The 62311-nt window shown below is 36.8% G+C and overlaps 4 protein-coding genes across 9 annotated transcripts; 2 read left to right on the top strand and 2 right to left on the bottom strand.

The window, feature by feature from the left end:
• Nucleotides 1-5373: 5373 nt before the first annotated feature.
• Nucleotides 5374-12769, bottom strand: JMJD6 (jumonji domain containing 6, arginine demethylase and lysine hydroxylase). 3 transcript variants are annotated; one of them, XM_044676637.1, is made up of 8 exons: nucleotides 12556-12625; nucleotides 12050-12266; nucleotides 11173-11561; nucleotides 9265-9551; nucleotides 8066-8201; nucleotides 7535-7615; nucleotides 6604-6742; nucleotides 5374-5796 (listed from the first exon to the last, which is right to left on the bottom strand). In XM_044676637.1, exons 2-8 carry the CDS (start codon nucleotides 12176-12178, stop codon nucleotides 5665-5667), a joined length of 1293 nt encoding a protein of 430 aa, XP_044532572.1. In that variant the 5' UTR covers nucleotides 12179-12266; nucleotides 12556-12625; the 3' UTR covers nucleotides 5374-5664. The 3 variants fall into 3 exon arrangements, with proteins under 3 accessions (XP_044532572.1, XP_044532573.1, XP_044532574.1); XM_044676638.1 differs by lacking the exon at nucleotides 7535-7615 and having other exon boundaries at nucleotides 12556-12769; XM_044676639.1 differs by lacking the exon at nucleotides 5374-5796 and having other exon boundaries at nucleotides 6657-6742; nucleotides 7535-7620.
• A 150-nt stretch (nucleotides 12770-12919) lies between these two features.
• Nucleotides 12920-16713, top strand: METTL23 (methyltransferase like 23). The gene is made up of 5 exons (XM_044676640.1): nucleotides 12920-13056; nucleotides 14645-14749; nucleotides 15512-15749; nucleotides 15900-15984; nucleotides 16249-16713. Exons 1-5 carry the CDS (start codon nucleotides 12937-12939, stop codon nucleotides 16412-16414), a joined length of 714 nt encoding a protein of 237 aa, XP_044532575.1. The 5' UTR covers nucleotides 12920-12936; the 3' UTR covers nucleotides 16415-16713.
• Nucleotides 16714-17189: 476 nt separating this feature from the next.
• Nucleotides 17190-20567, bottom strand: SRSF2 (serine and arginine rich splicing factor 2). Of its 3 annotated transcripts, XR_006506154.1 has the most exons (4): nucleotides 19897-20215; nucleotides 19057-19367; nucleotides 17960-18055; nucleotides 17190-17449 (listed from the first exon to the last, which is right to left on the bottom strand). XR_006506154.1 is itself a non-coding variant. In XM_044676642.1 (3 exons), exons 1-2 carry the CDS (start codon nucleotides 20256-20258, stop codon nucleotides 19064-19066), a joined length of 630 nt encoding a protein of 209 aa, XP_044532577.1. In that variant the 5' UTR covers nucleotides 20259-20567; the 3' UTR covers nucleotides 17730-18055; nucleotides 19057-19063. The 3 variants fall into 3 exon arrangements, 2 of the variants coding, with proteins under 2 accessions (XP_044532577.1, XP_044532576.1); XM_044676642.1 differs by lacking the exon at nucleotides 17190-17449 and having other exon boundaries at nucleotides 17730-18055; nucleotides 19933-20567; XM_044676641.1 differs by lacking the exon at nucleotides 17190-17449 and having other exon boundaries at nucleotides 17730-18055; nucleotides 19897-20565.
• Nucleotides 20568-21250: 683 nt separating this feature from the next.
• On the top strand, nucleotides 21251-55720 carry MFSD11 (major facilitator superfamily domain containing 11). Of its 2 annotated transcripts, XM_044673468.1 has the most exons (13): nucleotides 21251-21542; nucleotides 22069-22124; nucleotides 27178-27285; nucleotides 28200-28279; nucleotides 28395-28491; nucleotides 30267-30325; nucleotides 30872-31016; nucleotides 32591-32631; nucleotides 35248-35313; nucleotides 36239-36364; nucleotides 52666-52840; nucleotides 54397-54532; nucleotides 55146-55720. In XM_044673468.1, the coding sequence occupies exons 1-13, from the start codon at nucleotides 21447-21449 to the stop codon at nucleotides 55308-55310; spliced, it is 1350 nt and encodes a 449-aa protein (XP_044529403.1). In that variant the 5' UTR covers nucleotides 21251-21446; the 3' UTR covers nucleotides 55311-55720. The 2 variants fall into 2 exon arrangements, with proteins under 2 accessions (XP_044529403.1, XP_044529404.1); XM_044673469.1 differs by lacking the exons at nucleotides 28395-28491; nucleotides 30267-30325.
• The last annotated feature ends 6591 nt before the right edge of the window (nucleotides 55721-62311 follow it).

The raw sequence follows: 62311 nt of genomic DNA, 5'->3' as shown, positions 1-62311 counted from the left end.
CTGGAAGGAAGATTATCTTGGAGAAAATCCAGTCCAAACCCCCTTATTTTACAAACTAAACATGTCCAAGAAGGTTGATTTTTGTTCCTAGAGAGAAGGAAGAACCCGAAGTCTGGAAAATCCCAAGTTCAAATTCTTCCAGACACTAATTGTGTGATCCTGAACAAGTCACTTAAACCTCCCTGTGCCTTAAGTTTCCTCATCTATAAAATGAGAATAGCACCTACGCTGCAAATCTTAACTTAAAAAGCAATTATTAATTGTCCAAGTCACAAAGATAGATTAGAAGGGAATTGAACCTCCAACTACAGTGGGTATTTTTTCTACTGTACCATGCTGAAATTTATTTATTCTAAGTATTTTTTACTAAGACAGATGCTAGCCAAAGCTCAATAAAAACAAAGAATAAAAAACTAGTCAAGAAAGATAAAATCAGAGTTTCTAAACAATCAAGGAATGACATTCATTCCAAAACAAAATTATCATTGCAATATCCCCAGAAATATTGACAAAGCAGTTCTTACACTATATAGGATTACAGTGTCAGTGTGAATAACTATCATTTCTTGATTTTGGTTGCACTAATAGTAAATTATTGGGTTGTGTTTCACCAGGTTCTCATGCTGAAGACCCAGTTGTTTTTTTTTTAATTTGGCCCTACTTCTCCACATTTTTGTAGTTAACATTGATCATTTTATCCCTTTCATCCTTTTCATAATTCCTGAGTGGGGAAGTAAAATAGAAGGCATTTCTTCTTCAATGGCCTTTAAGGTGAAATGGACTCATCTTGGGTCTTGCACGAAGGAAAATAATTTAATCCTTTACATCTACCAGCTTTTGTGAATACTTTCCCCTGAATTAGACTTTTGTAATATGTCATGATGAAAGCAAATTCATTCTGAGTAGAAAAAAATAAGATTTCCTCTTTTTACATAAAATTCAACCTTATACTGTCTGGCAATTTAAGAGTTAAGGTTAAACTGGACAAGGACACAAGATTTCGGAATGTGGTAGTGATGGGAATATAAAGTAGAAATTCAGTTATAAAGCATATGATCAATGTAGCGAAAGATTCTTGAGAACCCAAACCAAGTAAATTGACATTCAAAACAGTTTTCTTCCCTTGGCCCAGTTCTATTTGGATTTGAGGAGATGAGCACTTCCTCTTATTGGGAGATAATATATAATACTTTAGGGACAAGAGTATTAGGTTATAGGTTATCCTAATCCAAAACTGAATTCTTAGGTTTATGTCCTGTGGTGTAAAGTACTGAGTGTGATGCAAGACTTCAGGCTTCAATTTTATATTTGGAGGGTAAGTAAATAACAATTGCATTGTACAAACTTAAATGATTAATGAAGGTTAGTAAAGGGGAAAAAAACCAAACTCCAAATGAATATTTTATTTAAAATAAGGAACAAATTTAACCCAGGTAAGATATTTCTGATTGATGTGAGATGTGGACAATTATATTTCTTTCCTCTTTAGTTTCTAGTCACTGTGAAGAAATGGAGACAAAGATCTGAGGGTTGTGGCAGGGGCAGGTGGGTAGTAAAAAGAAGTTTCTTCTGTTAGATGAACTTTGGCAATGGCATTAGGAAACGTTGTCTCAGGACTGTACCCACTAAAAAGCACAAAGGACTTAGGGCATTCACTGCTGCTTGCTGCTGACAGTGGTAACTGCCATGGAATGAGAAACCAATTTCTTGCAGTGTTACTTTCAGTACAATTAATTCATACTAATGGTGATGTTAGACAAAGTTGAAGAAATTGTTGCTATTTTCAGTACTGTTTATGAGCTTAGATTATAGGCAATGCTTTTACCTTAGCTTTAACCTGGCTAAAATGGAAATGTTTTACATGACTTCACATGTACAATCAATGTCAAACTGCTTGTTCTCAAGAAGAGAGGTATAGGAAGGAATTTGGAACTCAAAATTTTTAAAAAGATTATTAAATTTTTAAAAGTATAATTAGTAAATATTTAATGAAATAAATAAGAAGAAAAAAATCAGGCCTTGCCTTTCAAAAGCAAAAAAAACCAAAAAAACTTTTAGCTTTACAAAATGTCCTAAACAATCACAGGGTTTTTAAAGCTTTTCATGGCAAGTATTATTTTTTGCCTAATCCTCAGCTGAAATGCTTGTCGAATAACATTCTGTTTTCACTATCCAATTTATAAGTTCAATCCCATCATAGCATTTTTTTCAATTAAAAAAATCTTATCTTCAGGAAGTTCAACTTTATTTTTCTTAGATTGAATTTGCACATTATCTCTTTGTGACATATGGTGTTCCAGATACTAGCTTCTACATTTTTGCTACTACTATACTACCCTAACTTAAAATATCTTTGGGTGTGGACTAAAATCTGAATACCTCCTTGTTTACAGCTGATCTACATTTAGGGCAAGATAAATATAAAATCCTCTTATTACTTGATTGACACATAAGCCAAGTGTTGGGCTGAAGATGAAATAGGTTGCAACCTCTTGCCAAAGGGTCGAGACTTAAAATGAATACTGAGACATTCATCTTTATTTTTAGACATGACCAATGTAGGTATTTGTTTTGTTGGATTGAGTATTTATGAGGATTTTATTTGAGGGTTTTATTTTTCTGTTTTTTTTTTTAATTGTTCAATAGCGAGAGGAGAAAGTGATGATAAAAATACAAATATTTTAAAAACCCAGTAACTTTGCCTAGACCGTCTAAACTCAAAACAAGAAGGAATCTTGGTGTCTTTGTCCTGCTCTTTAACTGCCTAGAAATTTACTGCAGCGTCCTACTCAGTTCTGTCCTTCCTACTAGGATTTTCCCTTCCCTTTTTACCCCCTCAACGCACTTACAAAGAATGTGTTCCATTTCCTCAGGTTCCCTGGTCTGTTTCCAAAGATAACAGCTAAGTGGCCTATACTAATGGTGTATTGGGGAAAAAAATACAATGGGAAAAATTTCAAGTTCTAAAACAAACTTATAGGGAAAGATTACCTCTGATGGTGTCAATGTATTTTATTTACTGATAGTATTTATTTTTAATGAATGTAAATGTGGACTTTGTTAGGGAATTAAGAAAGAGATATTTAAAAAGGCAAGTACAATTACTAGAAATGTGGAAACAAGGTATTGTTTATAGTATTTAAGAACATTATTAGATATGAAGTACAAAGTCAGTTTAAATGCCTAATGACTTACTTCATTCACACACATTCACAATTAAAAGTTGTCCACTCATCCCTTGGTATTGCGGTATATTCCATGTAATTAGAAGAGGCTGCAGTAGCATACCATGGCTTGCAGCTCAGGTATCATGCAGCTTATAGGGTGATATATCCATTCCCTCATTTCCCAACATGAAACAGTATCCACTGGAATCCACCCCTGCTCCAGCAACTGTTTAGCAAACAGCACTTTATAACAGAAGAACCAAGATGCACTGGAAGAGATGATCTAACTTCAGAATAAAACTAGTGGTCCAATAATAAAATTAATTAAGAGAGCTACAATTTAATATCTTACAGTAAAAGTCTTGAATTTATTAGACAAATACCAACTTTTTGAGGGATACTCCTAATTCCCAAACGCTGAGAAACATTTGAATTGTTTAAAACTTACAGAAAGTATGTTTCATGAAACCAGATAATGCTAACACATATATAGAAAAACTCCAATGACATTGGAAACATTGTGAACAAATAGTATTTCAAAATGAAAATTCTAACATTAAAATGAAAAGTGGCTATTTTTACTGTCCTGTGTTCTTCTCCCTTCCTCATCTTACACTGCTGAACAGACTACACACCAGGAATGGGTAAAGACAAGTAGATGAATCAGAAGAAAGAACAATGGTTAGTCCCAAAGTAATCTGTTGGTGCTACAACTGTATGAAAATGGATTCCAAAAAACTTGAAGCATCAAGTGGAAAAAAATAATCAGAATGTAGCCCACACACCTATTGATTTTTTGGTCGAAGGAATAAGGTGTTGTTAAAGATGTAACAAAATTTTGTTGGCTTGGCCCCATCTGCAATTCAGTGAATTAGAAAAAACTCCATATTGAAAAGAAATTTTCATGTCAATAATTTCCCTCAATAATCATAAAGTCAACTCAACTGAAAAATTAATACCTCTAGTTAACTTTTTGATAGTTGAGAAATTTCCTTAATGTTAGTTGACTAAATGTAAAACTATCTTTAAACAAATCATTTTTATCTTCCTTAAGTAATGGAAAGTATTGAACCTTCTTACCCAACACCATATTTGCCTTCAGAACTCATAAAGCTCTTAGGTCTTCTCACCCTTTAAGCAGTATTTGATGGAAGACAGAATCTTGGACCAGAAATGAGCTGTCCAGATTCAAAGAAGATTAAGGAGTAGGTAGAAGCAGAGGAGGTGAAAACCGGATTGGGTGGCTACTAACACTGCAGCCACCTCTAGAGGAGTTTCATTACTGCTCAGGGTTGAGCACAGTCTCCAAAAGTTTCCCTAATCCTGCCAAGGAAAGTACAACTGCCTAAATCTGTATGTTGACCACACAAGTTTGTGAAAAGCTAAAGGAAATGACTAATTACAGAACATTAGATGACCCAAACCATAGGGTACTTAAATGAAAGCCAAGATTTCTCATCTAAGACTGGTAGAGATGGGAGTAACTAACATATTACAAACCAATAAATATAATAAAGTGCTCAGTAATTAATTATAACTCCAGCACAGCTCAAAACATAACAGAAACGAAGCAAGATTACATCTTATTTCACTAACCATGCTCCTAATTTTTAAAAGGCCAACTTCCTTATGGAATTCCAGTCTCACAAATGGAAAGTTAAATAAAAATGTGGCCTCTAGTTTTTATAATTTAGGGGGAAATTAAAAAAACAAAATGGCACAGATCTCACTGGCAAAAAGCATTTCAGTGATAAAAGCTATAGACACTTAAAAATTAACGTGATTCCCAACCCCTCCAAAACTCCTAAGAATTACTTTTGACATGGACATATTTTGAGTTGCACAAGAGGAAAAGGACTTTAGTTTTTCCATGATGTACAAAAAGAGAAAGAGTCATTCTTTTATTCTGAATTGTGACCTTACATAATGAAAGGTCTGAGGACTTTGAACTGCTTCTTTTCTCATGTGAAGCAGTTAATATTGCTGCTGGCAGACAAAGCTGAAGGAAGGGTGAGGTAGGGAAGGAGGAGGGAAAGTCAAGACAACAGTAAAGTAGCCAAAATAAGAAGTCTCCACTTCCCATAAGCAAAAAAGACCTGTGATTTCCATCAGGGGAGGAAACAAATCCCAAATCAACATTCCCCCAGTACCATGATAAACGGGCACCAGGGGAAGGTTCTGATAAACTAAAGGCAAGAAACATTGAAAGTTATAAAATGAATTCCATTTTATTAAATAATGCAAATATTTTTCTTGGCACCATTTAGACAGCGGTTCTTAGCTTCTTTTGTAGAACAAACCATGTTAATTTGAATTGGTGGAGGAGAAGGCCATTTAAATCAACTGACAAGCAAACTGATTCACATTTGAGGGCAGTCCTCATTGTCTGGCTTTCCTTGTCCCTCACCTCATCTGCAGGATCCAATGGGACTCCCTACCCTCACCCTGTCAGCTCAGTGTGAGCATGTCCTTTAAAATCAACAGCAATACCACTTGGTCACCTGGAGGAGCTGCGCTCTTTGCTCACACAGTCATCCTGAGAGGTGGTGTCACCATTGCCCATCATATTGCAGGTCCTCCTCTTTTTCCTCCGGTGCACTGTCCCATCAGCTTCAGAACCAGATTCACACTTGAATATAAGGTGAAAAAAACAAATTCAATACAGTACACATTTGATCTTTTCACTACAATACTCTGTCCTTAGGAGACCACACAAAGAATCTAATAACTAGAGTCATTTTGGAGCTATTCTTTAACAAAACTTTTTAGATGTTTCTGTTTTCCAGAAGGCTTGCCATTATCCTCCATCTAAATTTTCCTTTATTGCATGTGAACAAGTATATTTCAGTATTTTAAAAGAGCTGCCATTTTAGCATACTCCCTCTACTGATGAATATTGTATGTAACTTGTTATATACATTAGTAGACTATTGCTTCCTGAATTGCCATGTAATAAGAGTAGGTTCAAACTCGCATCATGATAAGATTAAGTAAGATCTGATCTGATAACATCTACATAACCAATTACAATGGGGAACCTCCCCATAATTTTAGTTCCATAACAAGGGATACAAAAATAAAATAGATTATAACATGCAATCCAGGTTTTTAGTTTATCTTAAAGAGAAAAAGAAATGAAATGTTAGTCAGTGATACAAAGTGGCAAAAATCCTTTAAAAAACACAAGTCCCTGGTCTTTTAGATTATTAGTCATATAAAGTGAGACATTTTCTCTATCCTCTTAAGGATGGCTTTCCATTCCAGAAATCTACCAGAATGGACAATGGTTTCTGAAAGAATCAGCAAAGGTCTAATTCTATAAACTTCCCCAAAATATCCTGGGCTAAGAGGAGAGAGATGCCCTACTGACCAAAGCTCATGCTAATAAGATAACTCAAGGTAACATGAGGTAGATTTCCTGCTCAGCTTTACCTACCTCAGAATCAGAGTCAGATGAGCTAGAGCTGGAAGAGCTGGAGGAGTCACTAGAACTGTCAGAGGCAATACCAGTAGATTCTTGGAGATCAACGGAGTCAGCAAGTACTGCCAGCTCAGGGTGTTCTTGCTTCAAAATCCTAAAAGATGAAAGATCACGTTTGTGCGGCTTTACCAAAGAGCAATGACGACAAACAAGGATGTAGGGTTAGAGTTGAGACTTAGACGCCTTGAACCGAGGAATGCCAATGTATGCTCTACTTCAGAGGGCATTTTTTGACAATGGTGAAATCACAGACCAAAGCACAAGTTGGAGTGCAAAAATTTATACTTTTTTTGAAATTTCTCTCTTGACCAGCTACATACACCACTATCTCACACTGCAGGGAAAAGAGCCAAATGGACTATGCTTGTGAGTAAGTTTTTTGGCATTAAAAAAAGAAAACAAGAAGCACAGGGAAATTAGGTTTCCTGGTTGTTTTAATGAAAGTCACCTTTCCACAGCACAGCATTTAAAGGCCTGACATAGATTTGGTTAAATTCAATTTTGACTAGGGAAAATTAGCCATATAAGAAAAAGGAGTTATATGTGGCAGATTGGTATCCTTCCTTTTACTGAGGGGGTTATCATTTAGAAAATTATAAATTACTGAACAGGGACATAGGAAGCTCAAAAACTGGACTAAAGAGAGAGCCTTCTATTTTTAGGAAAGTTGGTTTCATATCCACATTAGTAGATGGCAAAAATCTCATTCTCTTTGGAGGTTGGATAGCCCATATTACACCTTGCAGTGGCCTATATGAACAGAGGCAATGGGTCTCAGCCCTCTGAGGTACCCAAGAATCCAAGGAAGAACAACAAAAGCCACCACCCTTGCTGGCCATCTCAGCAGGGAAGCTGAGGGCTGAGTGAGCCAGAATCCCCCTCTTACCCCGAGTGCTGGTCCCTCCAGGTCAGGGTTGGGACACAGTGGCACGGGGGTGGCTTGCAACTGCCGCTGCCCGTGCTGTATCTGTTCTGTGGATAAATAGAGGAGCTAAGTCTCCAGGGCAGTCACCCCACAAGAATTGAAGGCAATAGTTCAAATGGGAATAATGCTTCTTGGTAATTAAAAACAAAAACAAAAACACAAAAAACAAAACCCCAAAAACTATAAGTTCATTTTCCCAGTTCTAATTTAAAAATAAAATGAAAACAACAAAAAAAAAAAACAACAAACCAAAAATACATTCCTGATCCTAAGCATGCACAAAAATTCTAGTCGAACATCTTTAGAAGTAACTGATTTTGGACCCAAACTCTTAAACCCCAAATACTTTTCTTGCAGTCCCAGCTGTTCACCCAGGCCTATTCGATATGGATGTATTTCACTTCAGCAATGAGGACAGAAATCTGGGCTTTTTCTGTTTAGTTTTCGGTAGAAATGTGTTCATGACAAAAAGAAAAATCTAACACTTCTCACCTGTACCATTTCCTTGATAACTTTGGCCTTCCTCTTACTGTCTTGTGCCACACAACAGGGAAATTAGTGCTGCTGGCAAAGTTTTGAGTGATAGCAATAGTAGTGTCAAGGTTGAGAACAACATGCCACCAACCTCCTGAAATTCAAAAAAACATTGTGCATCCATTAAACAGAGATGTCACATTAACTAAAGCATCGATGCCATTTCTGTATCAGACTCTTGAATTTTGATTTGCTGGCTTGTCACTTATAAAATTTTGCTTATGGATAAAGTTCTTTCTTACTGAAGGGGATTCCTAAGATATATAAACTATTTTGAATGGTTAAGTTCACTAGGTCTTCACGCCACATTTAGAATATTTTAGCAACCCTCCTTAGTCGTTAGTTTCAAGGGTTGAAATTTCCTCCCAAGTGTCCTGAAAAAAATTTAAAAAATAATCTTTTCCCTTTTTGTCATCCCCACCTACCTTAAGAAATTGTACACAAATATCAGTTTCCAGTAAGCACAATTAAATAATTTCTTTGCACTGTATCTCTTGACTGCCTTTGTAGAGAATGCCCCAATGCCTAGGGAAGGCATTCCCTCTCTTACCTGCTTTCTTAAAACCCTAAGCTTCCCTTAAAGCTAGATCATGTGTTATCTCCTATTTCGTCTTTCCTGATCTCTTTGTCAATGCTTGCTCTCTCCTCGAATTCTCATATATACTTATTTATATGCTGCTAGATCATGTGTTACTTTCTATTATAAGAAGTCTTTCTTGATCTGTGCACTTCTTATAATGGAAAGTTAACACACACACACACACACACACACAAAAAATCACAGCAGGTTTGGAAAATGGTTATGTGCTTGATAATGAAGAAAAAGCATTTATTAAGTATTAATTACTATGTGCATACTGGGCATACAAATAGAAAAGCTATCATTCCTACTCTCAGTTAAGGAGCTCACAATCTATTCTAAGTGGCAAGTCTCTCTAAACTTGGCTAAACTGGTCTTTCTTTGATTCACAGAGACAAAGATTAAGTGCCCCATATTTTCAAAAATGAATACTAAGTCAACTCATCATTCAGTTATATCATGGGTGCATAAGGATTTACATTTTAAACAAAAAGTTACATTTTGTTTAAATCTGCTCATGTTCAGATGTGCTGAACCTCCTGTGATTTTATTTTTTTTCACCAAACCATATACACACCTGGTACAAAAACAGTCTCTCCAGGTTTCTGTAAAATTTCTAAGGGTTTGAATTCTGGTGGCCAAGTTGGAAGCTGTGTCCGGGGATAAATAGTATTGAACCAGGTAATAGCTTCATCTTGTTGGTTTCCGCCTTCATCACGAGTCACCTTTATAAGTTCCCTGGGAGTACTGGTAGGAAATAGGCACCAGCGTTTGTGTCCTTGTACCAAGGCATTCCATGCACTGGTACCCAAGGGATCAATGTGAATTCCAGTTCCAGACCGTGGTGGCCCCATTACAAACCACCTATGGTAAGAAAAAAATCATCTAAATATGAGCAGTGTGTAAAATTGTAATCTCTTAACATTTATATACACACATACACAGAAATACAAACAGTATCCATTTAAAGGTCAGGAAGTAAAAAGTAGTCTGTTACCCAAATTTTGCCAAATATCTGGAATGGGGAGAAGAATGTTAAAAGATCTCTCTTTTCCCATTGCTCCTATGGAAATTACAATTCAAATATGAGAGCCAACTGGGAAGCAAGACACTAAAGAAGAGGAGGTAAAATATGGTCTTTGTTTTCAAGGAGCTTCCAAATCTAGGGGAGATCAAAGATATAAATTTAAAACAGTATCTCCCAAAATAACTGAACAAGTTATGCTTAGAAGAAAAAATAGCTGGATAGAACAAAGACCAAAGTCTATAAAATACTGAATATTCAGATAATTTAAATGAATAAAATTATTCCTAATCATTACATTGAAGTAAAAAATAAAAGAAGAGCCTTAAGACACTGACTTTAAAGGAGACACACTCCCAATTCTCTCCTATGACAGGGACTACACCTAGGATTTCATTGTTATAATGAACTCCCCACAGAGGAAACTTCTACCAAAGAAAGTCAGCACCTTCTCTGCAGCTTACAGTCTTAAATGACTAGGCCAGGATCACAAAACAAGTATATGCCAGAAGCAGAGTACGCTTAAGGGTTTCCTCTAGATAAGGTCCAAAATTAGCCTGTGCTTCCATTTAGGGATAGTACTGAAACTCAAATCAGAGACAAAATCCCCACTTGTCCTCTAGGATAATACCCTAGACATCTCACTCTTGCAAAGAAGGTTTTAAAGTTAATTTTTCCTTTCCTTCTCATAATTTTATACCCTAAGATGGGTGGTTTATTTAGATTCTTAAGGCTTTATGTTATATGATCTGTCCCTAATGTTGAAAAAAAGCATAGCTAATCAAGGAGTTTTCTTTTAAAGAAAACACTCCCAAAATAGGTAAATCTCTTTAGTCATATATAATAAATAGAATAAATGATATACTAAACCAAATTCAGAGTTCCTGGTTCAAATCCCAACTTTGCAATTTACTGCCTGTGTAAGGGTAAATCAGTTTAATCCTTTGGATGCCAATTTCTTCACTATATATAAAGGAGGGTGGATTAGAGGATCTCTATAATCTATAAAATAAGATCCCTTTCAACTTCAAATCTACAATCCTATCTCAACCAACCCCCTCCCTTACTGATCTTTATCCCCCTACCACCTAAAACAAACAAAATACCACTCTTAACAGAGTTGTATACTGGAAAGCATTTAGTAAATATTTGACGAATTTAAAGGTTAAAGACAGTCAACTTTAAATAATCAATCTAATTATTCACTTGGAATTTTATTTTAATCAGCTTTCTTTCTACCATGGTTGCTAGTATACTTAGCAGTTAATTTACCTGTTTGAGTGGAGGCAAGATAAATAGAAGACAGATGAAGCCTGGTCAATACTGATGTTTGTCAACTGTTCTGGTAATGGGTTGAAAATGGCCAAATTAAGCTCCTGGCAACTATGAAAAACTATAGTGGTAATAAGATTTTAGTTACCTAATAAAAACTACCAGTATATTGAAAACTGGGTAGTCTACCTGTAAGGTGGCCTGCGCTTTTCTCCTGCATATTGGAACAGGTCATCTGTGAAAAATTTGGGAACCTTATAGTCTTCCAAAAGTTTCCTCCTCTTGGGGTGCTCCCCATAGCTGCTATCAAAGATGTAGAGGGGGCTATCATCTCGGGTGCTCTCCATGTATTCAATGTAGTACTTCATCTTCATTTTCACGGAATAGCCATCATTATCTTCCCCGCATTTGAACTTCTGATTCCTGTATTTGCGTTTCAAGCGCTCCAGAGTCCATTTTTCCTGGGCGGACCAGCCTTCCTGGGCTTTCAGCAGGACTACGGGCTTGTAAGGCCTTTCGTACCGCTCAACAAACTCTTCTACCGAGAGCTGTAAAGCATCCACTCTTTCCACGTTATCCTGAAAACGTTACAACAGACACTGCGGTTAAGCGAGAGGAGAAAAAAGGTTGGCAAAATGCGGGTATTCCCCCCCCCCCCCGGGTGGCTGATTATCCCTGACTCAGGTGAGTGGTCACAGATCTCGGCTTCTGGGAGGAAGTCTACCCACCGGGGTCTCCTTACCCCCTCCCCCAAGGTGTATTAGGGCTCTCTCTCCCACGTGGGATGCAGAGACCCTTGTCAGCAGGGTCTGCCACTCCCCTCCCAGTCAAATTGTCCGGCAGGAAGTAGAGGTCCCCAGGCTAGCTCGTCTTCCTCAAGGCCGCCCCCGAGGCATGGGCCCCTGGCGGATCCAGCACCACGCACCTCCGTCGCGGACCTGGGGAGGGGGGAGGGGGGATTTGAGAGTCCGGGCAGCCCTCTGCCCGGACAAGCGGGCTCCGCCCCAGACACAGTGCCGGGCCTCGGGTTGCTGCGGAACCCCCACCGGATCTCGGCCGCACTCACCACCACTGAGGCTGGGTTCAGCGAGAAGCTCTCGAAGTAGTTGTGCCGGGTCCAGTCCAGAGAGTCTTTCAGCTCGGGCCGCGCGCTGCGCTTAGCCTCCCGAATCCGCTTCTTGCTCTTGTGGTTCATCCTGCAGGAGGCTCCGGTCGGCCTTCGCCCTTCTCTGCTACGTCCTCGCCTCGCTCAATGAGCTCCCGAAGGCTCTGCGATCCACCCCCTACCCCGTAAGGGGAAAAAAAGAGCAAAGAGAAACAGATAGCTCTCCTTTTCCACCGGCTCCTTTAAATGTACCTTCCAGAAAATTCAGTTCACTAGCACCTCCCCTTCCTTGAGCTTCGGATTGGCGGAACGAGGCCCCCCCCCCTCCAGGCACCACCCACAAGCCGTAGGGAACCGCTCATTGGTCGTGGCGCCTTCGAGGCACGCCCTCTGACCAGTGGTTCCACCGCCATGTTGAGAAGGTCAAATTGAAAGAAACAGCGTACGGAGCCGTGAAACTGTCCTACCTTAGCCTCACTCTTGCTTCCGGTCTCAGCTATCCATTTCCGCTCCACATCTTTTTGTTTTCGACTGTCCTTAACCTAGTTCAAATAATCTTGATCTGGTTTTGATTCCTTTTCCGCCCAGTCGCTTGTTCTTTTTTGTCTTTTAACTTATTCTGTACTTAGGAGACCAAAACCCAGAAGGAATTGTGGCCAAGCTAATGACCTTTTTTCGGGGTGGGGAGGTTTGGGAGTAACTGACACGTGGGTGCCTAAGCCACGTGGCCCCAAGGTTCACATTTAGAGGCCCCGTTTTGGTTGTTCGATTTTCTGCTCCACCTCCAGTTCTTGAGAGTTTTCTGCCGCGTTTAAAGGGGTATTGGCTCTCCTCTGAGTGCCTCAGATATGGCTCATCAAGAGGCTACATCCATGGAAGAACCTGTGGTTCGGACCCAGCGGTTCCGGTTTTCTGAGGAGCCAGAACCAGGAGGGAAAAGGGCGGTGCTGGAGGTTCACATTCCCCAGGTGGGTAGGCTGGCGAGATAAAAGGCAGTACATTCTCCACCTCCATACTATTACTTTGTGTGGGTCAGCGTACTAGTTGGATTGCTTTCTGGAATTAAATTGACCCACATATCCCTGGAAAGGTCTCTGTTGGTGGCAGGCTAAGTGCTCTTTGAAGAGGGAGTTTAGGTATCTAATGACAAGGTCATTTTTGGGGCCTGTGTGGTACAGTAGAAGGAAGGAGCTTTGGAATGGAGGGATTGAGTTTGAATGGCAACCCTGTAGCATTCTAGCTGTATTGCCTTGGGCAAGCCATTAAATCCCCCTGAGCCGGGGTTTCCTCACATGTAAAATAAGAAGGCAGGGAGGGTGAACTACATGACTTTAAAGGTCCCATACAGCTCTTAAATCTATAATCCTTAGGTTCCATACAGCCCCAAGCCTATGATTCTTAGTCCTGGTCTCTAATCCTGTTGAGTGCTGTCACGTAGGCAAAAATCGCATGTCCTGAAACTGATGTACCTGTTTAGCTTTCCTGAATATGTCCTCAGATCTGTTAGACTTGATACACCCTCCTTAATCAATAGGTGTGGTCAAGTCATATTACTATAGCTTGGGATTTTATCCATTCCCTCAACAATTCAATAGGATAAAGGTACTGGAAGGGATTTTTGACCCATGACAAGTCCTTAAAGTGCTTAGCTGGTTTCCTCATCATCCCATTACCCCTCTCCATGCTTTCAAGCCCCATGTTTGAAATGCATTCCTTTAAAACTGTTCAAGCACCATCCCATCCTCATCCTCAGCTACTCTTCCTGAAATAGCTTACATATTTAGTGGCATCCCCCTTCCCCCCACATAAGTTCCTTGGTTAAGGAGTTTCATTTTTGTTGTCTCCCCAGTATCTTTAACTTAATGATAATACTTAATAGCATTTATGCAGCTTTTTTAAAGGTTTGGCTAACACTTTACATTTCATTTTATCATTACAGCCTTGAGAGGTATGTATATTATCCTAATTTTATGGTTCAGGAAACCAGATTCCAGGTCTAGTAACTATTCCTACATCACATAACAGCCTATTAGATATCTGCACTATGTACCTTGCAGGTTTGTGGGGGAAAACACTTTAACCGTAAAAAGTAGCAACTCACTTTTTTAGTCTAAAAGGAGTTTCCTGAAGCTGAGGGAGTAGTCACATAGCTAATACAAATTAGGGGAAGGATTTTTATTAGCACACTATGCACTTAGCCAGGATGCGTCTCCCTGTGAGGTGTAGTCACTACACTGTAGTGGAAAAAGTGCAGGATTTATAGTTGGGAGGACTTGGCCTTACTTTGCTATCACAACTGATGCCTGAGGTTCTATTTGAACTCAGGTTGTACTGACTCCAGGCCCAGTTCTCTATTCACCTCACCACCAACAAATAAGCTTAGATCACAAGCTTTTTGAATGTAGTCTAGGCTCTTTCTACAGTTGCCTGTCCTAAGTTTTCCCCCTTAAATGAAAATGGAATATCGAGTCAGGTGTTTTAACATAAGCAATGATTATTAAGCAGTTTTACCTCACTTGAAGACCATAATCAGTGAAAATGTTTTTACTTTTTCAGGTTCTGCATTTCCAATATGGCATGTACATTTGGCCTTGTGCTGTGGTATTGGCTCAATACCTATGGTATTATAGAAGAAATCTGACTGGCAAAACTGTATTAGAGGTAAAAGTTGCTCAAGTTCTTAAAAATCTAGTTTCCTTCAAAAAAATCAGTGCAAGTGTGACTACACGAGGAATTTCCCAATTCTTTTAAAAATGTTAGGACCTCCCCTAAAAACCTTAAACTTAACAGCTCTCAATAGAATGTAAGCAACTTGTTTAAAATGTTGGGATCAAGAATTTGGACCTTTAAAATATGGTTTTTGATTAAGACTTTAATTTCCTAAACACAAAATCTTAGAAAGGTAGTTCCATAACAATACAGGAATTTCCTTTAAGATCTTGACAGATTTTAAAATCCATAACCAATGAATTTTGACATTGCCACCCCATTTTGTAGATACTCCAGGTTTCTTCATTTTACTCCCTTTGGGTTACATAAATTAGTGAAAATTGTGGACTAATCTATAATTGTCATAGATGTCCCTTTGTGTTAACCACAGATAATCTTGCCTTTGCATTTCCCATATACTTTGGTACAAGCCATCATTTGTTGTTAAAAGCTCCATCAGAAACAGCATCTACTGGATTTCCCCAGACAAGTCTTGTTGGCTTTATGACCTGAGGCCAGCCCAGTAATTGCCTCTATACCGGGCAAATCTTGGCCACTGACAGTTTTACCCTTATTCAGTGATATAGATTGCAAAACTACTTGGTGACATTTACTTGTTCTTTGCATAAAAAATTTAGCACTTTTCATTACTTTTATTATGTATATACACATGTGCATTTTTCATAGAAAACTTAATACTGTTTGCTATTTTAGATTGGAGCAGGGGTGAGTCTTCCTGGGATAGTAGCAGCAAAATGTGGTGCTATGGTAATACTGTCTGATAGCTCAGAGTTACCTCATTGTCTGGAAAATTGTCTGCAAAGCTGCCAAATGAATGATCTACCCAATATACCTATTACTGGACTCACCTGGGGCCAGATTTCACCAGAGTTATTGGCTCTACCTCCCTTGGACATCATTCTGGCCTCTGATGTATTTTTTGAACCAGAAGGTAAGCTTAATTTATTGACTTCAGGGATTTACTTTTAAGCATTCCTTCAAGATAAATCAGAAGTATTTCAGGGAATCATTTGATAAAATTTAAAATTCATATTTTGTAGTAGGAAAAAGCAAACCTTTATTCACTAACCTGTTTCTACAGATTTTGAAGATATTTTAACTACAGTGTACTACCTAGTACAAAGGAACCCTCACGCTCAGGTGTGGACTACTTACCAAGTTAGAAGGTAACCTAGAAAACAAGTGTGTATCATTAATTATAATTTATTCTTGGTCTGCATACAAACCACTGCAGCTTTGCATTTAAGTATCACTGTGCAATCTAGGCACAAACTAGAACATTATTTATTCTAAATGTAAATAAAACTTAAGAAAAGCACTCCCAAAGTTGATAAACAAATCATATGGTAGCCATGTTAGTGAAGGAAAAAAATTAATGATTGAAGGGGGGACTCAACTGCATTGTTAAGAAAAACCTTTATTTTCTTTAGTGCTGAGTGTTCACTTGAAGCTTTGCTCTACAAGTGGGAGCTGCAATGCATCCATATTCCTCTGGAGTCTTTTGGTGCCGACAGAGAACATCTAGCAGAATCTGCCCTTCCAGGAAGACATACTGTTGAAATGATGATCATTTCTTTGGCAAAGAATGTCCTCTGAAGTGTTCCTATATCTCCAGCAATTAAGTCCTACATGCTTCTTTTCAACATCACAATTCTGTTTAGTGTGCTTGCTGCTGCATAGTAAAGCCACTAACAAGCCCACCCTTCTCAGTAGGAACCAGGAATAACTTGCAGAGTATTGTTTAAAAAAAAAAAAAAAAGGAAAAAAAGAAAAAACCCTAATCATTTTTTTGTTTATTCACTTGGCTCAGTAAAATAAAGCTTTAGTATAAACCAAAGCATGCAACCACCATAAAATTTTACTTAAGAATTAGATCTTTAGACCCAAGAATTATTAGGTAAGTACTTGGTGACTTTCACCTTTTTAACAGGTGAAAAATATAAATGGCCAATGCAGGAGCTGTTGACACTTTTGGTGCCCAGATTTTAGTAATTAACTTGGGTATATGCCAAATTAGCATTAGTACCCAATTTTAACCTCAAGGGGGAAAAAAGGCTCAGTTAAAAAAAATAAAATCAAAAAAATTAATTTTGAGTACAGTCAATAATGACATTCACAGGTTAGTTGCATAGGTCTTTTAAACTTTAAAAAAAAAAAAAAAAAAAAAAGACCAAGACATTGAGTTTAGAGAAAAGCTAACATCAAGAAAAATGTTTTAATTGTAAACTACAGAAACAGTGGTTATAATACAGAATATCATAAGCAAAAGATACACCATGTTATCAGTACTTACAAAGGAATGCTTTCCTTAATGTTACATTTTTCATATGCCAAGTTCATACATGAAGATCAGATTTACCATTTTTTTGGGGGGGGGGGGAAAAAAATAAGGTGTGTTTATCATCAGCTAGATGTGCTCACTGTATGCTCCGTAATTTATATGCAAGGCCCGGGTGACTGGAAGTGCAGTTGTCAGGCATTTTAATAAACTGGACAGCCATTTGTTTCTGCACGACAAGGCATCTTTACACAGGAGCAATCAGGAGAAAACAGGAAACAGCCAAGCACTCTGCACTGCAACACGCCACCTTAACAGCTAACCAGCATTACTCAACTGCTACACAACTGCGCCTAGTGCACAAAAATACATAAGAGAAGAGATTAGAATTGTGTTTGGTAAAAGAATCCTTTCAAAAATTAAGTCTTGTCACCTGAAAAGTCTTATACAAATTTGGATTCAGATACTATTTGGTATCTGAAAGTAGTCAGTATTTTACAAATAAATTTACACCAAGGTTTTGTAGATTTTTTTAAAGGAATGAAGGCAATGTTGAGTTAACTTCTCTTGATAGCATTAGGCTATTCAGCATGTAATGGCTGCATGTTTCCTCAAAACTCAAGAGGCCACAAATTAGGTTATGGGAGGAGTCTGTTTAATTTCAAACAAAAATCAGCACTATATAAAACAAAAGTGAAAATTTACCTCAAATATCCAAAGCCAATAATGAAATCTGTAGTCGTTCACTTCACTAAATTACAAGAAATTTGAATAACAGCAACAAAATGGCACATAAAATGAAGCTTGCCATCTGAGGCAGCTTAAAACAAGTTAAAAAGTTAGACAAAATGTTACAAAATAACCTTTTCAATAGCCAGTTGCTTGTTCCAGGGACTCTTCAATGGACTGAATGTGGTCTTTTCCCCCCAAGTCATCCATTATGTTGCTTTCAGCCGTATCTAGATTTGAAAAGAAAGAAATTCAGCCAACTTTCCATATACAGACAACCTAGCAAAGTGGTTAACTTCAGGCAAGTTCCTCCTTATCTTGAGATGGCCTTACTAAAAAATGTAGTGAAATTTTAGAAAGCTATAATGCTCTACAACCACCCACATAGCCTAAAAATGTGAGTTATTAAAAAAAAACTGTCAGCATAAATTTAAAGGAAGTCTTGCTTTTTAAAACTTCCTTGACAACCAACTAAAAAACAAAAAAGAGAAGAGATGAAAAAGGCTGTATTTAAACCATCTTTTACACCTTGAACCTAGGCTCTTTAATAGTGATTAAGTTATTTTGCATTATGTGGGAGAACCTTAAAAGCCACTTAATGAACACTTGGCTTTAAATCTTAGCTACTCAGGCCCCTTTACTTTTAAAAACAGGACCAAATGATTTGAGGAGTTAAAGACACACTATCCTTTCCCACCCTGTATTCAATTTTATCCCCACCCCCAAATTTGGTGCTTAAGAAATACTTGCCAAATCCTTAAAATTCCCAGTCAGTACAGAAACTGATGAATTTCTTTGTATAAAGGATAGTGCATCTTTAACATTTAAAGACAAACCTGCTCCAACACACGCCCACAGAAACTGGTCCCTGGAGGATCAGCCAAATCAGTTAAAATCTGCAATACTGGCCAATATTCTTTTAGCAAACAGGAGACCGCAGCTTTAAAGGGGAAAATGCAGATGTTGGATAAAAACAGCAAGAAATAATCACTTTCATTAATAGGTCTCTTAACAGTTTAAGCAATAGCCATTAATATCTAAATAAACATACTATCTTTTCTGCAGAACCCTGGCTTTGATATTACTCCCAGAGCTGAGTAAGTATAACTCCTAACACAAGAAGTTTATTTTAGGTCAATCGGCTTAAACTATTCCAAACCCCACTTAAGTGCTATTGTGTAAATCTGTCTCCCGGTTTAGGAGATAAACCTTGGATCCTGGTAGACATTACCATTATCCTAAGAAGAAACTGCTCCTTCCTCTTCGGGAGACTTGGGGGGGCTCTTGGATCGAGATCTAGACTTTGATTCCCTCTTCGATACCGGCGGAGGACTTCTGGATCTAGACCTGGATCTGGACCTGGACCGAGATCTGGAGACCGACGAAGACTTGGATTTGGATCTCCGGGCAGACCTGGACTTGGAGGTAGATCGAGATCTGGATCGAGTACGAGAACGAGACTTGGACCGGCTGTAACGAGATCGGCTTCGGGATCTGGAGCGACTCCTGCTTCGAGAACGGCTGCGGCGACGCCGTCTCGGGCTAGAGGCAGAAACAGGCATAACAGGCTTGGTTAGAAAATAGCAAGTTCGGCCCCGCCCGCGTGCTCCCGCCCAGGCCGCCATTATCTCACCCCACCAAACGCCGCCATTTCCCCAACCTAAAAAGGAAGGAAGGGAGAGGGAGGGGGAGGGGAGTATCTCCCAAAGCCACCCTTCTCTGCTTCAAAGGGGAGGCCTGGTTGCACCCAAGAACCCGATTAGTCCGAAATCTTGCTCCAAGACATAGATAGGAAACAAAAGGCTCCGAGGTGGGGGGGAGGGGAAAACGGGACCACGTGCCCCCCCACCCTAGTCCACGCCATTAGGACCACCACGTGGCTCCTCCGGCCAAAAGGAGTACTTTCCCGTCCCTGTGGTCCCCTCACCTTTCCTGCCTCCCGCCTCCAGTAATTAAAAAAGTGCCACATCGGCCCATCTGGTATCATTAAAGTCAAACTCAGTTCACCACCCCGCCCCCAACTAGGCTCTCCTTTCCCGCCACCCCGAAAACCCAGTTACCTCCCTTTTACCTGCGGCTCCGGCGTCCGTAGCCGCCTCCCCCGTACCTGCGGGGCGGCGGTCCTCGGCGGCTGTGGTGGGAGTCTGGCGGGCGGCCGTAGCGGGCCATCTGCACCCGCAGCTCCCGGCCGTCAAGCACGGCGCCGTCCATGGCGTCCATGGCATCTTCGGCGTCGCGCTTGTCGTGGAAGCGCACGAAGGCGAAGCCACGGGACTCCTTGGTGTAGCGATCGCGGGGGATGTAGACATCGCCCACTCGGCCGTACTTCTCAAAGACTCGCCGCAGAGTGTCTGGCGAGGTACGATATGTCAGGTTGTCCACCTTCAGGGAGGTCATCCCCTCCACGTCTGGGGGAGGACGCCCGTAGCTCATGGCCGGCGAGGGCTCGGCCCGAAGGCTGCGCGCCGAGAAATCAACGCCCTGGGAGGGCCTGCGCGCGCGCTCAGCTAGAGGTGGCAGCAGCGACCCCGACGGTTCGCCGCAACTCGGAGGCTCCGGTGACCCTTTCTCTTCAGAGAGACCTGCGGCTGTGTCGGTGGAAGGGAACTTGGGGGACTTGGTCCGGTTTCACGACCCTCGCAATGCCTGCACGACCTTCCTCCTCCCTCACCTGAAAAGTAACTGAATGGGACGCTACAACCCAGCGCCCGTTTATCACCCTTCTCACAAAATGGCGGTAGCGCCACCCGGAAATGAAAATTCTTGAGTCATTAGCTCCGCCCCTCGGCCAATCTGTGTAGCCCAATCTCACGGCGACCCTTCGATTCCCCGCCCCCACTAAGCCTGGACGTAAGAGCAAAGGCCCCGCCTGCAGAGGGCGTTGTTCGCTAATGGGGTGAGCTTGGCGGGAAGGGGACCACCGAGATCGCGCCACACGCTTTTCCCGCCGTACTCCCACCGCCTTACTGGAGGGCCCTTTTCCTTGGCCTTCCTCCGGAGGGGTGGGGGGAAGGGAGATGTGGTTAAGTGTGGTGGCGGCCCTTGGCTCCTCCCCGCCCGGCCCCGCCCAGCCCCGCCCTTCGCCGCACACCAGTGTGGAAGCTCCACGCTCGCACAGGCGGAGGCCCCAGTCCTTCCAATGGTCCTATGGGGCTACCGCCCAAATCGACTTGCAGCGTCAGTTCCAGTCCAACGGCTCCTCGGCCGATTCCACGCCCCCTCACGTCCACCGCCGAGGAGTGGGTGTGCCTATCCCTCTCGTCTCGGGACTGCATTTCCCAGCGGCCCCAGCGCGCCCCGACCCGTGCCCAGTCAGCTGACGGAGTTGTCCGACTAGAGCTGCACTCCGCGGCCCGGGGCTGGGGCCCCAGTCACAACCCGCCGCGAGCCATATTCCGGCTGGGTCGGGGTGGAGTGGGGTGGGGTCAGTGTCTTGTCTGCTCGTGCGGAAGGAATCTTCCTCCCCTGCTCAGGACATGGTCAGCCCCGCTGCCTCCGCCCCTCTCGTGACTGACTCCCAGCTCTGGTGCCCACCCCCCTCCTTAGTCTGTGTGACTCCCGGTCGTTTGTCTTCCCAGGGATCTCCAACGGGTTCGGTGCTGCAACGACTGTCGAGGCAAAATGTCCCCGGAATCTAAAAAGCTGTTCAACGTCGTTATTTTAGGCGTTGCCTTTATGTTTATGTTCACTGCCTTTCAAACTTGTGGGAATGTGGCGGTGAGTGGTGCTCTCTTTTCTTCAAATCCTACCTGCGCCTTATGAGTCGTTGATGCACATGAATTATAACAACGATTCTAAATTACACCCTCTACATCCTCACTCTCCCACTACTTTTCTTTCCTCTTTTCTCCTCTTAGTTGTTAGGGTTGATTTTATGTGTGTCAAACAGGCAGCTCTCATTCCTCCATAAAATGGGTGCTTAATAATTACTGCACCTTGTTCTTCCTTTGATTTGATTGTGTACTTGAGTAAGTAGTAAGTCTGCCCTCGTTATTTCACTTTTTGACATGCTTCATTAGTGTTTGGAAGAAAAGGAAATGAAACATCCAAGCCATAGTTTTGGCCAATTTGTGTCAACCATTTGGGTTAACTAGTCCTTCTAGTGCTAGGGTCCCATCCTATACACTTGTGTTCGTTATTGGATTGTGAATTCTTTGATGCTGTTTCTATATGTTTTAAGGATAGTTTCTATCAGAGGGAAATTGCAGTAGGAATTTTGTAATTCCTTTTATTTTTCACACAGCAAACTGTTATCAGAAGTCTAAACAGCACAGATTTTCATGGCAGTGGCTATACCAGGTATTGTACACTAGTTTTGTTTGTTTTATTTAACTTTGTCAGAAATCCACTAAATATTTAAAACACTTAGTTTTAAATCCTATTGCAGCCACTTATTAGGTGTATGACCATTGACAAATTATTTTACCTCTCTGAGCTTCCATTTCCTACTCTCTAAAAGAGTGCTAATACTTCACAGGGTGAGTCTGGTGAAAATGTAAGCCATTTAAAAAATCTAATTAAAGTCACAGATTGTAGTCTTACTTGGTCCTTTTTTTTTTAAACTATCAGTCATTAAAAACATATAATTAGTACCCACGCCTAAATGGATGGGAATTCCTTTGTTTTCTTCATTTTGTATCAGACATTTGGGGTTTAGCAAATAGAACATTGGCCGAGGATTCAGGAAGATCTCAGCAAAAATCTTCCCTCTTGACACAACTTCTCAATGCCCTTACCTACTCTTTTAAGACTGGAAGTTACAAAACTGTTGATCTACTCTGTTAAAGGGAATTAGGTCTCTGTTGGAGAGTTTCCTGTTAAAAATGAAGTAACAAGTCTATAATAAAGGAAAAATAATATTGTCTATTGCTTTCCTCAAAAGAAGCCTCCCAGCTGTTTGTTTAAGCTTTTTTTTTCCAGATTACTTGAGTACAACTTTCAGTAATTTGTTGTTTGTCATTTATCAATACATGTTCTCTCCCTTCTACCCCTTCCCCCTTTCTGAGACAACCAGTAATATGATATAGGTTGTACATGTGTTACTATTTCCATGCTCATCATGTTTTAAAAGAAGACGTCACACCAGATAAAAATTCATGGAGGAAATAAAGTAAAGAATGGCACATCTTCATTCCGACTTTGGAGTTGTCCTGGATCCTTGAATTGCTGATTAAGTCATTCACAGTTGACCAACATACTTAATTGTTTTTACTGTGTACTTTCTCCTAGTTTTGCTCATTTAACTTTTCAACACTTCATATTTTTGTTTGTCATTTCTTATGGTGCAATAATATTCCATTACAATCAATCTGAGATCATAATTGCCACTCCTGCTTTTTTTGGCTTTGATGGAAACATAATAGATTCTGTTCTAGCCCTTTACCTTTACTCTATGTATCTGCTTGCTTTCAATGTGTTTCTCTTAGACAGCATATTGTGGGGTTCTGACTTTTAATCCACTTTTCTATCCCCTTTTGTTTTGTTGATGAGTTTTCACATTCATAGTTATGATTACTGTATATTTCCCTCCATCCTATTTTCCCCATTTGTTTTTCTCTTTATCTCCTTTAAGCCTTTACCTGTTCATAAATATTTTTGATTCTGTTTCCTGCCTGAGTTCACCCTCCCTTTTATTTCATCACTCCTTTTTTAATTCTCCCTCCCCTTCTTACTTTCCTATAGGATAAAATGGGTTTCTATAGCTAACTGTTTTCAGATGTTATTCCCACTTTGTACCAATTCCAATGAGAGTAAGTTTTAAGCATCACAGCACACACCACCCCCATCCTTTGCACTTCTACTCTAGTGATTTTTACTCACTTCCTCATGTAGGATCATTTACACCCAATTTTCTCTACTTTTTCTTAACCCTTAATTTTGTTATGTTTTGTTTTAATATCTTCCCGTCTTATTCAACTTACTCCTATTCCCTGCACTAATTGCAATAATGTTCTTAAATACCTTAAATATCCTAAGTGTGTTAAGTACCTTAAATATCTTAGTTATCCCTTTCTATTCAGTTTAAACTCATTGTTTCCTTTGGTTACCTTAAGTATCTTAAGTGCCTTAAGTATTTCTCATAGACATCTTAAATATCCTAGTTAACACTTTCTCATGTAGGAATTGAGTCCCTTGAAGTTTTTTTCTTTTTACTTTTTTAGCTCATTCTTGAGTGGCAAATTTGAGCATCATATTTTCTTTTCAACTTTAGTTTTTTGTCAGAAATGTCTGGAAATCCTCTATTTCATTAATGTGTACTTCTTCCCGTTGAGTATTATGCTGTTTGGCTGGGTAGGTGATTCTTGGTTTTGTCCTAAACTCTTTGCTTTGTGGAATATCCTATTCCATGACATTTGGTCCTTTTAATGTAGAAGCAGCTGGATCCTGTGTAATCCTGATTGTGGCTCCACAGTATTTTGATAACTTTTTTCTGATTGCTTGCAATGTTTCCTTCTTAGGAGTTCTGGAATTTGGCTAAAACAGTTGTGGGGTTGTTAAATTTAGGATCCATTTCAGGTGGTGAATCAGTGGATTCTTTCAATTTCTATTTTCCCCTCTTGTTCAAGAAAATCAAGGCCGCTTTCCCTGATAATTTCTTGCAATATGGTGTTTAGGCTCTTTTTAAAAAAATCAGCTTTCAGGCAGTTTTAATAATTCTTAGGTTATTTTTCCTGGATCTATTTTCCAGGCCAGTTGTTTTTCCAGTTAGATATTTGATTTTTCTTCTACTTTTTTTCATTCATTTGAATTTGTTTTTATTGTTTCCTCCTGTCTCATAGAGTTATTAGCTTCTGTTCGCCCAATTCTAATTTTTAAGAAGCTATTTTCTTCTTTGAGGCTTTGTACTTCCTTTTTTTAAGATTTAGTTTCCTGTTTGAGGCTTTGTATTTCCTCTTTTAGGGACCTGTTTTCTTCAGTGAGTTCTTGCTCTAAGCTATTGATTTCTATCATTTTCTCTTATAATTTTTCTTTTAAAGCTTTTATTATTTTTTATCCTCTTTTGGAGTTCTAGATTCCCCTAGGTGCCCCGTAGTATGTTTAGCTGGATTCCACTACTCAGTTCCCCCTGGTGTTACCTTCCACTGAGGGTTCCCTTGGCTGTGTGTGTGTCCTGGGCTGATCCTCATGTTGCTGATTCCACTGCTTTCATCTCTTCACCTCAGCAAGATGGGTTCTTCCTACTTGCCCCTCTATGGCTTTTTTGGGCTGCTTTATTTTGCCTTTTATTGGTTATGTCCCTTCAGAACTTGTTTTTGGGTGTTTTTTTTTTCTTTTGTGGCAGTTTGGAGATAGGTATAGGTGAGCTTAGAACTTTTCTTAGTCTTCCATTTTGGCTGCTGCTGAGTTTTATAAGTTTCTCTTAGATGTAAAACCCCAATCAAATTGCTTACCATCTCCGAGATGTAGGAGGAAAGGAGATAATTTGGATCTTATAACTTTATGAAACAAGTTAAAAATTGCTATTATGTGCACTTGGGAAAATAAAATGCCAAAAAAAAAAAAAATCCAAGTTTCTGTTGGAAAGCGTTTCAGTCATAGGATCATCTCTTTAAAGCTAGAAGGGAACCACTTAAGACTTCTACCTTTCTTGTGTTACAATTAAGGTAAATGAGACCTGAAGACCTTACATTTTTTAGCCAAAGTTACTTTTTACAGATGGAGACTCTTGAGATGCATAGACTTCCTGAATTCACAGGTATATCATATTTGAACATAGAAAAAGAATTAACTTTTTTTTTCTGGAAGAAGGAACAAAAGCTGCATAGTTTCCCTACAGTTTGTGTATTTGTGTGTGCCAGCAATCCAGTTTCTTTCAGTTTTTATATTTTCTCATTTATTACAAATGAGTTTGACCTATAAAACAGTGAGAAGCAGTATTGCCTGGTGGCTAAAGATGGGGGCTTCCAAGCCAGGAAACTCAAGATTTATGTCTTGTCTGTGACATATACTGGTGGTGTGACTCTGGGTATCACTTTAAGGCAAGACTGTTAAGGTGTAGAAAGCCTATATTGGTCGGTAGGAATTTGCTCAGCTAAAAGTTCCCTATAGTCAAAGAAATTTAAGGTCTAGTTCCTATTCCTATCCTATGTTAAATAATAGATATGTTAATTATCCAAGCAATTAATAATAAGACTGTTTATATTTATAAATACATATGTGTGTGTATATATGTGTATATAACTTTATCACACTTAATTCTGAAATCCTAACCTCATTAATGTCACTTTGTGATAACATTTCTCCATTTTAAAGCTGAGATAACTTATTTTGGCTTTAAGTTTAGGCCCCAAACCTGAGTTCTTAAATTTAGCATAAATTTCATTTTACTGAATATTCTTGTTAGCCAGTTGCAGTTGTAACAAGTGAAAATTTACTTTCAAGTAACTGGGGTTAATAGCCATTTTTGTTTAAATATGTTATATCAAATTATTATAAGAATTTTATGCAGTATTAAGGTAAGTAACATTGATTTTTACCAAGGAAAATAAATTATAACAAAGTATTCTAGATTTATATAGTGTTAAACTGGAAAAAACACAGAACTATATTATAGTCAGAAAAACCACATCTTTAATTAGAAGAGGGTTTCAGTACATTTCTTCTAGGCCTCCACACAGAGTTTCGAGACTCCAACTACTCTGGCTACCTACCCTGGGAGGCCAACACCTGAGAGATTGACAGCTCCAAGGAATAAAAGAATTTGGGGAATTTATAAATTTTTTAAGGGAACTGAGGCTGGGAGAGTATAGTTGATTGCCTTTACAATGACTACAAAGGAAATGAGGTATTATCCTATCTGTGAGAGGCTGATGCTTTACTATGTACACAATAGGGAAAGATCCAGTCTAGGGCTGGGCTACTTTGAAAAAGGACTTTGACACAAAGGGAGAAACTACCATGACAAAAAGGATACTTAACACCTGAATGAATTTGCTAGCTCTACCTAAAATGCTTTAAAGTCTATTGTTAATCCAAAACTTGTGAAGTTGGGTTTACCTTCAGGAGAAATTCTCTTGTGACAAGTTCAACCTTGAGGTCTTCCCTTTCAAGCTAACTGAATTGAAGTTGGTGGAGTTTTCAGATCCCAAGTGGTTACAAGTTTGGAGGTTTCTAGATTCCATGTTGACAATAATAATATCTTTTTGCTATTTTGTATATATTCCTATATATTTGTATGTTTTTATATATATATTGTATTACAGCATAGATTGATATAATCTGGTAATGGTAATATTGTTTTAATAAGGATCTTTTCATGTAAATAACAGATTTTTTTATTGAAAGAAAAACTATGATAAATCCAATGGCATTTCACAACTTTTTCCTGTTATCTTAATTTTTTTTCATGTAGCATGGCAATTATTTATGGAGTGTTCTCTGCTTCAAACTTGATTACTCCTTCAATTGTTGCCATAGTGGGACCTCAACTATCTATGTTTGCTAGTGGTTTATTTTATAGGTAAGTAGCATAATAGTACATGATTTATTTCATCAGAATACACTCCACATTTTTTAAGAACTTAGTAAAAGCTCAAATGTTTTCTAATTTAGCTGGATGTGAATCTAATATCATTTCTTTGTAATTCTAGGGAGTATTTCTTCAGTTTGGATTTTTAGTTAGATGCATTCTAGATGTTAATGTAATTAACTCTTCAGGAAATTTTATCCTATTTATCAGGAACCCTGATAATGTTCATTAATTTTTAATTCTAAAAATTACTATGCATAAAAATATTTGAGAGTAATGAACTTTCAATAAGCAAACCAGGCCAATGAGAGTTAAGTGAAAATATGGAGAAGAAAAATTAACTCAAAAGTCTTACTTAAAACAACAAAATTTTATTGTGCCAAAGGACTGTTTAGATTGGTATATAATTCTTGTTTATTTGTTAAAAGGATATATAAAAGAAGAGAAAATTAGTGTAGGGACATTTGTATTATTTTTTTATGTCACTGTTCCTGGAAATAATTTGCTATGACAACTTTACTTGAAGTATCTGGACTCCTTTGTTCCTCAGAGGTTGAATAGCTTCCATCAAAATAGTTTAGGTTGGTTTTTAAATTGACCAGAAGGAAAGCACAATTTGATGATTGAACTTTTAAACCTAAGGCTAAGACTATAACCTCTCTTTATTCTGCTGATTGGTTTGTCAGGAAGCCATTTGCAAGCATTTCATCTAGTGCCTAGTTTAAAAAATGATAGGAGCTATGAGAAAGAAATGGAAATATCACATTTTTTTTTCTTTTGAAAACTGGAACATATTAGAACTGAAATTTTAGAGGAAGGTAAAGACTCACATTGATTCTTAGAAGACAGCATTGGCATATTTTGTGTGTTATTTGAAGATAATAAATTGACCTGTTATATTTTAGCATATACATTGCCGTTTTTATCCAGCCTTTCACATGGTCCTTCTACACAGCATCTGTTTTCATCGGGATTGCTGCTGCTGGTAAGCATGGCTTTATCTTCCTACTCTATATTTTTCTGGGGCTTCTCAGTGGGTATCATTTGTAAAATTAAATTAATCTTTTTTTTTTAATTATTAACTTTGGTTTGCCTTTTAGTACTTTGGACAGCACAAGGAAATTGCTTGACAGTAAATTCAGATGAAAATACTATTGGAAGAAACAGTGGGATTTTCTGGGCACTCTTGCAGTCCAGGTAGATTTTTTTATGTGAAACCATTTTTCTTTGATTATTAAGTTCAACTCAACAAACTCAGACTTTACACATGACTTAATTTTTATTTAAGTTTCCAGATATGTGTAATGTTATTCCAAAGATTACAGAATGAGTTAAAATATACAGCCCATGCCTCCAGGAATTCACTAGAATTATTAACCAAATAAAGAAGCATCACATGGTCATGCTTTCATTTTTTTTTTCTCTAGACCCTTAACTTCTGTGTATTGGCTCATAGGTGGAAGAGTGGTAAGGGTGGGCAATGGGGGTCAAGTGACTTGCCCGGGGTCACACAGCTGGGAAGTGTCTGAGGCCAGATTTGAACCTAGAACCTCCCATCTCTAGGCCTGACTCTCAGTCCACTGAGCTACCCAGCTGCCCCTTTCATTTTCTTTTATGAGCATCTTGGTATCACCTTCATGAACCTTTCCTTTGTTTTGGTAATGTATATGACTGTGAATATAAATGTATATGTCCATTTATTAAGCACCAAAAGATTCCAAGCACTATTCTAAGCACTAAGGATACAAAAAGAAGTAAAAATAGTTCCTGTCCACAAGGAGCTTATAGTCTAATGAGAGGAGACCACATGCAAACAACTATGTGCAAATATGATATACATGGAATAAATTGGGGCTAGACTCAGAGGGAAGGCTTTAAGATTAAGAAGGATCAGAAAAGCTTCCTGTAGAAGGTGAGATTTTAGTTCAGATTTGAAATATATTTGGGAAGCCAGATGGTAGAGATGAGTAAGGAGAATATTCTAGACATGGGAAATAGCCATTAAAAATGCCCAGAGTCTAGAAATGGAGTAAGGAATAGCAAAGAGGCTAGTGTCACTGTGTCAAAGAATACATTGTAGGAAGTAAGGCATAGAAAGATTGAAATGGCAGAAAGAGGCCAGGTTATGAAAGGCTTTAAAAGCCAAATCGAATTTTACATTTGATCCTGAAAGCAATAAAGAGCTACTGGAGTTTATTGAATAAGGAACTGGCACAATCAGACTTATGCTTTCATCGTTAAATGGAAGATGAACTGAAGTGAGAAGAGACTTAAAGCAGAGAGGACAACAGAAAAGCTTTTACAGTGATCTAGAAGTGGTATGGAAAGGTCCTGCACCAGGATGGTAGAAGTATTATAGGAGAGAATGGGATATATATGAGAAATATTGCAAAGATGGGATTTATAGGCCCTTGTTAACAGGTAAGAGACAGTGATAAGTCCAGGATGACATCTAGATTTAGAATCTTGTGATTGAGAAGATGATGGTTCTGTCATGGATATAATTCCTAATTTCCCAGGTCAGAATGCAAAAAAAATGCATGTTTAAAGTAGTAGAAGAACAATTTCTTCATAGATTCTTGTAATTCAAGAATTTAACTTGGAGTTTCCAAGTTGTCTTTCCCAATGCTCTAGTAAATCACATGATTCAAAATAGTTTACTTTTCTTTGAAAGGCTTCTGTGAATCAGGTCATTGTCATATGACAGGAGATGTTGTTCCATTTGTAGGGACAGCACATTCTTCCAGGTTTCAATTGTGAATTAATTTTTCCAAGCATGGAATGGAGGGGTCGGTCATTGTTGTAATTATTACTCTGCGGTTGCTGAGGGAAAAACAGCAAAGATGGGAGGTGGCGACACACATATAGACACACCGAGTGACACATATTTTTGTCTCGGAATGCCTGAATTCACTTTTAAAAATCTCTAAATAGTAATTTAATTTATCTCCTTAACATTTTTTCCCTCTTAGCTTGTTCTTTGGAAATCTTTACATTTATTATGCTTGGCAAGGGAAAACTCAAATATCAGGTTTGTATTATTTACTTTGTTTTTAATATATAGTTTAGGCTCCATTGATAGCTGTTATTTCTTATTTTGGGCATTGCTATGATAAAACCTGGGCTTCTAGATTCTCATTTTCATATTCTGAGTTTTTACCAATATTAAGCCAGCAGCTCATTTCATTTTTTCTGTAGATTGCCATGCTTCAAATAGTACTAAAGACTTTAAAGTCATCTGTGCAGTTTTGTTGTTTGATGATTATGCAAGAAATGCTTGATATTTAATCAGGAGAAAACTTCATTTCTTTGAACTGTTTTTACATTGCTTTGTAATAACAAAAGTGATTTTCTTTTTGTATGATCATTCCTTTGGCATATTAACATACCTGAAACATAAAGACAAGAGTGAAATTGGCATTTTACCTCTTATCCAAAGTTTAGCAGGTTTTATTGAAGTATTTAACAAGCATTTTGATAATCTAGTGTCTTAGCTGTTGTTAGCCTCTGTGGGAAAAAAAAATCAATTTTAAGAATTATTTATATAATTAACACTAACTACCTTTTTTTTCTTCAGAGAATGACCGAAGAACAGTTTTTATTGCTCTGACCGTGATTAGCCTTGTGGGGACAGTTCTTTTCTTTCTCATTAGGAAACCAGATCCTCCTAATGTATTGGGAGATGATGGTTCCTCTGATAATGAGAGTCTGGAAGTCAACATGTAAGAACTTTGGAAATTAACTTTTTCTTTTTTGAAATCATATAGTCTAGGGATCACCAAGCTCTTTATCTCTTGCTATTATCACAAAAGCTAGACAGTCACAATAGTTGGAGTAATGACAAAAATGGGTAGAGTAGAAATAGAAGAGGAAATGTTATATAAAAGACCTAGATTCTGAGCTTGTCTTCACTACTTGGGCAAGTCACTTGTTTAAAAGGTTAACCTTTTTGGATGTCAGTCACCTAACCTCTATAATAAATCTATCAAATAGCTGCCCTAAGGACACTCACTGAAATATATATATATATATATATATAACTGCTTATTCTTAGTCTCACTTCTTAGGATGATTTTTTTCACATTGAATTGAATTCACTTCATTTATCAAATGCCTACTATGTGCGAGGCGCTATGCTAAATTCTAGAAAAAATTAAAATCAACTCTGAATGTTATTTTACATAATTTGTTTTAAGTAATAAAGTTTAATACATTTTTTAAAGTAAGTAATGAAATTTAAACTAACACTGCTTAAACTATTCCTTCTCAAGAACATAAAAGGAGATATCTTCAAAAATTATCTTTTTTATTTTTCTTTTTTATTAAAGATTAATAAGTTTGGATAAAATTTTGCCCTCTTATATGCTTTTATTGATAGTTTACATATTTTTAAAAGAATAATGTCTAGATTTTAAAAGTCTCTAGAGAAGCAACAACAAGTCATTTGGACTATCATTTTTATTTTCTGTGAAATAACTGTGCCAGATAACTCTCAGCCACTAGAAGACTTAAAATTTTTGTTTGTCTTTACCATTCAGGGAGGTAATTTTTAATCTGAGAGAATTGGCATTTAATTTTTTTTGAGTTATGAGTTGGGTAGAGATTTAAAAAGTATATGAAGAGTTTATAGAAAATAGGGGGAAAGATATAAATGTGTTTCAGATATCTTTTTCAGTATTTTGGCTTTTCTCAGCATAAACCACTAAAAAGAACAGGGAGATAGATGGGATATCATACTGTGGTAAATATATATATTTTTTTTGTCAAATCTTTGGGAGCAGTGTTATGTAGTAGAAAAGGCACTGGACATGGATTCTAGTTTTGATTATACCACTAATGAATCTTAGTTCATATTTTTATTTCACTTTACAATTTGCAAAGTAATTTTTCCCAGTCCATTGAGTTATAAGTATATGTAGTTTAAGTACCCACCCCCATTTTAGATCTGAGGAAATAGATTCAGAAAGGTGAAGTAATTGCCCATGATTATACTAGGTATTGGTTTATGCATATGTAAAAGGAGGGATTGGACTAATGTATCACTAATGTTTCTCCCACCTTGAGATTATAAATCATGTTAATGCATAAAGATAGTTAGAATATTACTCATTGAACTTTGTAATACAAGTTCACCTAGATATCTAGGGGCAGAAGATCTCATGCTTATAATGGAAGTTAATTCTCTACTCTTGCATTTTAGACACAAGCCTGCCAGTAGATTGAGAGCCAGGCCCAGAGATAGGAATCTGACCTCGGGCACTTTCTAGACTGAAAAAAGTCTTTTTTATTTAACCAGGTCTGTCCAGAACAACATGACAAAGGCAGTAGATGCATTTAGTAAGTATTCTAATATAGCAAATTAAGGACCCTAAACCCTTCTTCCATAATTGACTTGTTTTGATGCCACTATAAAACTTTTATTTTTCCACTGTTGCTACCTTGTTATTATAAAACATTACCCCTTTTATGGCATTTATGCAAGGGTACACGATTAATAACTGCAAGCTTTTTATTACATGTATTTTTCTTTTGGGCGAGGTGGGGGGTGATTTATTTGTGGTGATGCCTTCTCAGCCTTTTGACTAAGTTCAATTGAGTGGATTAATAAATGATATAAAGGAGCTCTCCTGAGAGTCTGTACAGTACAGTAAAAAGTCAGTTAATAGACATTAAGTGCCTACTATGTGCCAAGCATTGTGCTATTGCTCAAGGTATAAAGAAAGGAAAAAAAAGTGCACTCAAGGACTCATAGTCTAATGGAGGAAACAATGCATAAACAACTATGTATAAATAGAATATCCTCTCTATACAAGAAAATGAGAAGGGAGAGCATTCTAATAATGGGAAATAGCCAGGGAAAATGTCCAGAGTCAGAAGATAGAGTCTTGTTTGAGTTAGCACAAAGAAGCCTATGGCACTAGATCTCAGAGTACATAGAGGGTGTAAAGTGAAAAAAGACGGGAAAAGTACAGAGAGGGGAACAAATAATGAAGGCTTTTGAATGCCAGAATGACCAAAAGACTTATTACCTTATTTTTGAAAAGAAAATGTAATTTTTATAGATTGTTAAATTGTAGTAAATGAAATTAATTTTGTGCTGGGGAAATGTTTGTACTTGATTTAACATTCAGTAGTCTTCTCTATTCAAAAGACCAGTCAGACATTTATTAGAAACCTTTGCCAGTGATTGCTATTCTTACTTCTCCTTACTAAACCAAAATATAACTAAATAATTTATTTTGAATCAGAGCTGTGTTTTGTAATTATATTGCTAATTGATTTCATTTCTATGCTATTCAGATTATTGTAATGATTTTTGTTAAAACCAGCATAGCAGTGTGCCTTTATTTATTCTGGCCCAAACTGAACATCTTCCACAATGGAATTTCTTTAAAATGAATGTTTATGGGATCTAGGAATACTAACCATCAGATCTCTCCCCACAAATCTTTTTTTTTGTTGTTGTTTTTGTTTTTTTAATTTTTTAAACCCTTAACTTCTGTGTATTGACTTATAGGTGGAAGATTGGTAAGGGTAGGCAATGGGGGTCAAGTGACTTCCCAGGGTCACACAGCTGGGAAGTGTCTGAGGCCGGATTTGAACCTAGGACCTCCTGTCTCTAGGCCTGGCTCTCAATCCACTGAGCTACCCAGCTGCCCCCCGACAAATCATTTTTTATTGAATTCAGTATAATATAAATCAGATTTACATTAGAAATTTATAGATGTGATTTTAATAAACTGTGGTAGTTGACCTTATAGGTGTAAGAGGGAAAATTTAGGTATTTTATAGATATATATTTAAAAGGTGGCCACCAGGAATCAACAATTCAGGTTGATTCCATAATTAAATCAGACCCAAGTCAGCATGGGGTTGAGGCAAGTTTATTTACAATCAGTAAGGTAAAAGTATAGGAATAAAGAGAAAGGGAGAGGCTAGTCCAGGCTGTCAGGCCTGGACAGAGAGAGAAGGTTAAAAGGCTAAATAAATGAAGCTACAAGCCACAAGGCCCAGCAACCAGATAGGCTTGTGCCTGCTTAAGGCAGAGTTTAGAAGCGGCCCAGCTAGGCCAAGGAAGTCAGCCTAACTTACCCACGTGACAATACAGAGTGTAAGCTGTCTGTGGTCTCAGGAGAGGTCCTTCAGCACCAAGTTCAGAGCAGGAACTGCTTCCATAGGAAGTAACCAACTTACTTAAAGAGATAGTGTCTTTCGTCACTTCCTGTGGGTCCACCTCTAATTCAAGTGGACAAATGGCAGTCTCTACATTGATTTGGACTGCCCAAAGGGCCGTCCCTTCTTCTTGATTTGTTACTTATTGTCACGTGTGGGTAACTCGTCTCCCCTCCTCACTAAGGAAGGTGAGGGTGATGTAATTTCTTTGTCTAGGTTAAGTACGAGTCTAACTAGGAATGGGCTGGAACTAATTCCATTTACACATAGGTGGATTAGACCAGGTCACTCATATAATATGATATTAGGAATACTAAAAGGCCCCTCAAAGGCTCCTCATTGGCTCTATATATATACCTCGACATTTCCAATTAAAAAAAACAAAACTATTCTACGTCACATTTGAGGCTACATCAGAAGTGCAAAATCATTTTAAAAGAGGTAAACATAAAGAGCTGATATGTAGACCAAAAAGTTTGCAAATCAATACATTTACAATATATTTTTTGACCTAAGCCTGGTCTATAACTTGTCTGAGACTTCCCTTAGCATGATTCTAGTATTCTAGTATACTAGGTAGGGAAAAATAAGATAGAATGAATTCCCTAATATGGCAGATCCTTAGCATCATAATTAGAATTTCTTTCAAGATATTTATCTGCTGCCATTTTTGTTGGTACGAAAAAGCCTCAGTCTTTTGTTCTGACTAAGGAAATTTCTTGTGAGTTCTGTTGTTTAACTAATACAAATCTGATATCTTCTAATATCTGTTATTTGCAGAGAAATCTCTTAAATTGTGTATTACCAAAGAAATCTTGTATCTCAGTGTTACAACTGCCTACACAGGTAAGAAATTAATGGGAGAGTTGGTAAATATCTAATGATTCTAGGGCAGCATTGTGACACTACACAGATAGAGGTTCAGAAATAAATCCCTATGTTCTGACATGGATGAATGTAATAATTAACTGTGCAATGAGATATGCAAAGAAAATCATAAGAGTAACCAACCTGTGGCCACAGTCTTTTTTTATTTTATGATAATTTAAAAACCTGCTAATTATCTTCTTTTATCTTCATGAACCTCAAGGAGAGGAGAAATTAGAAACAAAAATAAGACATTTTAAAATTAAGTTGTAACCTTGGAGAATATTCTGTTTTCTTATTAGTTTAACAATGTAATTTCTTTTTTGACTCATAAAAGAAAATTGTTTTTGATTTAAAACATTGTGTTGTACTTTTAAGCCAAAATATTTAGCATTATATTTCTAATTTTGTCATTTTCCTTACCAAGAAAGGTATTCATGAGAAAGTTGAAAATTTAAATTTTCATTACCCATTTATATTAACTATAACAAAGCTATGAACTTTACTTATCCCTAAAAGAAAGGTAAGAAGTTAGTCTTGATAACATCATTGTACATTTGAATAATTTTTATCTTAAGGCTCATACAGATGCCATTTTGTGGTTGATGTTTTTCACTATGTCTGTAGCAAATCAGAATTACATATTAAGTTGAAAAAACCATCCTATTTATCTTAACCATCTTTAAGTGGTCAGCCTGTCATTTAGTGCCTCCTGTGTGTCAGGCTCTGCTGAAGATACAAAGGCAATAGCAAAACGATTTCTTTTCAAGTGGCTAATAATATTCTATGAGAATTATAAGATTTCTGGTAGTGTGTATGTTTTTTTTAAATTGATGCTTGTAGATAAAGAATGATGAAAGAGAGATTATGATTCTTTAATTAACTTGCGGATTTTTCTCTAAAGGCCTAGAATTAACATTCTTCTCTGGTATATATGGGACCTGTATTGGTGCTGTAAATCAGTTTGGCACAGAAGAAAAGAGCCTTATTGGACTTTCTGGCATTTTCATCGGCATTGGAGAAATTTTAGGTTAGAAATAATTTTCACTCATCTTTCCAATTTTGTGGAGTTTCTTTTAAAACTTTTACATGATTCTCTATTTTTCATGTCCTTCAGTTTCTCCTCTCATTTTCTTGTACTTTGTAGTTCTGGTCATTTTCATCATCTTGGAATAAATAAAACAAACAACTTAGATCAAATCAATTAGAAATGAAATTATCAAGATAAATATGTAACATTTCCTAAAACTTCATATCAAAACATAATTTTTTATCTATTGATTTCTAGAAGGATCATTAATTTTAAGATCTGTGTTTACTTTAATGCTTATATAATTTCCTAAAACTGTTTTACACTTAAGTATGTAGGTCTTAATTGGTAATAACATAAGGAAAAACTTGCTTCATTGTTAACTGACAGATTTGAAATTTTATGATTCAAATGTTAGGTCCTTAAGAGAAAAAAGCATGGTGTGGTAGAAACAGCATTAGATTTGATTTGAAAGTACTGGAGTTTTGAATGTAATCTATACTATTGATATCTGAATGACCTTGGGCAAGTCATTTAACTTTCTCAGTTATCTCCTCTTTAAAATGACTAATTAGGACAAAAGGACAAATTCCTCTTTCAGTTTTGCATTTGAAGTCTTTTGGCATTGTTTTCAGGTAACAAAAAAAATTAATATTCAGTTAGAGCATTTTCCTCAAAGTTCATTAAGGTAGATGTGTGAATATTATTATCTCCATTTTACATTTGAAACTAAAGCAAACTGTTTCAGTATTTTTTGCCAAGAAATCCCCAAAAAGTGTCACAAAGAATTGGGCATGACTGAACAACAGAAGGCTTAGAAAAGACCTTGCCTTTGATCACACACAAGAAGTGTCTTAAGACCCAAGTAAGTGACAGTCAGATGGTACAGTGTAGAGACCACTGAGCCTAGAGTTAGGAACACCTAAGCTTAAATCTGTCCTCAAATACTACTTTTGTGACCTTGGGCAAGTCATTTAACATCTGATGTCAGTTTCATCACATGTAATATGGGAATAATAATAGCACCCACTACCCAGGGTTGTTTTGAGAAATAAGTGAGCATTTTGAAAAGCATGGCACATAGTAGGTGATAAATAAATGCTTTGTTACTGTCATCTTTAAGACATATGTAAGGGGCAGCTAGGTAGCTTAGTGTATTAAGAGCCAGGCATAGAGAAGAGTGGTCCTAAATTTGGCCTCAGACACTTTCTAACTGTGTGAACCTGGGCAAGTCACTTAACCTCCCCTCACCCCCCAGTTGCCTAGCTCTTACTGCTCTTCTGCCTTGGAAACAATACACAGTATTGATTCTAAGATGGAAGGTAAGGGTTTAAAAAAAAAAAAACCAATATGTACATGGTGAGATTTAAGCCAATCCCTCCTGACTGCCAGCCCAATGGGCTACTCTAATAATCTCTGTATGTAAAGAATTGGTTTGGTTTATAGAGGATTTAAATGAAGTTTAGGATACGCCTAGCCTTGACAAACTCATATCACAGTCTTATAGAGGAGACAAATACATGAAGAATAAATTATTTCTAAAAGTACAAAGCAGTATAAAAATGGGTAGAAAGTAAGTGGTATATGCTGGACTAGCAGTCAGGAAATTTGGAGATTCAGCCAGTTTATTAACATCTCAAAACTTCAATTTCCTTTTTCAAAGGAGAGAAAAGCTCATATGAGACTGTTATAGCATATGGGATATTTGGAGTCTGAGGACTTGATTTCAGATCTCTTCTTTGCCACTATGTGACTTTGGGCAAGTCCCCCTTCCCCCATCAACTCAGTTTCCTCATCTGTTCTTTAGTTGGATTTGGTAGTCTCTGTGTTTCTTCCCAGCTCTAAATCCATGCTCTTCTGTTCTTAAATTATCTGACAACTGGCCTCTACCTAATTTTGTTCTGACAGTATATTTTAATCTTCCTTGACATATATTGATTTTAAAATAAAAATAAAAATTATCCAAAATGAATGGTATAGTTCTGTCTGGGAGTCCTGATGAGTCCAGACAGACATTTGGGGATCATCCCAAAGGCATGAGGAGAATGAGACGCGGGGAGAAGGATGACATGAGCACATTTGGGAGTCAGGAGGATCATACCAAGCTGTTTGCAAATCATAGTGGAGTTTACTTCATCACAGCTGTTGTTATATAAATATTTTGGTACAGGCTAAGGGATTAGGTAAGCTTTTCACATAAACAATGATTGGTAATAATTTACAGGATCAGCACAAAGGACTTAATTTACCTCATCAAATTTAGACAGTTTTCTATAGACTAATAAATCAATATGTCATTGTGTAACCATCTAACCCAGATTCCCAGAGAATACATAAATCAGTGGTTCTTGGTTAGAACATCTAGTTTTAGCAAAGAAGGAAGAGAGGGAGGAGGGGTTGAAGCCTCAGGAAGCTGCACTATGACTACCCCCAGAGTCTTTGCAAACTGGGAGACATTTTTTTTTTATTCTGAAGTTAAACACCAAAAAACATTTTCATGCATACGTGAGAACACAAAATAGGATTTTTATGAAATCCTGATTCTCTGTTTCATACTTCTTACTTTTTCAAAAATATATAATAAATTTTACACATTGTTTTTTGTGTTCTTATTTTTATTTTTTAGTTAATTTTTATTTTTTTATTAATCTGTCCTTTCCACTAGCCCCCTTTTCCACTGAGCAAGTAAAATTCCAAAATAAACTTCACAGTGCATATTCGTGTAGTCCTAAAAAACAAGTTTCCACATTAGCAATGTCTGAAAATCTCATATTACATTTTAATCTCATCACCTTTTTGTCAGGATGTGTCATATTTCATCTTCATTTTGGGGGCTGGGGTCATAGTTTTGTATTACATTTATCAGAGTTCTAAAGTTTTTCAAAGATGCTTTTCTCTGTCAGTGTAAAAATTGATGTAGTTCTGCTTACTTTTCTTTGTATCAGTTCATAAAAGTCTTCCTAGTTTCCTCTGAAATTGACCATTTTATCCACTTTTTAGAGCACAATAACAATCATATATCACAACTGATATAACTGTTCCTCCTTAGCTTCCAATTTTTGGCTACCACAAAAAGAGTTAATATAAATACTTTTGTTTATATAGATCCATTTCCATTTTCTTTTATTTCTTTGGGTATGAACTTAGTTTTTATTTTAGTGGATCAGAGAGGGGTGTGCTGGAAAATGTTTAATAATCTGTTCTCCAGAGAATAATGTGTGTGTAAAGCACACTTAAGTTTATTCTGCATTATTAACATTTTCTCCATCTCTTTCATAAGTCTAGACCAGTGGTTCTGTAAAACAATACATAATATGGAAGAACATCCACCTTAACTTATTCACAAAATAACCAATAAGGATCAGAATTGGCATATGAGATAACAAATCCAGGATATTAATGATTAAAATAGGTTGTACTATTTCAACATCCATCATCCCCCTAAAATACCTGGATATGATTTTGAACCACAGGTAAGGGAGAGCCAAAACTCCTTTCCACAGTGTCAAAAGGACATAATCAATCCAATCTTCAAATAACATTGTTCCCATCATTGCCCAAACCAACCAGCCGTACACAAAATCAGTGTTATTATTAGCCACAATTCCTGATTAATAACAATTAATAAAACAATCACAAGTACAATTACAATCAAGTACAAACAACAGAGAACAAAACTCAAAAAACATGGTTCAAATCCCTTTCTCTGGGGCTACTCCAGGTCTAATAGTATTTTACCTACCCACAGAGATTTTATGAATGACCTGGGATTGGGGCTGAACAGCTCTGAGCAGCTCACCACTGGTTGAGAACTTTCAGCTCACACCCAATGGCTGAGCTCCCTCATAGAATGTTCAAACCCCTCTAACTTCCTGTGTGATTCTAGTAGCCCAAGAGTACACTTCCTGTCTGTCTCTCTGTTACCCACCCATCTGGGAGTGATAAACTGTAAAAGATGGGGCACCAGGGATGTTAAAAATATAACCTAAATGGTTGTGGGTACACACACTGGGTTGAAGGAGAGACAGAACCAACCAGGATAGGGAGACCAGAGTTCACTGCTAAGCTGGTAACTGTCAAGAATGGCAGTTGGCCCAGCTCGCCCAGCTCATCCCTAGGCCAGAGTCTAGGGAACCAGCAGACAAGGCAAAAGTTTATACTGTTTAATTGTGAGAAACTAAAAAGGATGGAATAGGGGATTTTACACTTAAAGCTAAAGGGCAAAACCACAGGGCAAGGGGAGGACTTGACTTCTCTAATCTAAATGACCTAGCCAGGCAGGGCCCAAAGGAGCAGTTCTGGAGTACCTGGGAAGGCTGCTTCAAATCTGGTTCCAGCCAGGTTTGACCAGCACAGTTAAAGGGACTGAGGGTGGCTTTGAGGGTTCTCATGATAATCCACAGATGATCACAGGAGGCCAAAAGCCAAGGTGGTCCAAGGTACCCAAGTAGAGAGAGTGTGCTTGAGATGCTGCCCACCAGATCCCAAACCCCTCCTCCACTTGGAGCAGCTCTGCAGGTCTTGTCCACTTGCTGAAAGCCACCACCACTCAGGATCCCAGGGAGTCAGGATGCAGGGTGTTTTTAACTCTGAGATCTCCCAGGGCTAGCAACAGTTTGTGCCAACCACTAATGGAGTCTCTCTCAGAGCACAAGCCTCACTTCCTGCTCCTTCATTCCATCTTAGAATCCTCCAGCCCTTCCTGCTAGGTCCAACACTATATGTAACTAATACTAAATAATCTTCCTCACAACAGGTCCCAAACTTTTTTGGCCTACTGCCCCCTTTCCAGAAAAAATATTACTTAACAGCCTGGAAATTAATTTTTTAAATTTTAATAGCAATTAATAGGAAAGATAAATGCACCTGTGGCCATCACTGCTCTTATGGATCGCTAAAGCACCCACTGGGGGCGGTAGTGCCCACTTTGGGAATCACTGGTCTAGACAATAAAACAATTAAACCTTGTTTTATGGCTTTTTCCTCATTTCAAAGGTATATATGCTAATGCTAAAAATTTAACAATTGTCTCTCCCAAGTTGGTTCCATCTAACTCTAGCACACTCTTGGAAAGTATATGCATGGTTTTATAACTTTCTGGTTATAGTTGCAAAATGGTTTCCAGAATGGCCGGACCACTTTACAGCTTCACCAACAGTACAAGTGTAATAGTGCTCCCAACATTTTTCATTTTCTTCTTTTTTCCTCTTTACCATTTTCATTTTTCTAATTAGTGATGCTTTAGAACATCTTTTATGGTTATTGCTAGCGTGGATTTCTTCATTTCAAAACTGCCTGTTATATTCTCTGTTGGGGAATGGCCCTTAGCCTTATAAATTTTAGTCAGTTCATTATGTTTCAGTGGCTCTTTTTGTGAATTTCTATTGCTATGTTCCCCACTCCCCCAAATCTCCTATTCAAAACTGAAAGAACAAAGGAAAAAAATATGTAAGCATAGCCAATCAAAATAAATCCATACAATAGCTATGTCTCTTTCTGCACCTCCAGTCTTTTATCTGTTTTAGGAGGTGGGAAATATGCTTTATTATAGATCCTCTGGAGACTTGGTTAACATTGATCAGTTTTTTGGAGTTGTTTCTTTACAGTGTTGCTGACCTTGTATAAATTGAACTCCTAGTTCTTCTCACCTCACTCTGCTCCAATCCTGCTACCCAGGATTCTTTGAAATTTTTTCTTTCATATTTGCTTACAGCACAATAAATATTCCATTACATTCATATACCACATTCTGTTCATCCATTCCTCCAGTTGTCTTAGAGGTAAGATAAGTCACCCACTTAGATTCTCATTCCTTGCTTTTCTGTCTTTTTGTCCTCTCTCTTCCCTTCAATGTCAGGAAATTTGGGAGATTTTTTGTGATTTTCCTTCTCAGCTTTTCTGTTTCCCTTTTACTGATTTTTCTACACTAAATGTGTGTTCAACCCTCTTTTGTCTATTTCAGATAAGAGTTAAAATTCATCTGATACCCACTCCCCCTATTATTTCCTTTTGTGTTTGTATATTCTTCTAACCTAGCCCAGTTATGAGAAATAACAAACTTCACCTTTTTCTAATTAGTTCTACTGTATTCTATTTATCTTTGGTTCTCTTTCTCCCCCTCAAACCTTCCCAAAAGAACCATTGTTATCTCAATCTTAATGTTGTCAAAGAACACTGAAGGAGATAATCTCTTAATCCACTCAGCTACCCAGCTGGCCCCCTCTGCTTTTCTTATTTCTCTCTTTCAGTGTTCTTTGACAATATTAAGATTCAGATAACACTTGTTTTTTCTTCCCTGTTAGAATGTTAACATTACATCTTCTCATTTCTGAAATAGCCTTACATTTCTAGGTTTCTTTTGACTTGTTTCATTTCAGAATTTCTGTTCAGCTCTGGGCTTTTCATCAGAAATTCTAAGAACTCTATTCCTTAAAGATCCATTTTCTCTCCTATGATATTATATTGTTATTCTTGAATGTATGTCTCCTTTGCCATTTTCCACATTATAAGTTCTCTCATTTTTAGTAGAAGTTTCCAGGTCTTCTATGACCCTGACTATGATTTTCTTTGTACTTGAACTCCATCTTTATTTTTTTTATTCAAAGATATTTTATTTCCCCAATTACATGTAATATAATTTTCAACATACATCTTACCAAATTATAAAATCCAAACCATCTCTTTCCCTCTCCCCACTCAGAGAGGTAAGCAATTTGATCTGGGCCATACATAGTATTATGCAAAACACACTTTCATATTGATCATTATTATAAGAACACACTCATATAAAACCAAAACACCAAAATAAATCCATAAGTACATGGATAAGAAAGATAATATGCTTTGAACCACATCTCTTCAACTCAACAGTTCTTTCTCGAGGTGGATAGCATTCCCTATCATGTCTTTCAGAACTGATGTGGATCAGGACAATCCCAAGGGATTTATGAGAAAGAATGCTATCCAGATTGAGAGAAAGAACTGTGGGAGTAGAAACACAGAAGAAAAATATATGATTTATCACTTGGTTCTATGTATATATGATTGGGGGGCTTGGGTTTTAAAAGATCACTCTATTATAAATATGAATAACATGGAAATAGGTTTTGAGCAATAATACATGTATAACCCAGTAGAATTACTTGTCAGCTCCGGGAGGGGGAAGGGAAAAGGAGAGGTAGAGAATGTCAATTATGTAACTATGGAAAAATATTCTAAATAATTAATTTTTTTAAAAAGAATTTTCCTAGACCATTGCATTACTGAGAGCAGCCAAGTTTTCACAGCTGATCATCATACAAATATTGCTGTTACTGTTCTTATTTCACTCTGCAGATCACCCATGCAGATTTTTCCAGCTGTTTCAGAAATTGTATTGTTCATCATTTCTTTACAATACAATGATATTCCATCACCCTCATATGCCACAATTTGTTTAGCCATTTCCCAGTTGAGGGACATCCCCTCAATTTCCAGTTCTTGACCACCACAAAAAGAACTACTATAAATATTTTTTTACAAGTGGGTCCTTTCCCATTTTTTTTTAACCCTTAACTTCTGTGTATTGGCTCCTTGGTGGAAGAGTGGTAAGGGTGGGCAATGGGGGTCAAGTGATTTGCCCAGGGTAACAAAGCTAGGAAGTGTCTGAGGCTGGATTTGAACTTAGGACCCCCCCCATCTCTAGGCCTGACTCTCAATCCACTGAGCTACCCAGCTGCCCCTCCTTTCCCATTTTTACAAAATCTCTTTGGGATATAAACTCAGTTGGTATTACAGGATCGAAGAGTATGCATTTTTTTGTAGCCCTTTGGGCATAGTTCCAAATTGCCTTCCAGAATGGTTGGATCAGTACACAACTCTTCCAACAATGTATTAGTGTCTCAATTTTGCCAGATCCCCTCCAACATTTACCACTTTCCTTTACAGTCATATTGGCCAATTTGATAAGTATAATGTAATAGGTACCTCAGCATTGTTTTAATTTGCATTTCTCTAGTCAAGAGTGATTTAGAACATTTTTTCATATGATTATTGATAGCTTTGATTTCTTCATCTGAAAACTGCCTATTCAGATCCTTTGACCATTTATTGATTAGAGAATGAGTTGGATGCTTATAAATTTGACTTAGTTCTTTATATATTTGAGAAATGAGACCTTTATCAGAGAATTCTGTAATAAAATTTTTTTCCTAGTTTGTTGTTTCCCTTTTAATCTTCATTCATTTGTTTTGTTTATAAAAAAACTATTAAAATTTAATATACTCAAAATTATTCATTTTATATCTTGTAATGTTCTCTAACTCTCGACTGGTCATAAATTCTTTCCTTTTCCATAGATCTGACAAATAAACTATTCTATGTTCCCCTAATTTACTTATAATATCACTATGTTTAAGTCACATACCCATTTTGATCTTGGTGTAGAGTATGAGATATTGATTTAAACCTAATTTATGCCATACTGTTTTTCAATTTTCCCAGCATTTTTTGTCAAATAGTGAGTTCTTATTCCAGAAGCAGGGATCTTTGGGTTTATCAGACACTAGATTGTTGAAGTCATTTACCACCCAGTCCAGTGATGGCAAAGCTTTTATAGACCAAGTGCCGAAACTGTAACCCTCACGCTGCATGTTAAACACCTTGTCCCCATTTCCCCAGCCTTACCCAAGATGGGAGGGAGGAAGTGCTCCATTAGGCTGTTGGGCAGGGGGGTAAGTGATGTGAGAAATGTCCTCAGACACCCATGGAGAGGGAGGAGGGAGCAGCCCCTTTCAGCATGCATGCCATAGGTTCACCACCATGGCCTTAGAAACTATTCCATTGATCCAACCTTCTATTTCTTAGCCAGTACCAGATTGTTTTGATGATTATTGCTCTATAGTATAGTTTAAGATATGGTACCATTAGGCCACTGTCCTTCCCTTTTTTTTTCATCAGTTTCCTTGATGTTCTTGATCTTTTGTTCTTCCAGTGAAATTTATTATTTTTTCTAGTTCTATAACCTATGGTCTCTTAATTACCAAATCTAATGTCATTTTTCTAAGGCCTTTTCAGTGTTGATGATCTCTTTCCATTCAGCTTTTGATGCTATCATCACCACCTCCTTCTGAATACTATCTTCTCTGGGTTTTTGTAATATTTAACTCTGTAAAGGTTAAAAATGGTTTGACTAAATTTATGAGTTAAAAAGAATTATTGTAGTCACTGTTTATAAAAATTAAAATTTTATGACTATGTTAGTAGTTTTAGTAGCTTTATTACAGCAGGATAGAGATAGTAAAGAGGGAAATGTAGGAAGGAAGTAGAAAATATTCCCTAGCTAAATACCCTATAATTGCCGATTTGAAGAAATCCAGCTCAACTCCGACAAAGGCTCCCTCAGGTTCCGACTTCTAACCAGGAGTCACAGTAGTCTCTTCAGCAGGAGTCTTACCAGGGCAGAATCAATCTCCAATGCAGAAGTCCTCCTTTAGCAAGAGCCACCAAGGCAGTAGAAGTAATCAGAATGCCCTCTGCTAGTTTTTGTAAGCAATTTTCTCCACATCACTTCCTGTCTCTCTGGTTTCTCCTTCCTTTCACTGTGGTCTATCACATCTCAGGAACCAATCAAAAGTCTCTCAATTTGCTTAGCACTGGGTAGGGGAAGTGGTTTGCCAATGCTTATGATCTTTAGGACTAACTGTTAATGACTAAGTAAATGTGAACTCTCTTTGTTAATGAATTACTAAGTATTAAGTAGGGGTACTTCAAGTTCCTGATTGATTAACTTAAAATAGACAAAGGGAATAAAAAATTCCCTTTCACACTTCTTGATAAGTATCAGATATTGTATATTTAGAGCACCAGGCCTAGAATCAGGAAGGCTGGATTCAAATATGACCTCAGACACTATCTGTATGACCCTGGTCACTTAACCTCTGTTTGTTATAGTTATATAATAAAATAAGGATAATAATAGCACATATCTTTGTTGTGAGTTGTGGATTGTTGTATCAAATGAGATAGTAATTGTAAAGCACTTAACATAGTACTTGCCGCAGATAAGCTATATGTATGTGCTATTTTTTTAGTTTGTTATCATTATATCCTGTTTATTGTTTGTTATTATTATATTTTGACTTGTGGCTCCTTTGTAGAATAGGTCATATTGTATTGGTGCTATGTCATGCTCTCATTACAATCCAATACTGCTACTTTTGTGCAGTTTTAGATGACATGACAGTATCTTGGTCCCATATCCCATACAATTATCCCTTGCTAGGAGGCCACCTAGGGCCAGGCACTGCATCATTTCTCAACCCTGTTCTGGAGCTGGGTTTAGGTCTCCTCCACTGCTACAGTCTAAAGATTTTGTAGTCTTCTTAAATAGCCTCTCAATCAGAAGTTCAAACTGGTTTTGCCCCATTTTTTTGATGTATTACTAACCAGGAGCTCAAGCTGGATTTAGTCCTTGTCCTTCCTAATGGTACATCTTCAGGCTTCCAGCCATCTCCTGGTGCAGCCCTGTAGAAGATAGAAGAACTCACTGATGTTTCTCTTTAGTTTTATTGAATTTTAATTTCTTTCTTTTTTTTTCAAATTAATTAATTAATTTAGAGTGGTTTTCCATGGTTACATGATTCGTGTTCTTTCCCTCTTCTCCTCGCTTCCCCTCTTCCAGAGCCTGTGGACAATTCCACTGGGTTTTACATGTATCATTATTCAAAACCTATTTCCATAATACAGTAATCATTTAAAGTCAGCATCCCCAGCCATATCCCTATAGAACCATGTGATCAATCATATATTTGTTTTTCTTCTGCATTTCTACTCCCACAGTTCTTTCTCTGGGTGTGGATAGTGTTCTTTCTCATAAGTCCCTCAGAATTGTCCTAGATCATTGCATTGCTGCTAGTAGAGAAGTCCATTATGTTCGATTGTGCCACAGTGTATCAGTCTCTGTGTACAACATTCTCCTGGTTCTGTTCCTTTCAATCTGCATCAATTCCAGGAGGTCTTTCCAGTTCACATGGAATTGAGTTTTTATTTCATATAACACTCTTTGTTCTGCAACCTCAGAATCATCCATGACTCTTCACTTGTATATACTTGTCATATCTTGTCATTTTTATCTTAACACTGCCTCTTAAATACATATCCTTCTAGTCACAACCCTAGCTTGGACTCTCTTCACTACTTGCCTAAGGACACCTTCTAATTGATCTTCTGCTTCAAGCCTCTCCCCAACTCCAACCTATCCTCCACTAACAATGATTTTCTTTATTTCTTTTTTTTTAAACAGTGGTTTTCTTAAAGTTTACATCTGACCAAATCTACTCCCTCCCCAAATTAAATAAGCTTACAGGATCAAATATAAAGTCTTCTGGGTGGTATACAAGCTGACCTGTTCCTAACTTTCCAGGTTTTATGTACTTTATATCCCTCCATGTGCCCTATGATTTAGCTGCAGTGGCCTAATTGCCACTATTCATTCTTCAGTGTGACATTCTGACCCCAGATTCTGAGCTTTTGCTTCTGACTTAAGCATTTAATAAATGTCTTTTGATTGAATTATTCTTTTTCAGTGAGGTTGAGCTTGGCTAGGACCTTTCCTATTGCCTGTGCCATAAGTCCTAGGACAGTTTTTAGACTCTCTATAAACATTACCTTAGTGATTACTACCCAAAATATGAGGTCTTTGTTAAATGACCATAGACATGTACTGGAAGAATCAAATTGTATCAATCCTGATATTCTTGATATGAACAAAAACCTTAAAATGCAAAGGTGGATGAGAGGTTTTCTTTGGAGAGGCAAATAAAGGAGTTGATGAAGTTGATTTAACCAAAGCCTAAAGGCAATAGGAAACATTTTATGTAATTATCTCATGTTGCAGTGCTCATGATAATATTTTCATAAAACCTACCATGAAAATAAATGCAGTATACACCATCTACTGCAAAGGATGAAGAGGTAGAAAAATTCTACAGAGAATCTCAGTAAGAATCTCCAAATTAAGTTAACGTGTACTTTGATAATAGTATTTATTAAGCACCTGCTATGTGCCAGGCATTATGCCAGACACTAAGGGAAAAAAAACAGTTACTACTCTCAAGGACCTCATAGTCAAATGGAGAGACAACATGCACACAACTATGAACAAATGATTATTTTGGATAAATTTGGGTATACTCACAGAGGGAATTCACTAAGATTAAATAGGGTGGAGGAAGTCTTATGTCTTTAGCTGACACTTGAAGGAAGCTAGGAAAACTGGGAAATAGAAATCAAAAAGGAGATTGTTCCAGACATGAGAGTCAGCCAATGAAAACACTTAAAAGTCTAGAGATAGAGTATCATGTGTGAGAAAAGCAAGGAAACAAGTATTACTGGATCAAAGAGTAAATGGAAGAGAGATAGATCTTGAAAGGCAGGAAAGGGCTGTTAAAAAGATCTTTAAAAGCCAAATGGAGGATTTTATATTTAACTGTATATAATAGGGAGCCACTGGAGTTTATTAAATGGAGGTTGGGGAGAAGTAGGGTCAAATGGTCAGATAAATTTGAGCACAGAATAACATCACAAAAAAACAAAATTTGGTATGTTTTTAACAAAGGAAATAACGAATATTGATAATGTTAGCATCGTTCCTGAATCAACTTTTTGTGTAGTCAGATTGCCAACTTGATAAAACAGAAGTTTAAATATAAACTAGAAGAAAGATTAAAGAGACAAGAGAAGTTATTTTAATTAAATAAGTTATTAGTGGCCCTCAAAAGTGAATAGTGAGGGGCAGCTGGGTAGCTCGGTGGAGTGAGAGTCAGGCCTAGAGACAGGAGGTCCTAGGTTCAAACCTGGCCTCAGCCACTTCCCAGCTGTGTGACCCTGGGCAAGTCACTTGACCCCCATTGCCCACCCTTGCCAATCTTCCACCTATGAGACAATACACCGAAGTACAAGGGTTAAAAAAAAAAAGTGAATAGTGAAAAAGACATCAACTAAGATTGCAACATCCTTAGTCCTTAAAATCATCCTGAGAGTTTTGAAAGATAGAGGCTGACAATGGATGGACAAAAGATACAAAAGGTCGGAAAGGTTTGTTTTTTTTTTAGATAACCAGCTCTTTTCACTATCAAGGATAATAAAGTCACTTAGCCTCTTTAAAATCTTAACCATGGAGTTGCTTTTATAAGGGAAGTGGAAAAACAAAGATGATGACAGTAATCCAAGTTTATGCAGATATACCAACTATAAGCATGATTTTGAGGACCCTGAATAGTAGATTCTTAACATATCTGAAGAAAGGGAAGAAATCTGAGACTTTTTAACATGATTTAAGAGTTAATAACTAATAAACATCAATAAATATTAACCTATGTGCTTTTTCCCCCAGCTATTTAAAATTTGTATGATAATCTAAATATTGAGGGTATTCTTGGGTATTAGAAAAAGGTAGGCTTACTCAGCAATACAGTGATCCAGGACATTTCTGAAGGACTTGCAACAAAGAATGTTATCCACCCCCAGAGAAAGAACTGTTGGAATTGGAATTCAGATCAAGGCATACTATTTTTAACCTTAGTTTATTTGTGTTTTTATTTTGGGGTTTTGGTTTTATATAAGTATTCTCTTGGAACACTGAACAGTATGGAAATATGTATTGCATGATATTACATGTATAACTCATATCAAATTGCTTACCAATTCCGGATGGGGAGAGGGAAGGGAAGAAGAGAGATAAAACATGTAGAAAACTGTTACTAAGTGTAATTGGGAAAATAAAATACCTTAAGAAGAAAAAAATGCACCAAAAAAAGAAAGAAAAGAGTAAACTTTTACAAATCATTTCCCGTAGTAGACAGCATCTTTACCAGTACATAATTTGCTGAACGATACAGAGAATATAAATTTCTGTTGTCCTTATAAAAATCAATTCAGTAGCGCAAAATTTTTCCTTAAGCAATTTCCAATTAGATATTTTCTGTCGCTTGTGTCAAAATAATATTGAATCCTTTAGAAGATCCTCTAATCAATAATAACAAACCAGGAATAAGACAAAAGATAGCTATAGGTTTTCATCGCCGTCATGGAGGAGGGCCAGCTTATAGTCCAGATTGAAGAGGGATTCTCTAAAGATGATGAGGTCCAGCACATTTTCTTATTTGCCATTAGCAAGATGTCATCTAGATCATGTACAGTCTCAAAAAATGAGATTCTTACTCATCTTCAAGAATTTGGTCAATTTTCCTCATAGGAAAACCAAGTGTTTAAAGGATGCCTGTTATGATTATGGTATACAAAGGAACAGCTTTATAGAAGAGAGAGAAAGAGAGAGAGAGAGAGAGAGAGAAAGAGAGTGTGTGAGAGTGTGTGTGTGTGTGTGTGTGTGTGTGAGTGATTGGAAGCTTCTGTATATCCGTCTTTTTTTTATATATTAGTATTCTTATGGTATTCTGTGAGTCATGAAATGTTATAGTTTGTGAAGAATTAAAATTGAAGATCAGTGACAGACGTGACCAGGTTGTAAGATATTAGAAAGTAGGGCTATGAAAAAGTAATGTAAAAAGCATTAAAGAAATGTTTTAAAAAAAAAAAAAAAAGAGGGACTGGTTATGTACCAGTCTTGTGTAGTGGTATCTTTGAGATGTAAAGAAAAGTGAAAGTCCCCAGAATGTTAAATGATTATTTTGTGGCAGATTTATATGTAAGAATCTGTGATTGATAAGCATAGTTGTCTTTTACTTTGCCTCACTAGCAGCATTACCCACAAAAGCATTACTAGTCCATTTAAATATTATGTATTTGAAATTAGTTTGCTTAAAAAACAAAGTCATTACTTTATAGTTCCAACCTATATGTTAAGACTCCCATATTATCAACCTTAGGCTTCCTTGGAAACAAACCCAAGTTTTTTGGAATCACTTGAAACTTACCTGTTTATGCTTAAATTCTATATGTGGTTCTTCCTTGTTAGACTGAATGCTATTAAAGCAATTTCTTTCATTACCTAGTTTGGGGAGTCCATAGTCCATCTAATGTTTTGAAGTATTATGAATGATCTCTTACTTATGTTCTTCATGTAGCATTCTATTTAGAAAGAAATACTCTTCAATGAATAAAAATACTTTAGTTATTAATAGTGCTTTACAGAGCTTTCATGTCCATTTTTTTTATCCTCAAAGCATATCTGTAATTAAGTAGGGTAGATATCACTCCCATTTTACAGAAGAAAAAACCTAATTTTTTTCAGTAGCAATTTGCCCAATATTATATCTCTAGTAAGCAGTGGAACCAGGTCTAAACCCAGACTTTGAGAATTTTAGTCTAAATTTTAGGTAAATCCGAGCAAATAACTTTAGAGAATCTCAGCTTTTTAAAGTTAAAGAGAGGATAATGAAGTAATTTCCTATTTTACTGAGATGTTAACAAGGATCATCAGATAATATAGGTATAAAAGTGGTTTTAAAACCTACACAATTACTAAAGTATGAGGTGTTTATATGTATTGTTAAAATGGGGCTCAGAAGAAACTGGGAATAAAAGTATACAGGGATAATTTGGATTTTTATGGTTTGTAGACCACTTAATTGAAATTAGAATAAAAAAAGATAAAGAATCTGGCTAAATAGTTTCCTTTGTTCATGTTTGTTATGAGCAGTGATTCATACATGAGTTGTCCTAGAAAATAGCACAGTACAAGTTGTCTTAACCTTTTTTCATGTCATGAACCTTTTTGATAGGTGTATGGATCCCTTCAGAGAATAATGTTTTTCAATGTACAAAATAAAATACATAGAAAGAACACTGGAATATGAGTCCACTCATCAGGCAGAAATTTTTGCTTTTGTACAGGTTAGAGATGACCCCTGAAATTCTTTAATTCTGAAATATAAAACCTGAATTATTTCTAGTCAGCTCTGCCACTCAACTTGCTATTTGACAGCAGGCTGGACTACATTTCTTCATTTATAAAAAATAAAAGGATTGAGCTAAATAATTACATTGAACTATATCAGTGAAGTACTTTCAGTTCCAAGGTACTGTTTCTGGGATCCAATCAGCTTTAAAATATAATGACCATATGATCTCTGATGTTTTTCCCCCATTCATAAAAATGCTCATAAATTTTTCTTTGCATTCAAATTATGGACAGGTGAGTTTAGTGATTATTCCTCTCCAAAACACTTAGTATTTTGTTTGTTATTATAATTTTCCACATAATGGAGGTGTTGAATTTCTTGTCTTTTAGTGAACAATAGTAAATGTATTTCTCCTCATTCACAACCATTGGATAGTAATATTTTGCCTTCTTGACTTTGTAGGAGGAAGTCTCTTTGGCTTGTTAAGCAAGAACAGTCGTTTTGGCAGGAACCCAGTTGTGCTGTTGGGCATTTTGGTGCATTTTGTAGCTTTTTATTTGATTTTTCTTAACATTCCCAGTGATGCCCCAGTTGCTCCTATTGATGGAACTGATAGCAATGCTTATATCAATTCAAGGTATAGTAAATGTTTTGCCTATAACTCTCTTTCTCAGTAACTAACTTGGGGAAAGGATAAGGTTCACATATAAGTAAAGATGTTACCTTGAAAATCTGTTCTGTCAACCTGAAGGTAAATGTTAAATATCTGTTGGTAGAGTTGGACCTTAGAAAATTGGAAATAATCCTAAAATTATTTTTATAGTTTTGCTTGTTTAGTGTAGGTTTGTTGGTTTTTCCTTCCTCTCCAACAAGTTTAGCCAAATGACAAAAGCTAAAGGAAATAAAAGAGAAGTGAAACATAAATTAATAACAGTAGTTAATATCTATGTGGTACTTTACTATTTATAAAGTACTTCATATAGGTTCTCTCATTTGATCCTTACAGCAGTCCTTCAAGATACTGCAGATATTATAATCCTCCTTTTATATAGATGAGGAGGTAGCTAGGGCAAAGGGATTAAGTGACTTGACCAGTATCACTCTGCTAATAAATGTTAATTGGGATTTTAACTCAAGCCTTTTGATATCAAATCCAGTCTTCTGTTGCCTGTGCCATTGCTGCCTTTCTGACTAGATCTCTGAATTCTTGAAAGTTGGTTTTTTAGGTCTTCAGGAAATTGTCCTTTCAGTGGAAAACTCTTTAACATTCTGATATATGGACCATATGTTAATATCAGTCCTCAAATCCATGGTGACAAAAGATATTGAAGCTTTCCCCAAAAAACAGAATTATTCTGGAAATAGGTCATGATGAGAAACAGCCCAATATAGAGAGAGGACTGTTCTAGAAGACAGGAAGATCTGGGCTGAAGTCTCGCCTCTGACACATACTTGCAGCCTGACTGTTGGCAAATCATTTAGATTCAACATTCCAGAAAAACTTCTGAGATTCTTAAGTTAACATTTTTACTTTACTAATAAATTTCTACATAGGTTTTGTGAAATTATATGATCCATATTGTTTCCCTCTCTTCTTCCCTCCCTGCTTCTAGAGCTGACAAGCAATTCAGTCTGTATTATACATGTATTATCATGCAAAAACATTTCCATATTATTAATTTTTATAAGTGAATAATCTCATAAAACTAAAACTTCAAAGCACATACCCAAATAAACAAGTTATAAACCATATGTTTTCATCTGCATTTCTATCCCACAGTTCTTTGGAGGTGGACAGCATTTTTTTTCATAAGTCCCTCAGAATTGGCCTGGATCATTATATTGTTGTTAGTAGCAAAGGTTAAAGTTAAGTTAAAGATTAGTCGCTGATTTGGATCCACCTTTTCCACTCTCTCCCCACACAACTTCCCACCCCCAAAAATTGTGCATCATGACTCCTTAACTCTATTAGTAATAAAATTTCCCAGGATTTGAAAACAAGTTAATACAGAATTTTATAGTTTTTCACTTCTGTTTTTCTATTTTGCCCTTTTAGATTATTTAAAGTTTTCTACTTAGTTTGTGTATAGTACTTATATCATAGTGCTTTTGTTTTCTCTTAAATGCCTCTAGTAAACACTGGTAATACTTAATACAAAATTATTCTCTCTCTCTCTTTTTTTTTTTATTCAGCAAAGAGATTGCCTTATTTTGCAGCTTTCTATTGGGTCTTGGAGACAGCTGCTTTAACACTCAGCTAATTAGCATTTTGGGTTTCCTTTATTCAGAAGATAGTGCACCTGCCTTTGCAGTCTTTAAGTTTGTTCAGGTAATGTCATGTTCTTTTAAAATGGCAGCTTTTTTCCCCTCTGTGTTTGGAATTCATATTATCTTATAATAGTGGATTGGTTTTTATTAAATGTTTTTTTTTTTATGTCAGGGTTATCCTTTCAAAGAGTGTGTGATAAAGTAGGAAATGGCTATGTAGCTTTAGTGGTCTCATTTCTGAGTATGTGTGTGTGAAAGAGAGAAAAATAACATAGATTTTATATATATATAAATGAGTGTGAGTATATAATGAAAAACTTTCCTCTGAAGGGACATTTAGTTGCATGCTTGTCTTCTACAGCTTAGAGGGAGGACTTTCTCTTTGTTACCATAGTCCATTCTACCAGAGAATGGTATTTCTCACATTGTACTCGTTGTCTCCTTTTTATATACAAAATGTAATTTTAACTTCAAGGATCAGAGTTTTTTTGTATATTAGCAGAATTAAGCAAGAGCATGTACCACATTGGGGAAATAACTAACCATTCAACATCTATCAGACTTATCAGAATGGATATCATTTAGATGAGAAGGATATGGGGTCATTTATTTAAATTGTAGAGATGTGTTAATATTATGTGTTGTTTGTTTTTTTTTTCCCTATGATATTTCAGTCCATCTGTGCAGCAATGGCATTTTTCTACAGCAACTATCTTCTACTTCATTGGCAACTTCTGGTCATGGTGATATTTGGCTTCTTTGGAACTCTTTCCTTCTTCATTGTGGAATGGGAAGCTGCTAATTTTGTAGCTCGAGGATCAGAGTACAGAAGCATTTGATCTCATGTGTAATGCATTTTTGTTCAAAAAACTTGGGAAGGTGGGAAGAAATTCAGGGTTGCAGAGTTGGATGAAGGAGCCACTGTCAACTTAAACAGTATAATGGATGGTATCAACTAATGTGGAAAAAAGACTCTCAGCCAAAGTTGGTCAAGTTTACAGACATAGAATATTTAAAAAATGAAATGAGAAAGACATTCTTTGAATAGTTTTTTCTGTTGGATATACTTTTTTCTATTTCACTCTTATAATTGTGTTATAAAATGTTAATGTTGTTCTATCTTTGAGAATCTTTCTTAGCTGTTGGAATATGTATCTTTTAAAGATTCCTGCTGTGCATGGAGTATGTTTTATTATAGTGTTAAAAAATAATTATATCATGTGACCATATATGTAAGAATTAATTTAAAAATTTTAGAGACAGGCTGAAATGGAAATCTCAATTTTATTTTAGTCTTTTTAAACCCTTATCTTCCATCTTAGAATCAGTACCATGTATTGGTTCCAAGGCAGAGGAACGTTAAGGACTAGACAATGGGGCGTAAGTGACTTGCCCAGGGTCACATAGCTAAGAAGTGTTTGAGGTCAGATTTGAACCTTGGCCTGGCTCTCAATGCTCCAAGTCACCTACCTGCTCCCAGGAAATCTCAGTTTTGAAAAAGCTTATACTTTAAGTTCTATTAAGAATTTTGCTTACTAATCCCTTTTTCAAATTTTAGCTTATAGCAGATACCAAGTTTTGAAAATCAAAGCAAAGGAAAATTATTACAAAATTATAGAGTTATAAAAGGAAGCTTTAAAAAATGTTTATCTAAAAGATATAATAAACAAAAACACAGCTATGTTAGTATCTTGCCTATAGTTCTTCTGGAAGATGTTATTCATCTTGTCCTTTGTATACTTGTAAGATTTAAATTCTAGACCTGAATTGCCATATTGAGAAAAATAATTTAGACAAAATTATTCTTTATTTTCTTCAATTAAAATACCAGAGATGTCCATAGATCTTTGAGAAAGAAATTTAAATACTGAGGGAGATGCTCAAGTGGAAATCTTGACTATCTCCATATATTTGTTTTAAATAGATTATTTAATGTTCAGATTGAGAATTCTTAATGTAGTCAGCTACAGACTAGAAGGCGGGGGGTGTGTGTGCATTTGATTAGGATTTAAAATTCAGCCAATATTTTAAAGTATGTACTATGTTTAAGGTACTATTAAGCATTAGAATCAAAAAAATTGATTTAAAAGTACTGAATTGTCCTTTTTTGGGCCATATTAAGACTGTAAAAGTCTATGATGTCTCATTGCCTTAGGCGAAGTATGATTAGGAAACACAAATAATATTAATAATTATTAAGTGCAATTTCAGAGGTAGCATGATGTAAGATACATTGAACTATGTTATTATTTACTTAGGTCTTAAAGTTGTCTATGGTTAAGATGAAAAATGCCTCCATTATATTTCCTCAAACCACTTAATTTCCCAGACTTCTCCCATGTCCTTTTGTTCACAATGGTTTTTCACTCTTAAGCTCTTAAGCATTTTAATTTGGGGAAATACAATTCAGCCAAGAAACTCCAGTATTTCATCATCATCTATATGATTCATAGCAGTGTTGAAGGGAATAAAAGTGGAGATACTTAACTTGAGCTCTCCCTAACTGCCACTGATGTGCTTTGTGCTGAATTAAATTTAATTTGTATGCAGTCTTAATATCTGTAAATGGAAATAATGACCTTAAAAATTTGCACAATGGATCTTTGGATGAGAGATGGAGAATACTACTATTTAAAATCTTAGCTTAATTAAACTTGGGGTGTGGTTAATAAAGTATTGAAAAAGCTTTTCACTGTGTTGTGGCTTTGTAGTCTTATTATCATAGTCACATGAGATGCTATAATTCAGTCTTCCTATAATATTTTTGTGAATATCATGTGACTCCATTTTAAAGTTTTGAATATATTATGTGTGTATTAAACTTTTGATATTTTGGGTGTCTTACCTAAAAGCATAGGAAATGTTTATCCTTGGCTTTGAATTTTCTTAACAGATTTACTTTTCCTGTGTACTGATAAAGGATAGATAGCTTGCTTTTTTGATTTTTAGAATGCAAATCAGTTGCTAATGGATGGGTAGAACATTTAGATAGCAACATTGCCTGATGAGTATTAGAAGATACTATAGAAAGAATGACTTGCAATTATTTTGATCATTGGTGGTATCCTTTAGAGTAATATTGATTGAAAAATATTGTAATGAAAATAACCTAGATTTAATCTCGAAAGGTTTAAAATTGCCATATAATCTGTTGACTCTTTCCTTCAGATCATAATTCCTGATGTTATATACAGGCTGCTTCTAAATCAGGGGTTCTTAAACTAGAAATTCTATATCCTTTGGTTTTCTTTTTTTAATAACCATTTTAATGTAATGAGTTTGAATTGTAATTCTATGTATTTTATTTTATACATTTAAAAGTATTCTGAGAAAAGATCCATAAGCTTCTTCAGCCTGCCAAAGGGTTTCATGACACAAAAAAGGTTAAAGCCCTATTCTAGAAGAATAAATGGATTTAGGATTAGGGATCATTTAGAAAATGTTAGATTTTTTTTTGCTTCTTTTTTTTGTTTGTTTTTTATGAAACTCCTTTCTTCATTGGATTTTTTGTACCTCTTTTTCCAGTTAACCAGTTTTGCTTTTTAAGCTCTTTTCTTTTTGCATTATTTTCATTTCTTTTTCCCATTTATCTTCCCTTTTTTTCCCACCTATCATTTAATTTTTGAATTCCTTTTTTAATTCTTCCAGCACTTGAGACCAATTTCCATTTTTATTTGAAGTTTTGCATGTGGTTGCTTGGATCTCACAGTCCCTCCTTGTCTCCATAGAAATTTTCTAAGGTTAGGTGTTTCTTTTACTCTTTACTCATTTTCCTAGCCTTTTTTTTTTTTTTTTTTTTTTTTTTGCCTGTGGACTGTGAATTCTGAAATCTACTGGTTCTGTCTCCTCTGCTGCTAGCTTGTAGGGCTCTGCATAGTGAGCTACTTTGTTCTGGGGCTAGGGCTTCACCACAGCCTTAGGCTTGAAAGGGCCAAGTGCTATGAACTTTCAGACTTCATTGAAGTTGGTTCCAGGGCCTGGGACTTCAAGGGGTGAGTCTGGGGATTGGGATGCTCTGTTTTTTTATGTATCCAGGGTACTGGGATCCTGAAGTTGGCCTATGCCCAGGCTTGGAGCCTGGGGCAGTCAGTGGATGATGGTCACTCAGCACTCCTCTGTGTGCAGTTTTGCTTCTGGTTCCCCCTTACCTAGTGAAAATTGACTCTGCCTACCTTTCAAGTCATACTCAGTGGAAGAGCCCCCTCGCTCCATCATGACTTCTGTCATTTTGAGGTGCTTTTTAAAGATTAGTTTAGAAAGATTGTCAGAGAGGTTTTGGTTTTTACTGATACTCAGATCTGCCATCTTGGCTCTGCCCCCACAGTTAGAAAATATTGGAAGAAGATTTTAATATTCTTCAAGAGTTTTTCAAATAAAGATTATATGTTGATGATAAATGTAGTAGAAGTCTTTGGTAAGTGATCACTTGTGAAAAGGTTGTTGATTATTGGTTCTTAAGGATCCATTATTGGTTTAGCCTTTATTTCACATCTTAAAAGATCTTTGAGGTATAATTGATCTTACAGGAGCCCAAAACAGAGCTTTTTGTTGACATATAATGAAGACAATGATTGCAAGTCAAAGAATATTTTTAATTATTTTAAAAAATATTTTTCCATGTTTATATGATTCATTTTCCCTCCCCCTCTTGGAGACAATAAGGCCTTTCACTGGGTAATTATTAATATTAAAAATGATAAAGGCTGGTATAATAATAATTATTAGTATTTTAATTAAAGCCATTCTGATAGATAAAGTTATTAGACCACGCGCTTGTAAGCATTCAAACTTGCCGCCCTCGCCATTACTGTCTCCTGTTTCCTGTCTCGAGTCTGCTGGCCAAGAGAGAGAGCCTCCCTCCTAACCCAGGAGATTATAAACTCTTCCTGCGTCAAGACGTAGGCCTCCCCACGCCCAAAAACCTGGAAACGGAAACCAGTTGGACCATGTTGGATCACGGGAAATGTAGTTTGATACATTTCCCAAATTTCACTTTTACATTATACAAATGTTATCACTTATACCTATTTCCATATTATTCATTTTTGCAATAAAGCAGTCTTTTAAAACCAAAATCCCAAATCATATACCCATATAAACAAATAAGTCATATGCTTTTCTTCTGTGTTTGTATTTCTACAGTTCTTTTTCTCAATGTGGATAGCATTCTTTCTCATATGTTCCTTGGGATTGTCTTGTAAGTAGCAAAGTCCATTACATTGGATTGTTCTACAGTGTTTCACTTTCTGTGTACAATGTTCTCTTGGTTCTGCTCATTTCACCCTGCATCAGTTCCTGGAGGTTCTTCCAATTCATATAGAAATCCTCCAGTTCATCATTCCATACAGCATAATAGTATTCCATCACCATCATATACCACAATTTGTTCAGCCATTCCCCCATTGAGGGACACCCCTCATTTTCCAATTTTTTGCCACCACAAAGAGCAAGACTGAATATTTTTGTACAAACATTTTTTATTATTATCTCTTTAGGGTACAAACCTAGTCATGGTTATTGCTGGGTCATAGGGTATGCATTCTTTTAAAGCCCTTTTGGCATAATTCCAAATTGTTTTCTAGAATGGTTAGATCAATTCACAACTCTACCAGCAGTGTATTAATGTCCCAATTTTGCCACATCCTCTCCAACATTTATTATTTTCCTTTACTGTCATATTGGCCAATCTGCTAAGTGTGAGGTGATACTTCAGTTGTTTTGATTCGCATTTCTCTAATCAGAAGGATTAATAGAACACTTTCATGTGATTATTGATAGTTTTGATTTCTTCATCTGAAAAATGTCTTAAAGTGAAAAAGTTAATGTTAAGAAAAAGTAAATATTTTTTCAATATTCCTTTTTTATGAGTTTAACTATTTAGATAAAGAAGAGAATAGCAAATGCTCACCTGTTATTTAGATTAAATTGTCAGATTGAAAGAACTATTCAGTGCTTCTCATCTGGCTCTCAGATAAGATAAGAGGGATTGAAAGTTGTACAGTCAGTATTTCTGTAGGGAATGATAGAAATTTGCATTGGGGACTTAATATCACAACCTCAAGTCACTTTCACTTATGAATCACTTAAGCATGTTCTATCACTTGCAGAATGGATTAGGTTTTAGTGTAAGTAGTCTGTTTCCTTTCTGTGAAAATCAGCTCTGCTCTCATTTTATTCCTTCCTGGACCACAAAGTAATTAAAGGTAGATACAGTGTGGCCTAGACCAGGCCATATTTGTCCTATTTAAATTGAATAGCTATGACATTGCTTATTATTTATTGAACAATCAGAGTTATGAATTTGGTTTACAGAATCGTAATTGGAAAGTATCTCAAAGGTTATTTAGTCTAACCCTTATATGAATGAATAAAAAAGTATTAAATGCTTACCATGCAGCAAGCATTGTGCTAAGTGTGATACAAATAAAAAAGTGAGACAATACCTGCTGTAAGGAGCTCACATTCTCACATTATGTACACACAACTGCAGGACAGAGTGCAAGTTCTAAGGGTCCTTAAAGTGCATTGGCAGGACAGATCACCGTTGCTCATATGGTTGAAGAACACTGTGACTGAATAGCCTATAAATCTTGGTGGTCCTTTTGTCTTACTGGAAAGATTATAGTTGGTGACTCCCTGTTCATCCAAGCCATGTGAGTGGCCATGTCTACCCTACAGCTGGCAGGGCTAAGGTACCCATGACCATAGTCCTTGGAAGTGTCAGGATCAACTTGCTCCAGGGAAAGAAGGAAGATATGGAAGGAAGATTGATTGTGGTGGTGGGAGGGGATCTGGATAGCCTTGGAGTGGAAAATGGGAAGGGGTCACCCAAATATGAATCCCCTTTACAACTTTTCCCCTTAGCAACCCCTCAGTGATAGGTCATTCACTGCCTCCTAAAACAACCCATTTCACTTTTACATAGCTCATTGTAAGGTCATTTTTCTTTATACCAAACCTCAGTATATCTCTCTGCAACTTCTCCCTGATGTTCCCAGTTCTGCCTTTTGTTACCAAAGAGAACAAGTCTACCCCCTTTTTCACATGATAGTTCATCAAATAATTGAAGAACATTTATCCCTCTGGATTATTGAAAATTAATATTATGCCAAATGTAATATGCTTAATGTAACAATATTTAGAAATTGTTTTGGAAATATAATACTATTTAAAAAATTGTTGTAGTCGCTGTTTGTAAAATAATTAGCTCTTAAGTCATGAGGGTGATAGCTTTTAACAGTTTAATTTTAATATAAATATAGTCTTAAGAAAGAAATAAGGAGGGAAAGAAATAGAAAAATATTTTCCAGCCTACCACCCTGATCTTACCAGCTCACAAGAGTGTCTTCCGCCTGAGCCACTAATGCCAAATCACAGAAAAAACCCAGCCAAAGACCTCCAGAGAAAAATTTGATCTCCTCTGCAGTCTCATTTTTTATAGTCCCCTTTCTCCACATCACTTCCTTTCCTTGTGTGCTGGTCTATCACATCCCAGGAACCAATCAAAGTCTCTCTGACTCAAACCTGTAACCCTTAGTTCCAGGTCATGATCCTAGGGCTCTTAACCTGTAACCTCTGTTTGGAGCATTCCAGCCATGCTAATGGGCTGGCTCGGCTGAGCAGAAAGTTCACAAACCTGAGACGAAGGGGTTCCCTTTCCACACCTCCTAACTCTTCTCCAAACCAAATATCTTCAGGTCCTTTCAGCAATCTCTATCTGTCAAGGTTTCCAGTCTTCTCACCATTCTAACTGTCCTCTGTCCAGTTTTTATATCCATCTTAAAAATATGGTCCCCAGAACTGAACCCATTTGTCTTCTGATCAGAGCAGAGTACTGTTA

This window comes from Gracilinanus agilis, chromosome 4, assembly GCF_016433145.1.
Source record: "Gracilinanus agilis isolate LMUSP501 chromosome 4, AgileGrace, whole genome shotgun sequence".
Lineage (NCBI taxonomy): Eukaryota > Metazoa > Chordata > Mammalia > Didelphimorphia > Didelphidae > Gracilinanus > Gracilinanus agilis.
This window is presented reverse-complemented; position numbering and strand designations above follow the sequence as displayed.

What these genes read in the sequence shown, in the direction of transcription:
- JMJD6 (XM_044676637.1), bottom strand. Translation starts at nt 12,178, where the DNA reads ATGAACCACAAGAGCAAGAAGCGGATTCGGGAGGCTAAGCGCAGCGCG. An exon ending in AAGCGCAGGCCACCTTACAG is followed by an intron (nt 9,552 to 11,172) that starts GTAGACTACCCA and finishes TTCTTACCATAG; the next exon opens with GTGGTTTGTAATGGGGCCAC. An exon ending in CATCTGACTCTGATTCTGAG is followed by an intron (nt 5,797 to 6,603) that starts GTAGGTAAAGCT and finishes CTTATATTCAAG; the next exon opens with TGTGAATCTGGTTCTGAAGC.
- METTL23 (XM_044676640.1), top strand. Translation starts at nt 12,937, where the DNA reads ATGGCTCATCAAGAGGCTACATCCATGGAAGAACCTGTGGTTCGGACC. An exon ending in TGGAGGTTCACATTCCCCAG is followed by an intron (nt 13,057 to 14,644) that starts GTGGGTAGGCTG and finishes TTACTTTTTCAG; the next exon opens with GTTCTGCATTTCCAATATGG. An exon ending in ACTACTTACCAAGTTAGAAG is followed by an intron (nt 15,985 to 16,248) that starts GTAACCTAGAAA and finishes TATTTTCTTTAG; the next exon opens with TGCTGAGTGTTCACTTGAAG.
- SRSF2 (XM_044676641.1), bottom strand. Translation starts at nt 20,258, where the DNA reads ATGAGCTACGGGCGTCCTCCCCCAGACGTGGAGGGGATGACCTCCCTG. An exon ending in TACGGACGCCGGAGCCGCAG is followed by an intron (nt 19,368 to 19,896) that starts GTAAAAGGGAGG and finishes TTCTGCCTCTAG; the next exon opens with CCCGAGACGGCGTCGCCGCA.
- MFSD11 (XM_044673468.1), top strand. Translation starts at nt 21,447, where the DNA reads ATGTCCCCGGAATCTAAAAAGCTGTTCAACGTCGTTATTTTAGGCGTT. An exon ending in AGGGAAAACTCAAATATCAG is followed by an intron (nt 30,326 to 30,871) that starts GTTTGTATTATT and finishes TTTTTTCTTCAG; the next exon opens with AGAATGACCGAAGAACAGTT. An exon ending in AATGCTTATATCAATTCAAG is followed by an intron (nt 52,841 to 54,396) that starts GTATAGTAAATG and finishes TTTTTTATTCAG; the next exon opens with CAAAGAGATTGCCTTATTTT.